Source organism: Danio rerio, chromosome 20 (assembly GCF_052040795.2).
Source record: "Danio rerio strain M-AB ecotype USA chromosome 20, GRCz13ab, whole genome shotgun sequence".
Classification (NCBI taxonomy): Eukaryota; Metazoa; Chordata; class Actinopteri; order Cypriniformes; family Danionidae; genus Danio; species Danio rerio.
In genome coordinates this window covers 1,402,507-1,474,595 of record NC_141040.1, presented here as the reverse complement: position 1 = coordinate 1,474,595, position 72,089 = coordinate 1,402,507, and the positions used below count along the sequence as shown (strand labels likewise).

At 40.5% G+C, this 72,089-nt stretch overlaps 5 protein-coding genes across 15 annotated transcripts in view; 1 reads left to right on the top strand and 4 right to left on the bottom strand.

Annotated features, from left to right (window-relative positions):
• Positions 1-7,034, bottom strand: part of leg1.1 (liver-enriched gene 1, tandem duplicate 1) — an 8,396-nt gene extending 1,362 nt beyond the window's left edge. The window contains 5 exon segments of the mRNA NM_001100056.2: positions 1,340-1,578; positions 1,937-2,058; positions 3,287-3,471; positions 5,110-5,202; positions 6,726-7,034. Of these exon segments, the coding sequence (NP_001093526.1) occupies positions 1,340-1,578; positions 1,937-2,058; positions 3,287-3,471; positions 5,110-5,202; positions 6,726-7,029 (943 nt within the window). The 5' untranslated portion in view covers positions 7,030-7,034.
• A 6,014-nt stretch (positions 7,035-13,048) lies between these two features.
• On the bottom strand, positions 13,049-20,590 carry leg1.2 (liver-enriched gene 1, tandem duplicate 2). Of its 2 annotated transcripts, none has more exons than XR_015517542.1 (6): positions 20,264-20,590; positions 18,321-18,413; positions 16,156-17,407; positions 15,164-15,812; positions 14,558-14,796; positions 13,049-13,318 (listed from the first exon to the last, which is right to left on the bottom strand). XR_015517542.1 is itself a non-coding variant. In NM_213203.1 (6 exon segments), coding segments are annotated over 6 exon segments (1,086 nt in total). In that variant the 5' UTR covers positions 20,559-20,571; the 3' UTR covers positions 13,049-13,166.
• Positions 20,591-26,369: 5,779 nt separating this feature from the next.
• On the bottom strand, positions 26,370-33,919 carry mmachc (metabolism of cobalamin associated C). Of its 4 annotated transcripts, none has more exon segments than NM_001114889.3 (4): positions 26,370-27,188; positions 30,756-30,908; positions 32,071-32,268; positions 33,777-33,919. In NM_001114889.3, coding segments are annotated over 4 exon segments (753 nt in total). In that variant the 5' UTR covers positions 33,867-33,919; the 3' UTR covers positions 26,370-26,876.
• Positions 33,920-36,032: 2,113 nt separating this feature from the next.
• Positions 36,033-66,959, top strand: scara5 (scavenger receptor class A, member 5 (putative)). 7 transcript variants are annotated; one of them, XM_087297469.1, is made up of 12 exons: positions 36,033-36,217; positions 41,010-41,134; positions 44,186-44,317; positions 48,810-48,995; positions 50,335-50,823; positions 52,855-52,935; positions 55,405-55,512; positions 59,005-59,070; positions 63,195-63,383; positions 63,602-64,078; positions 64,474-64,941; positions 66,851-66,959. In XM_087297469.1, exons 2-10 carry the CDS (start codon positions 41,020-41,022, stop codon positions 63,733-63,735), a joined length of 1,500 nt encoding a protein of 499 aa, XP_087153595.1. In that variant the 5' UTR covers positions 36,033-36,217; positions 41,010-41,019; the 3' UTR covers positions 63,736-64,078; positions 64,474-64,941; positions 66,851-66,959.
• Positions 66,960-68,977: 2,018 nt separating this feature from the next.
• Positions 68,978-72,089, bottom strand: part of tab2 (TGF-beta activated kinase 1 (MAP3K7) binding protein 2) — a 21,945-nt gene continuing 18,833 nt past the window's right edge. Inside the window, 1 exon segment of the mRNA NM_001316693.3 lies at positions 68,978-70,725. Within this exon segment, the coding sequence (NP_001303622.2) occupies positions 70,580-70,725 (146 nt within the window). The 3' untranslated portion in view covers positions 68,978-70,579.

The following is a 72,089-nucleotide window of genomic DNA, read 5'->3' as shown; positions in this document are numbered from 1 at the left end:
AGGGTGCAGTGCAGTGTATAGAGTGTATTTGAGGGTGCAGTGCGGTGTATTTGAGATTGCAGTGCGGTTTATTTAAGGGTGCAGTGCAGTGGATAGAGTGTATTTGAGGGTGCAGTGCGGTGTATTTGAGATTGCAGTGCGGTGTATTTAAGGGTGCAGTGCAGTGTATAGAGTGTATTTGAAAGTGCAGCGTGGTGTATTTAAGGCTGCAGTGCAGTGGATAGAGTGTATTTGAGGGTGCAGTGCGGTGTATTTGAGATTGCAGTGTGGTGTATTTAAGGGTACAGTGCAGTGTATAGAGTGTATTTAAGGGTGCAGTGCAGTGTATGTGAGATTGCAGTGCGGTGTATAGAGTGTATTTGAGAGTGCAGTGTGGTGTATTTAAGGGTGCAGTGCAGTGTATAGAGTGTATTTAAGGGTGCAGTGCAGTGGATAGAGTGTATTTGAGATTGCAGTGAGGTGTATTTGAGATTGCAGTGTGGTGTATTTAAGGGTACAGTGCAGTGTATAGAGTGTATTTAAGGGTGCAGTGCAGTGTATGTGAGATTGCAGTGCAGTGTATAGAGTGTATTTGAGAGTGCAGTGTGGTGTATTTAAGGGTGCAGTGCAGTGTATAGAGTGTATTTAAGGGTGCAGTGCAGTGGATAGAGTGTATTTGAGATTGCAGTGAGGTGTATTTAAGGGTGCAGTGCAGTGTATAGAGTGTATTTAAGGGTGCAGTGCAGTGGATAGAGTGTATTTGAGATTGCAGTGAGGTGTATTTAAGGGTGCAGTGCAATGTATAGAGTGTATTTAAGGGTGCAGTGCGGTGTATTTAACGGTGGAGTGCAGTAAATAGAGTGCATTTCAGAGTGCAGTGCGGTGTATTTGAGATTGCAGTGCGGTGTATTTAAGGGTGCAGTGCAGTGTATAGAGTGTATTTAAGGGTAAGGTGCAGTGTATTTGAGATTGCAGTGCGGTGTATAGAGTGTATTTGAGAGTGCAGTGTGGTGTATTTAAGGGTGCAGTGTAGTGTATAGAGTGTATTTGAGAGTGCAGTGCGATGTATTTAAGGGTGCAGTGCAGTGTATAGAGTGTATTTAAGGGTGCAGTGCGGTGTATTTAAGGGTGCAGTGCGGTGTATAGAGTGTATTTTAGATTCCGTTGCGTTGTATTTAAGGGTGCAGTGCAGTGTATAGAGTGTATTTGAGGGTGCAGTGCAGTGTGAAGATTGTAGTGCAGTTTAAAAAGTGCATTTGAGAGTGCAGTATAAAGAGTGTGTTTGAGAGTGTAGAACACTGTAAAGGGTGTGTTTGAGAATGCAGTGCAGTGTAAAGAGTGTAAATCTTGTTTTACTGACCCAGCAGCTGGTTGACGCTGTTCATCCAGCCGAAGATGTAGAGTGTGTGGTTCTCTTCAGTGCTCAGATCTGCGATGTTGGGTGGACTGTCGGCCTCCTGCAGGACTCGGCTGGGCAGAGGAGCCATAAACTTCTCAGAGCGCTCAATGTTTGCATGGAAATGAGCCGCCGATACAAACGCTGCCGAGTTCAGCCAGCTCTGCTGAAAGCTCACCTCAGGAGAGGAGTACAGCTTTTGCCTAAAGAAGAAGATAAAAAATGAGCCTTTCTAAAACTATATCAGCACTGGTTTACTGTCGGAGAATGGAGGGAGAAGGGAGCTCTTTACAACAACAGTACACACACAAAAACATACTGGGTTCCACACATGAAGGAACTAAGTTAACTTTTTATTTTTTTACAAATTTAAGTGGATTTTGACATAAAAAAAGTTATCACCTTATCACTTATTAGTACATGCTTGTTAATTAACACATTAGCAACAAGCAACAAAAAAGGTTAAAGAAATAGAAAAACAAAGGCTGCACATTAGAGCTGTTGTGCCCCATGGCTGGGATGGCTGAGGCCCTCAAACCCCTGAATGTAATGTATGCTGACCTTTCAGTGCAAGCCCCAGAGGCGGTTTGTATAGACTCCTCCTCGGCAGCCCACATCAGGCCCAGAATGCTGTCCTTCTTGTTAAAATCGCTGTCCTCGGACTGGCTGACCTGCCGCAGAGACTGCACACACACCCAAGTGCTGACCGATTAAACATGCTTCATCTGGCACAACATCCAACAGGCTTATGTATCAGAAGTTGCCAGTTTATGATATGAACAAAGCAGATGTTGAGAGGGCACTGTTCGTCCAGTTTCCTCATTCAAGTGGTTCTACACTTTCATGAGTTCTTTCTTCTGTTGAACACTAAGTAAAGTTTATTTATAAACTAATTTAGAGAAGATCACGTGATTATGATTGACCACGGCTGGTCCTACATTAGTGATCACATGATATACTAATCAGATGAATCCAAACATAAACACCGAGATTTCCTTATCTTAGCCATCTTTATCTTGAAGAAGCAAATCACTGATCAAGCAAATACTCATCCAACGACTTCAAAAGAAATTGAACAAAAGCAGCAACAACACCAAGTCCGGCCATGACTTTCTAGAGAGCCCTGTTTTCCCCAAGACGCCAGTCACAGCTTAATGCAATGAGCCCCTCCAAGATTCCAAAACGTAGCCCAAAGCCCCTGCAAGACACACTCCCGCAAGACTCCACCTCCAGGTAACCCGAACCACTTACTCAACATCATCCAACAACAGGACGCAAGCTCAACTCCTTAACATTCTCACCCCTTCCCCACCAGCTTCTCTCTTTTCCTAGCTCATAAAAAAACTTTACTTGCCCATCTATGACTCCTGCAGGAGTGTTACCCCAAGCTTTGACTCCCACAGGAGTTATACCCTCGTCCCATCTCTTGCAGGTGTCTTCACTGCCTCCTCCCTTTCCCAGACTCCTGCAGGATACTTGCCCCTGCAGCTCTGACTCCCGCAGGAGTGTTACCCTGAGCTTTGACTCCCGCTTCTAAATCCGCTGTTGAGATGTAGCATTTGAGACTTTATTTTTCAGGTTTTTGTCAAACTCAAGCTGCTCCTGTGTGCAACACTAGTTTCTTCCACATCTCATCCAAATCTTTCTGTTGTGTTTTGATGTGATGGTTGACTGTTGTAGCTGTGCAATAACTCAAATCATTTAGCGTAGTTTTACGGAGCTGTAACGTGCTCAAAACCTGTCGGCACTACTTTAGCTGTGCATTTATCTGACAATAACCAAACACTTCAGAATGACCATCAGCCAATCAAAATCAAGCATGTGTGTGCATGAGCCACATTAATTTCAATAAGAGTCTTCCAAATGGATCAAATCTAAAGGTTAGTATGCACCCAGAGATAAAAACGGCACCTGGAAAAAGGTGTGCCATTTGGCCATGGCGTTGGGGTGTTTGGTGGAGCAGTCGCTGTAGCTGGAGCAGTAATCCTGAGCCACTTCTGCTGGGACCTGAATAAGCACCTGATGCCCTCCGCTGCTAACCACACCAGTCTCCACTGCCGCCAGGAATGGCAGCACAGACAGGTAGTAGTTTACACCTGCACACACCAACAAAATGATGATAATAGGATTCAGAAGATGTACAGAATCTTTAATTATATGACCCATTCCAGAGCAGCAGGTACATTTCAGGTGTTTTTCAATTATTTTCTTTAAACTGGAATGATATAAGGTACACCTAATGTGTAATTTACAGTAAACTGAGGTCATTATTATTGTAAATTAATGCAAAATCCTTAACTCTGATTGGGAACATTTGATTATTACTAGTGTGAGTCTTTACGGTAGTATTTTCAAGACTAAGACACAATCCCTATTCTACCTTTTTTTTAATTCATTTATTCATCTTCTGCTGCTTCTCCGGGGCCGGGTCGCGGGGCAGCAGTCTTAGGAGAGAACCCCAGACTTCCCTCTCCCCAGACACTTCCTCCAGCTCCCCCGAGGGATCCCGAGGCGTTCCCAGGCCAGCCGAGAGACATAGTCCTTCCAGCGTGTCCTGGGTCTTCCCCGAGGCCACCTCCTGGTGGGACATGCCTGGAACACCTCCCTAGGTAGGCCTCCAGGAGGCATCTGAAACGGATGCCCGAGCCACCTCAGCTGACTTCTCTCGATATGGAGGAGCAGCGACTCTACTCCGAGCTCCTCCCAGGTGTCAGAGCTCCTCACCCTATCCATAAGAGTGCGCCCTGCCACCCTTCGAAGGAAACTCATTTCGGCCGCTTGTATCCGAGATCTTGTTCTTTCGGTCATGATCCAAAGCTCATGACCATAGGTGAGAGTAGGAACGTAGATTGACCATTGAATCGAGAGCTTTGCCTTTCGGCTCAGCTCCTTCTTCACCACAACGGACCAGTACATCGACCACATTACTGCTGCCGCTGCACCAATCCGCCTGTCAATCTCACGTTCCATCCTTCCCTCACTCGTGAATAAAAACCTGAGATACTTAAACTCCTCCACCTGGGGTAAGGACTTTCCTCTACCTGGAGATGGCAAACCACCTTTTTCCGGTGGAGCACCATGGCCTCGGACTTGGAGGTGCTGATTCCTTTTTATTAATTCTACTTTTTTTCTCAGGCGGTGCCACATGCTGTTGGGTTGGGTGAAGTGGCAGGGCCGGAGACGCAACTGCAGAGATAGACCCCACAGCTTGATGACGTACTGAACCAGGTCCACTATGTAATGGACAATCGCCTACACCTTGCCCTACCCTAAAGTTTCACAGTAGTATGGGCATTACTTTAGTGTGCGGTACAATGCCCACAACGTAGTAGACCTCGTCAAGTAGCAAGACTGGACAGGTGACCCTAGCCCCGACGCTAACTCTAACGATAAGTCTGGAAGTGCTGGTCTGAGCATGTAGTTAGGTCTGCAGGCCTGCAGCTTTATAATGTTAAATTCAAGGGCTATCTAGCCCTCTCCCTTAGCTCTATGCCTTCAAGTTAAAGAGAATCAGGACACCCCTACTCCTTCAAATTAACATCAAAACCAAGGGTCCCTAAATACACATACAAACATTAGATTTCAGAGATAACTTGATATAATTCAAAATTGTTCAATAACATTTAAACTTTCAAAAAATAATAGGTGTATCTAGAAGGTCCAAAATGAACCCAATTTTACATACATATACTGTACACATCTAGCAGTGCAAGTAAAGACTACAGTATACTTACATGCAAACCAGCTCAGAGGAGAGATGCAGACCGGATCTGAAGCTTCAGATCCACATGTGCTGCTGCTGTCCAGGGTCGGGTCCGCCAGCCGGCCTGCAGGATTGACACGCACGCACTCAGACAACAAGCACAGCAGCCACTTACACTTTTATTGAGCTAACATTATCAACTTGACTCAATTTTCTTCACAATTCTGCACTGTATATGTCTATGCTAATTGTGTGTACAGTGTTTAAGTTCATTTATTTGCACCTGCACACGTCATCATATGTCATTGTGATCTCTTGTTTCATATGAGATCAGTCGATGGCGACTGCTGTAGTTATTTCAGTTGTGTTATTTTTTGGTGTTTATCTTCAGCAAATCACTGAAGGCAACAATATCATGTTATTATGATGATCTAATGTGGCAATAAGCTCATAACTGTACTGTGTATTTACACAGTGGCCATATTCATCTATGTAAACACGCAAAAACAACATTAACATTATAGCAGACACTGTAAAAAGCTTATTCCAGGAGCCCAGCCAAAACCAGCTATGTCCAGCTTAAACCAGGCGGGTCAAGCTGGCTTTAGCTGGATTTAGCTGGTCATTTTCCAGCCTGACCAGCTAAGACAAGACTGGAAATGGCTGAAAACCCCTCTAAAACCAGCCTGGTCGACCAGCTAAAACCAGTTAACTAGCCTAGGCTGGTTTAAGCTGTTTTTTCAGTAGGGGTTTCTAACATGAATTGGCATGTTGTTAGCATGATTCCAACATGGATGAGCATGTTATTAGCATGATTCTAGCATGAATCAGCTTGTTGTTAGCATGAATTAGCATGTGCAAGCATGACTAGCATGTCAATAGCATGTTGCTAGTAAGTTTTTAGCATTAGATTAGCATGTCAGTGGGATTTTAAAACTATTAGCATAGAACAGCTAGTCACAGTCTATGTTACTAGAGTGCTGAAACTGGTTGCTAGGGACTGGCTAGTAAGTTTAAAGGTCATCAATGATTGGCTGCTGGCTAGACTGAGTTGAATGAGGCCAGACTCTAGTCTGTAGGACAGTGTGATGCAGAGTTATGAGCTCACAAAGTTTGACCCAATGTTAACTCAATGGGACTTTTGGGAATTTTCTGGGTCGTTTTTCTGAAAACTGAAAGTCAGATCAGTTAGAAAAGACATAGCAACCCGAGTCAGACCAGTTTGAAGGTTGGACAAAAGTTTGAAGTATGTAGTTTGAAAGGCTTAGGAGGAGATACACTTTAAAATTAGTCTCAGAAGACGGAAGAATAATTATAAGGTTATGTAGAATATCAAAATGATGGCTTTCTCAAGCCACCATAATAATAATGACCACAACAAGAATCCAAAACATCTTTAAAAATATCTAGTTAAATATTATTTACTGTCATCATGGCAAAGACTAAATAAATCAGTTATTAGAGATGAGTTATTAAAACTATTATGTTTAGAAATGTGCCGTTAAACAGGAATTGGAGAAAAAAATAAAGGGGGGCCCAATAATTCAGACTTTAGCTGTATCTTAAAGAAACTTCCTGTTAACCAGGCATTGAAATCACAGCCAATTAGCTAGGGTGTTGTTTCCTACAGTGCAAAATAAAGGGCACCTGATTTGAGTTTCCAGCCGAGCTGCAGAGGAAGACTCCAGAGCGGATTCTCCTGCTCCCCGGGGCCCATGGAGCTCATGTAGGCATTAGTAGCGTTGATCAGCATTTTGTACATGGTCATCCTCTGGGAGTAGTCCCACGGGTTTACCTGGACCCCAGTGTCCGATATGGGCAGATGGGAGAGATCGCTGGGAGCTTTTCCCCATTGAATCGGCAGTCCATTCTCAGTCACTACTGCTGCGTGGCTAAACACAGCCAACAAGAGCATAGCGGCCACTGATCGCAGGAAACCCATCTCAGACATCTAGCAGGACTGCTGAAACACTGAGTCCAGCAGAGAGGAGCTTTAATCAACGGTCAGCACATGGACTTTGATCCCACATGGAGACAAAACCAAACCAGTGTGGGTGGAGAAAAACACACCCACTGCACAAAAACATGCTTTAGTCTCGTTTCCACGTCAAATATCTACAAATGGCAAATACTAAAGAAGGTCATACTCAATAACTCATTAAACGAATCACGGGAGAAAAGAAAAACCAATCGATTCAGTTATGAGCCTTCATCAATCCCAGCTAGCAAAGTTCATGTGCCTCACATCCGGCCCACATACCGCATGGAATGATGGCACTTGGCACTTCCGCTCCTGTTTGCCAGATCTGAGCCACAATTAAACCACAGCAACATCACATATCAGCCAGAATTCAACCAAATGAACCAGAACTGACCCTATTCTGGGCCACAGTTTGCTTTTATTCTGTACCAGATCTGGACCACATACTGAATGGAATGATGGCTCGAGGGCGGTCTGCTACTGTTTGTCAGATCTGGGCCTCAAGTATGTAAAACCAGTACCACATATCAGCCAGAATTCAACCAAATGAACCAGAACTGACCCTATTCTTGGCCACAGTTGGCTTTTATTCTGGCCCAGATCCGGACCACATACTGAATGGAATGATGGCTCGAGGGCGGTCCGCTACGGTCTGTTCGGTGCCAAAAAGCTAGCCGGACTATACCAAAAAGTCGAGGAGCTGCTGTAACTTGTAAGAACTTTGCTTGAAAAGTTTGTTCATTACAGCAAACAAAATAAAGTGAGGCACAAACTGAAACAATATAATTCACTGATGTTTACCGATGTCTACAGCGGACCGCCCTAGAGCCATCACTCCATGAGGTATGTGGGCCGGATGCAAATGTCTAGTGTGGGCCGGATTTGACCCACATGAATTTTGGTAGCCGGGCAATGTTCTGCAGAGCAGGGGGTGCAGTGTTTACCAGTGCAATGTTTAAATCAATAAGGGGTCGTCCAGTTGTTTCCAGACTAGAGTGTATTTGTGCAGTCAGAACTGCAGCCAGTCAGAGTGCAAGTGTGATATAACAAGAGTCACTGAGGACAACTGGGCATTAACACAGGCCTGACGGTGAAGAATTAAACACTTAATTTCCTGTAATTGAGTAGTCTTTCTCACGAGTTGTACTTTACTGGTTAGATTAAGGGTTAAATGTAATTATTGCGTGATGGTCAAACCTGTAGAATAATAATAATTTTTTTTTTTTTAAAAAGAGTATAAAAGCATGCCCAATTACACAAGACAGTCTTTCTGTAAGTTTCACAGTCAAATTTAAGAATTTTAAAGACCATTATGAATGACATTTCAGACATGTACAGAGCTAAACACGAATGCCCCATTCACACGGGGCTTCAGCGTCAACGCTTGACAGAGGGCGTGTCTGAAGTTGGAGCTGACGCGATCGTCAAAGCAGCGTCAGCCAATGAAATTAGTCAGCAATAGACCACTGTCTGAGCTGGTGTATTTAGCTAATCCCAACACAAAAACTGTGAGACCGCGCTATTTAGAAATGCTTTTTGAGGCCAAGCTTCAAGTAAACAGGGTAAAGTACATTGGTTTGTTTGGTCAGCTGATGCTTTGACTCTGCATTTACTACATGCTGTATATGAGTTCAAAAACCTGTTCTGAGACCTGTGCATAGAGTTAATTAAACCTTAAGGTGTTTCTATAAAGAATGTGTCAGGAATTTATTTATTTTGTGAATCTTAAAGGGTAGAAGTAGCTTTAACTTAAACTCTTCAAAATAATGGGGTGTCAGTCCTAACTTTTTTTTTCTTTTTTCTTTTTTTTTTGCTCTAAGAATATTACAAAAGGTGTTTTGGAGGCAAAATCTGTTCTCAGAGATGTCTATCTGTCATCTTTACAAAAGCAATAACGTTTTTTTCCATGCATCCTTTTTGTATTTGGAGGTTTTCTTGACTGCAGATATTATATCCTCTATCTTTAATTAGAAATATATATAAATATTAAATCAATTAAGCAAGAATTGTCTGCTATATAAAAGACTTTATTATTTTTTAAAAATATATTTTACAATATGAATAACCGGATGCTGCGGTTTCCCCCACAGTCCAAAGACATGCGGTACAGGTGAATTTGGTAGGCTAAATTGTCTGTATTTTATGACTTTGAATAAGTGTGTATGGATGTTTCCCAGAGATGGGTTGCAGCTGGAAGGACATTAGCTGCGTAAAACAAATGCTGGATGAGTTGGCGGTTCATTCCGCTGTGGCGACCCTAGACTAATAAAGGGACTAAGCTGAAAAGAAAATAAATGAATGCACAAAAAAAATGTCCAAAAAATAAATTAAAATACATTTGCTACAAGTGTTTTTGTGAATATTTTAGAAAATATATTTGAAATAACCAATAGACCAACTACCATGTTTGTAAACATTCAGGATGCGCGCGCAGGGAGGTGGCAGAAAGCAACCGGGAGCCCCAGCATTTACAGCGAGGGAATGACATCAGATGCGGTGCAGAGTTTAGAAACAAGATATATTACTTACATATTATATATATTATTTACATAATGCTTACAGCATATTATAACAGCTCGTCGCCCAGTGACAAGAACAGTGATTCAGCAAAATTAACGTTAAAGTGAGCGGCGTTCGTCTGACTGGTCCATTTGCGATAGCACCCTTCCAATGAATATTGGATAAGACGAAGTGACCGAGCATCCAGCCCCAAATATACAATCTCAATGAAGCTCTGAGTGATTTTACAAGAGAGAAGTTAAAGGTCTACAAGTCTTTGGATGCCAACAATGTTGTTCTTTGAGGTCATGTGCAATAAATATTGCTCCATGATGACCAGATTCAAGAGCTAAACACCGAGATTACGCCTAGCCAAAGACAAGGAAACAAGACGGAGCTAACGTTATACAAGGCCTGGGTAATTAATCACCAACATGCAAAACGACTGCATTCTGACAGCGAACTACACCTGTACGGCAGGGTATGTGAACCTACACATAGAGGTAAAGTTGGCTTTATATTTGCACATTCAGACTTTCTCCTTAATAATATAATTTCATGAAAATATTATTTGCAAACTCTAAATAGCGAAATCACATTAGCAGCAGCCAATGACTATCAAAGTACAATATTGTTCACAGTCAAAACAGTGTTAATGTTGTTTTCAAGTCACACTGGCAGCTTATTTCAGACCGAATATTCAAAGTGCCGTGGTAAACAATATAGGGAGTGTCACAAGTTGTCACTGAATGAATGTGTGAATATAAAACTAAGTTTACCTTAATAAACGTAACTTTCACGTTTCATTCTTAGCATTCAGCGTCAGCAGTTTAATTAACCATATGTAACTGTTTTTGCTGAAATCATTTCTGCAATCAAAAACGAGTGATGTGTCTGATTCAGCATAGCGTGAACTGACCTGATATAACATGAGAACTGCAGAGTCCAGCATTTTAGCTCCTCACTTCATTCAGCTCACATTTAGCCAAAGACGTCTGCAGTCGGTATTAAAGCAGTGTGTGGTGGATGGTAAAAGTTAAGTTTTCCATTTTTGGACTCGAATTCGGCATCCTACCGCACAACACGATGTCTTTCCCATTGCAGCCTGTCTGTTTTTTGCAACTGGGGACCCGTGTGACGTCATGTGTGACGTAGGTTGGTAATTGGTCTATTGAAAAGTGTTTCAAAGTAGCAGTATTTGCCTAATTATTTTGTAAGAAATAGTTCATTGTGCAACCTTGGAGGAAAATCTTTATTTGATGGCTAAAATTTTTAAAGAAAGCAGCATATAATAAATCTCATCTGGACAATTCATTTTCTTTTCGGCTTAGTCCCTTTATTAATCCAGGGTCGCCAGAGCAGAATGAACCGCCAACTTAACTTACTCTGCGTACTGACGGCAAATGATTTAGCACCGGCAGTGTGAGGTATTTCCCTTGTACAGTCAAACCGATCAGCTTCTCCTTAATTTTAACAATTTAATTTGACCGTTTACTCTTTTCTTGTTCACAATAACAAGATATTTTAAGTGAGAGTTTCGGAACTTGTCTGAGTTTATTTGAGAGATTACTGCAAATTCACTACACATCTGTACTGACATACTGGTGTTGTGGAAAGTTGCGCTGGATCTCGACAAACATCTTCTAAGTTTCAAAAAAGAGGCTGAGGTCTTCGAAGTTGTCAAGTTGAAGCAGTTTATTGTTACAGCAGAGTTGGTCGATCGATCTCTCTCCTACAAATGTTCAAAAACCCACAGTTTATATACAGGTTTTCCCATAGTCATCATGAAACAGTGGTGTAGCATGAGCATCACGTTATTTCCAGGCTCCAACAGGATTCTAGCCTTTATATTGATGGCTGTATGTTTTTCAGTTTTTGCATATCTTAAAGGTCATAATTCAACACGTTTTAAATGATTCTCCCTGTGCATGCTATTGCATTGCAGGTTGAGCAAAGTTGTTTTTAAGTTGTTTTTGTCATGGTCAATACATCAATACGTGTTACATATGCTGTCTGAATGGTCTTACTTCACCGCTGTTTACTTCTGTGTGTTTTGCTCTGCATCACTTGACTGTATTTCTATATGTTTTAACAGTGTATTTTAATAGTGGCAGATTATACAGTGATTATATAGTGATTACATAATAAAAGTTCCTCTGTAATTCTCCTATACTGGATTCAAACAGCAATCAATTTTGTTAAATTGACATGCAAATGTACAGCATAGTGCAAATTTAACTACCCCTTTATTGACCATAGGCTGTTGAACAAACAGAAACGGTAGAACACGATGACGTCAGTAATATGCAAATTGACATATGACGTAATTTAGCGACTTTTCAGGCAGAGCTTAGCGCCTTTTCGTTGAAAATAGTTGGCAACAGTGACGCTTACACTTACACTTATTTTATGTACTGTGTTTGTCATGAAGTTATCTGTAGCTCAAATGACGGCATTCTGTATTTAGCTTTTCGCTTGTACGGTGGCTCTGAACTGTCAAAACACCTCTCAAAGCAATTTTTTGGATACGAGAAGCGGAAAAAACGAACCCGGTTTGAATTTTTTAGTGACGGATGAAAGTTTTGGAGGCAGTGTGTCAATACAATTTACACAACGTCAGGTCAAATTTATTTTTTAACGTGCAAAATTTAATAATAAAATTTTCCAATTCAGTGTGCATTAACCTTTAGTGTCAAAGCCTTAAAGGGTCAGTTTCAGAGAGTCATAAAACATTATTGGTGTTTTTTGAGCTGAAACTTCACACAAACACTCTGGGGACACTTAGGCCCCGTTTACACCAGTGTGTTTTAGTTTTAAAATGACGTTTTTGAACATATCGTTTACGCCACCAAAATGTATATCACGTGACCATTCGCGGACTCTGGGCATGCGCGTTCTAGTATAAACAGGAAGCATGTGTCTCGCTCGGCATTTGATTATTGTTAGTCAACAAACGCCGGTCGAACATTAAACGCGATGGCAAAGAAAGCAAGAGAGGTGTTTTTGTGGACAGACGACGAGGTCGAGACGTTACTAAACGTAACAAATGAATAACTGCACAATGGCGCCTAAAACAGACAATAGTGCAAACAACGCTCCCATTTCTGTGCCCATGTTGTTGTTTACAGTGAAGGCTGGTCCACTGTCTTCCGGTAGCGTTAAGACATGTCTTATAGTCATGTGATAGGGGCTTGACCAATAAGGGAAGGATACGCAATGACACAAAAGCTCCAATCAGGTAGTGAATCTCAGCAGCCCCGCCTCCATTTTCAGATGTCTCCGTTTTCCCTCATCCACACTGAGACGGAGCAGCAGCGTTGCAGAATGAAAACGGCCTCTCCAGCGTTACCAAAACCCTCAGTTTTTGGCACTTGAAAACTCTGGTGTAGTGTGGACGGATGGCGTAACCGTTGCAAAACTTATGCGTTTTTAAACTAAAATGCACTAGTGTAATATATCCCCTTTATATAAATGAGACAGAAAGGAGGCGTGTTTGCATGTTGTTTTATTTTGTCCTGCATGTTGACAGCAGTGGTGATGGTCAGATATCAGCGAGCATGATGATCGGTGTGTGTTTTGCACTTTACCACGGTGAGAGTGTCAGCAGGTCAGCAGCTGGTGGACATCACACATATGATGGACCAAAGGCTGGACCCGGGGAACTTTGGGTCCAGAATGAGGTCGTCAAGAAAAGCCTGACCTTTTTCTCGAGCCTGAGCCGAACACATGGCCTTACGCCACAAATCCACCAGAGAGCCGCCTGGAGACACACCAGCAGACCAACAGATCAAATCACAAACAGACACATGCACTACTGACAGATACTACTCCCTGTGTGTGTGAGAAAGAGAGAGTCAGTGTGTGTGTGTGTGTGTGAGGTTTGTGTGCATGTGCATGTTTTTGTGACATCAGGACACAAGTATATATAATGTGCTGAGAGTTTATTTCATAAACATCTGGCAAACAACCTTCTCCAGCGAGAAACACCATTGTGGCTCACCACATTGTTGTATATTTGCTGCAGACAAACACTGAATGAACAATGTTCAGACCTTTATCAGATGTGGCACCAAACAGTTGTGCTTATCATGCTTGTAGTCTTAAAAATCTCTCGGAGAGTGATAGTACAGGTGCGGATATATCTGTGCCAGCTCTGCTACTCAACCATCCAGTTTATTCATAATGCAAACTTAATGTTGTTGTGTTGATTTGTTCTCTGGTCTGACTCTGAACTGTATGGATGCAAAGCACCTCAAAGAAGGCGGAGCTCCAAGACATGCTCACTGATTGTGTAACTTTCACAGACCAATGGCAGCTCAAAGGTGTTCAGGAGCCCCAACTAGTTTACAAAAAGTTCACTTAGAGTGTTTTTTGAGGGTGTAGTGCAGTGTAAAGGGTGTGTTTGAGAGTGCAGTGCAGTGTAGGAAGTTTGTTTGAGAATGTAGTGAAGTTGAAAGAGTGTATTTGAGAATGCAGTGTAGTGTAAATAGTGTGTTTGGAGGTGTAGTGCATTGCAAAGTAAGTTTGAGGGTGCAGTGCAGTACAAAGAGTGTATTAGAGTGTAGTGCAGTGTAAAGAGTGTATGTGACAGCTAAGTGCAGTGTAAAGAGTGTATTTAGAGTGTAGTGCAGTGCAATTTAAAGAGTGTATTTGAGGGTGCAGTGCAGTATATTTGAGATTGCAGTGTGGTGTATTTAAGGTTGCAGTGCAGTGTAACGAGTGTAGTGCTGTGTAAAAAGAGTGTATTTGAGAGTAGTGCAGTGTATAGAGTGTTTTTTAGAGTGTAGTGTAGTGCAGTGCAGTTTAAAGAGTGTATTTGAGGGTGCAGTATATTTGAGATTGCAGTCCAGTGTATTTAAGGGTGCAGTGCAGTGTATAGAGTGTATTTGAGGGTGCAGTGCAGTGTGAAGATTGTAGTGCAGTGTAAAAAGTGCATTTGAGAGTGCAGTGTAAAGAGTGTGTTTGAGAGTGTAAAGAGTGTAAATCTTGTTTTACTGACCCAGCAGCTGGTTGATGCTGTTCATCCAGCTGAGCATGTAGAGTGCGTGGTTCTCTTCAATGCTCAGATCTGCGATGTTGGGTGGACTGTCGGCCTCCTGCAGGACTCGGCTGGGCAGATGAGACATGAACTTCCCAGAGCGCTCAATGCTTGCGTGGTAATGAGCCGCCGATATAAACGCTCCCAAGTTCACGCTGCTCTGCTGAAAGCTCACCTCAGGAGATGAGTACAGCTTTTGCCTGAAGAAGAAGATGAAAAATGAGCCTTTCTAAAACTATATCAGCACTGGTTTACTGTCGGGGAATGGAGGGAGAAGGGAGCTCTTTACAACAACAGTACACACACAAAAACATACTGGGTTCCACACATGAAGGAACTTAGTTAACTTTTTATTTTTTACAAATTTAAGTGGATTTTGACATAAAAAGTTATCACCTTATCACTTATTAGTACATGCTTGTTAATTAACACATTAGCAACAAGCAACAAAAAAGGTTAAAGAAATAGAAAAACAAAGGCTGCACATTAGAGCTGTTGTGCACCATGGCTGGGATGACTGAGGCCCTCAAACCCCTGAATGGGGTCCTGCGTGTGATGTATTCTGACCTTTCAGTGCAAGCCCCAGAGGCGGTTTGTATAGACTCCTCCTCGGCAGCCCACATCAGGCCCAGAATGCTGTCCTTCTTGTTAAAATCACTTTCCTTGGACTGGCTGACCTGCCGCAGAGACTGCACACACACCCAAGTGCTGACCGATTAAACGTGCTTCATCTGGCACAACATCCAACAGGCTTATGTATCAGAAGTTGCCAGTTTATGATATGAACAAAGCAGATGTTGAGAGGGCACTGTTCGTCCAATTTCCTCATTCAATTGGTTCTACACTTTCATGAGTTCTTTCTTCTGTTGAACACTAAGTTTATTTATAAACTAATTTAGAGAAGATCACATGATTATGATTGACCACTGCTGGTCCTACATTAGTGATCACATGATATACTAATCAGATAAATCCAAACATAAACACCCAGATTTCCTTATCTTAGCCATCTTTATCTTGAAGAAGCAAATCACTGATCAAGCAAATACTCATCCAACGACTTCAAAAGAAATTGAACAAAAGCAGCAACAACACCAAGTCCGGCCATGACTTTCTAGAGAGCCCTGTTTTCCCCAAGACACCAGCCACAGCTTAATGCAATGAGCCCCTCCAAGATTCCAAAACGAAGCCCAACGCCCCTGCAAGAGGCCACCGACTCATCCACTCATCCTCTTCCAGATCAATATTGATATCATTCACCCTCCACCTTAAGACCCCAAAACAAATCTCCTGCTTCATCCTAAACTTCAGCTGAACTATGCAGGCAAATCTCAGACCTTGGAATTAACGCCCCACACACCCTTAACAAACTGGAATTTCTAAAATAGTACTCTAAGATCACCATGGGCTTTTAACACTTTTCACCCACGTCACCATTAAAAAGAATTCCACAGAAAACCAGCTCTCGACACGATCCATACCTCCCTGCCTATTCTCACCCAGCCAGCATTTGGATAAAACAAAAACAAAGAGCTAAAAGGAGCCGAGGCCCCAGACACACTCCCGCAAGACTCCACCTCCAGGAAACCCGAACCACCTACTCAACATCACCCAACAACAGGACGTTCACCTGGACAATCCCAGGTCTCACCACTTCCCCACCCAGCCTTATTCCACCTCCTTTCCCTGGCCACCAGCCCCCCTTTCAAGCTCTTCCATCAGTCCCCCTGTCCATACCTGCCAACACTTTTTTTCCCAGGAGTCTCCCATATTTCAGACCCATCTCCTGTTTTGTTCTGTCTCCTGGAAAACTCCCGGAATTTCAACCCGCTTGCGATTCCAGCATGAGCTTGACTCCGCCACTCTCTTCTCCCTTTTCTTTCCAGCATGAGCATGACTACGCCTCTTCCTCTTCCCTCCAGCATTGAGTCTGACTCCTCTACTCCTGCCTCAGCTAATGCACAACTCTGCATTTCCTCTTCTTCTCCAGCGCAAGCTCAACTCCTTAACATTCTCACCCCTTCCCCACCAGCTTCTCTCTTTTCCTAGCTCCTAAAAAAACTTAACTTGCCCATCTATGACTCCTGCAGGAGTGTTACCCCAAGCTTTGACTCCCACAGGAGTTATACCCTCGTCCCATCTCTTGCAGGTGTCTTCACTGCCTCCTCCCTTTCCCAGACTCCTGCAGGATACTTGCCCCTGCAGCTCTGACTCCCGCAGGAGTGTTACCCTGAGCTTTGACTCCCGCTTTTAAATCCGCTGTTGAGATGTAGCATTTGAGACTTTATTTGTCAGGTTTTTGTCAAACTCAAGCTGCTCCTGTGTGCAACACTAGTTTCTTCCACATCTCATCCAAATCTTTCTGTTGTGTTTTGATGTGATGGTTGACTTGTAGTTGTGCAATAACTCAAATCATTTAGCGTAGTTTTACGGAGCTGTAACGTGCTCAAAACCTGTCGGCACTACTTTAGCTGTGCATTTATCTGACAATAACCAAACACTTCAGAATGACCATCAGCCAATCAAAATCAAGCATGTGTGTGCATGAGCCACATTAATTTCAATAAGAGTCTTCCAAACGGATCAAATCTAAAGGTTAGTGTGCATTCAGAGATAAAAACGGCACCTGAAAAAAGAGGTGCCATTTGGCAATGGTGTCGGGGTGTTTGGTGTAGCAGTCTCTGAAGCTGGAGCAGTAATCCTGAGCCACTTCTGCTGGGACCTGAATAAGCACCTGATGCCCTCCGCTGCTAACCACACCAGTCTCCACTGCCGCCAGGAATGGCAGCACAGACAGGTAGTAGTTTACACCTGCACACACCAACAAAATGATGATAATAGGATTCAGAAGATGTACAGAATCTTTAATTATATGACCCATTCCAGAACAGCAAGAATATTTCAGGTGTTCCATTCATTTTCTTTAAACTGGAATGATATAAGGTACACATAAAGTATAATTTACAGGAAACTGAGGTCATTATTATTGTAAATTAATGCAAAATCCATAAATGTGATTGGGAACATTTGATTATTACTAGTGTGAGTCTTTACGGTAATGTTTTCAAGACTAAGACCCAATCCCTATTCTACCTGTTTTTTATTCTACTTTTTTTCTCAGGCGGTGCCACATGCTGTTGGATTGGGTGAAGTGGCAGGGCCGGAGACGCAACTGCAGAGATAGACCCCACAGCTTGATGACGCACTGAACCAGGTCAACTATGTAAAGGACAATCGCCTACACCTTGCCCTACCCTAAAGTTTCACAGTAGTATGGGCATTACTTTAGTGTGCGGTACAATGCCCACAACATAGTGGACCTGGTCAAGTAGCAACACTGGACACGTGACCCTAACCCCGATGCTAACTCTAGCGATAGGTCTGGAAGTGCTGGTCTGAGCATGTAGTTAGGTCTGCGGGCCTGCAGCTTCATAATGTTGAATTCAAGGGCTATCTCGCCCTTCCCTTTAGCTCTATGCCTTCAAGTTAAAGAGAATCAGGACACCCCTACTCCTTCAAATCAACATCAAAACAAGGGGTCCCTAAATACACATACAAACATTAGATTTCAGAGATAACTTGATATAATTCAAAATTGTTCAATAACATTTAAACTTTCGAAAAATAATAGGTGTATCTAGAAGATGCAAATTGAAACCAATTTTAGAATCATACATATACTGTACACATCTAGCAGTGCAAGTAAAGACTACAGCATACTTACATCCAAAAAAGCTTAGAGGAGAGATGCAGACCGGATCTGAAGCTTCAGATCCACATGTGCTGCTGCTGTCCGGGGTCGGGTCCGCCAGCCGGCCTGCGGGATCAACACGCACGCACTCAGACAACAAGCACAGCAGCCACTTACACTTTTATTGAGCTAACATTATCAACTTGACTCAATTTTCTTCACAATTCGCTTCATTGTTAAATTCTTGCACTGTATATGTCTATGCTCATTGTGTGTACAGTGTTTAAGTTCATTTATTTGCACCTGCACTAATCATCACGTCATCGCAATCTCTTGCTTCATATGAGATCAAATGATAGCGACTGCTGTAGTTATTCCAGTTGTGTTATTTTTGTTGGTGTTTATCTTCAGAAAATCAATGAAGGCAACAATATCATGTTATCGTGATGATCTAATGTGGCAATAAGATCGTAACTGTACTGTACATTTACACTGTGGCAATATTCATCTATGTAAACACCAAAAAACAACATTAACATTAAAGCAGACACTGTAGAATCTCATTCCTAGCCACTAGATTTTCTGACAGGGTATTCCAGTGTGATTGAGTGACAGAATATTGTGGGACTGCTGTACAGGATATTTTTTATTTTAGCGTTTTTTCTTTTAAAGGGTGACACTAAAACACAAGCTTGGTTATAAATATATTAAAACATGCTTGTTTGATGTAAAAATTCACAATAATGACAAAAAAACTAATTTGTGCATCTCCTGACATGCTATGCACCCGCTGTAGATGGTGAGCATGATTTTAGCATTAATTAGCATGTTGTTAGCATGTTTCTAGCATGAATTATCGTGTTATTAGCATGTCCCTGCTGAAAAATCCAGCTTAAACCAGCCTAGGCTGGTTGGCTGGTTTTAGCTTGTCGGCCAGCCTGGTTTTAGAGAGGTTATGGCCATTTCAAGGCTGGTTTCCAGCCATTTCCAACCTGGTCTTAGCTGGTCAGGCTGGAAATGGCTGGAAATGAGCCTGGAAATGGCCAAAACCCCTCTAAAACCAGCCTGGTCGACCAGCTAAAACCAGCCTAGGCTGGTTTAAGCTGTTTTTTCAGTAGGGGTTTCTAACATAAATTAGCATCATGTTAGCATGATTTCAACATGAATGAGCATGTTATTAGCATGATTCTAGCATGAATCAGCTTGTTTCATGTGCTAGCATGAGTAGCATGTCAATAGCATGTTGCTAGTATGTTTCTAGCAAAATTAGCATGTCAGTAGGATGTTAAAACTATTGGTATGTGTTAGAACAGCTAGTCACAGTCTCAGTTACTAGGGTGCTGAAATTGGTTGCTAGGGACTGGCTAGTAAGTTTAAAGGTCATCAATGATTGGCTGCTGGCTAGACTGAGTTGAATGAGGCAAGACTCTAGACTGTATGACAGTCTGATCCACAAAGATTCACCCAATGTTAAGTCAATGGGACTTTTGGGAACTGTCTGCATCATTTTTCTGCAAACAGAAAGTCAGATCAGTTAGAAAAGACATAGCAACCTGAGTCAGACCAGTTTGAAGGTTGGACAAAAGTTTGAAGTATGTAGCTAGAAAGGCTTAGGAGGAGATACACTTTAAAATTAGTCTCAGAAGACGGAAGAATAATTATAAGGTTATGTAGAATATCAAAATGGTGGCTTGATAATAATGACCACAACAAGAATCCAAAACATCTTTAAAAAATATCTAGTTATTTATTATTTACTGTCATCATGTCAAAGACTAAATAAATCAGTTATTAGAGATGAGTTATTAAAAGTATGTTTAGATATGTGCTGGTAAACAGAAATTGGGGGGAAAATAAATGGGGGCAGAATAATTCAGAATTTAACTATATATTAATGAAACTTCCTGTTAACCAGGCATTGAAATCACAGCCAATTAGCTAGGGTGTTGTTTCCTACAGTGCAAAATAAAGGGCACCTGATTTGAGTTTCCAGCCGAGCTGCAGAGGAAGACTCCAGAGTGGATTCTCCTGCTCCCCGGGGCCCATGGAGCTCATGTAGGCATTAGTAGCGTTGATCACCATTTTCAACATGGTCATCCTCTGGGAGTAGACCCACGGGTTTACCTGGACCCCCGTGTTCGATATGGGCAGGTGGGAGAGATCACTGGGAGCTTTTCTCCATTGAATCGGCAGTCCATTCTCAGTCACTACTGCTGCGTGGCTAAACACAGCCAACAAGAGCACAGCGGCCACTGATCGCAGGAAACCCATCTCAGACATCTAGCAGGACTGCTGAAACACTGAGTCCAGCAGAGAGGAGCTTTAATAAACGGGCAGCACATGGACTTTGATCCCACATGGAGACAAAACCAAACCAGTGTGGGTGGAGAAAAACACACCCACTGCACAAAAACATGCTTTAGTCTCGTTTCCACGCCAAATATCGACAAATGGCAAATACCAAAGAAGGTCACACTCAATAACTCATTAAACGAATCACGGGAGAAAAGAAAAAACAACCGATTTGGTTATGAGTCTTCATCAATCCCAGCTAGCAAAGTTCATGTGCCTCACATCCGGCTCACATACCGCATGGAATGATGGCACTTGGCACTTCCGCTCCTGTTTGCCAGATCTGAGCCATAATTAAACCACAGCAACATCACATATCAGCCAGAATTCAACCAAATGAACCAGAACTGACCCTATTCTGGGCCACAGTTTGCTTTTATTCTGGCCCCGATCCGGCCCACCCCAGCCACTTACATCTGGACCACATACTGAATGGAATGGTGGCTCTAAGGCGGTCTACTTCTGTTTGCCAGATCTGGGCCACAATTAATCCAAAGCAATATCACATATCAGCCAGAATTCAACCAAATGAACCAGAACTGACCCTATTCTGGGCCACAGTTGGCTTTTATTCTGACCCAGATCCGGCCCACAAACTGAATGGAATGATGGCTCGAGGGCGGTCCGCTTGTGTTTGCCAGATCTGGGCCACAAATAAGCCAAAGCAATATCACATATCAGCCAGAATTCAACCAAATGAACCAGAACTGACCCTATTCTGGCCCAGATCTGGCCTATACTTACATCCGGGCCACATACTGAATGGAATGATGGCTCTAGGGTGGTCCACTCCAGTTCATGTTCCAGTTAAGAGAATGAATTGAAAAAAAGAAAAGACTGTTCAGTTATGGTAAAGACACATTCAGACCTCAACAATCAGACCTTGCACCTCAACAATGGTAACACTTAAAATATTCATGCTGCAATGCATGCTGGGTGTGGCAGAGTACAAAAATCCCAGCATGCATTGCAGTATGACTACATTCTATAGCTTACTGATGCACCAGTTTTGATTATCCGCTGTTGATTCTGCTGTTTATGTTGACGCTGTTGATTTTGACACTTTTAGTCTCCTGTTTGTGATGTCAGTGAGTTTTGTTCATGTTGTTAATTGTCACCGTTGTTGAGGTTCATACGCTGATTATTGATGTCTCTGTGAGCAGACGTTGAATTATAGAGTTTTTAGCTCATAAACCTTCATAATTCTGTGGCATGCGCAAGTATGATATTACGGTACTTTTAGTAATGGATTAAACACTGTTTTACAATCATGAATTATATCATCACACTACAGGTTGTGCCTCACTTAAAACAACATTAGCATCCCCTGACATTTTATTGTTTTGGGTTGTTTTGGCTGGTTTGCTGTAACGAATTCACTTTTCAAACAAAGTTCTTACAAGTTACAGCGGCCCAAATAAATGTATATTAAAGGTTTAAGCTGTAAAAACACATTGTAAAATGTTAAAATACATTTTACACTGTGTATGTAAACTACATGAGTGGACTGTAAAAACACAGTATGCGGCTGACAACCCAGCTGCCGGTTTTATTCTGTAAATGTACAACAAATTGTTTTGCAGTGTTTATTACTACCCATCAGGGCCGGAGTGGGACTCCTTTTCAGCCCTGAAGTTTCAAGCCTTAGACCGGCCCCCCTCAGTTCACGACTGACTATATTAAAATAAGGTCATTTCCAATTCAGTTTCTTATGACACGATCACGTCTTTTTCAAGAAAACAGCTGCTTTAGAACTTCAAATGTTCCACAACCCTAACTGTATTATATGTCTTTACAATAAAAATTACAAAAAAAATAATAATTACTCAGGTGAGGTTTGAACACAGGTCGGCAGCGTCATATCGCACAGTGCTGACCACTGGACCACAATGGCACTATTATGTTTGGAGGAAAAAATAAATATTGCAGTGTTATCCGCAAGGCTGCATTTTGCTCACAGGGCTGCGAGACAATAAATAAAAAGAGCAGAGCTGCAGCTAAGAACACCCGCCCTCACGGCCAAAAAATGGACCGGCCCACCAGGAATTCTCCCAGTCCTCCTGATTAGCCAATCCTGGCCTGCTACCCATATCTGCCATGTCAAAGAGCTATGATTTGACCCCTATAGTTATCACCCCTTTTATGACCCCTTACTTTTCCGGATATTCGCCAAAAGTGGCCCACATATGTCTTCAGATAACTGGGCCACATTTGCACTTACACATGTGAGCCACTTTTTTTCCAATTGTGGCCCACATTTGTCCATCATTTGGGCCAAATTGATCGTTTTCCACATTAGGCTGACATTAGGGAGCGCGTATGAAGATAGTGTGGGGTTCGGTGCCAAAAAGCTAGCCGGACTATACCAAAAAGTCGAGGAGCTGCTGTAACTTGTAAGAACTTTGCTTGAAAAGTTTGTTCATTACAGCAAACAAAATCAAGTGAGGCACAAACTGAAACAATATAATTCACTGATGTTTACCGATGTCTACAGCGGACCGCCCTAGAGCCATCACTCCATGAGGTATGTGGGCCGGATGCAAATGTCTAGTGTGGGCCGGATTTGACCCACATGAATTTTGGTAGCCGGGCAATGTTCTGCAGAGCAGGGGGTGCAGTGTTTACCAGTGCAATGTTTAAATCAATAAGGGTTTTTTTTCCAGACTAGAGTGTATTTGTGCAGTCAGATCTGCAGCCAGTCAGAGTGCAAGTGTGATATAACAAGAGTAACTGAGGACAACTGGGCATTCACACAGGCCTGACGGTGAAGAATTAGACACTTAATTTCCTGTAATTGAGTAGTCTTTCTCACGAGTTGTGCTTTACTGATTAGATTAAGGGTTCTTTCACACCATTCATATGCATTTTTCATGTAGTTGCTTTGGGCAGGTGTGAAATGTAATTATTGCATGATTGTCAAACCTGTAGAATAATAATAATTTTTAAAAAAAGAGTATAAAAGCATGCCCAATTACACAAGACAGGCTTTCTGCAGGTTTCACAAAGTCAAATTTAAGAATTTTAAAGACCATTATGAATGACATTTCAGACATGTACAGAGCTAAACACGAATGCCCCATTCACACGGGGCTTCAGCGTCAACGCTTGACAGAGGGCGTGTCTGAAGTTGGAGCTGATGCGATCGTCAAAGCAGCGTCAGCCAATGAAATTAGTCAGCAATAGACCACTGTCTGAGCTGGTGTATTTGCATACAGTGATCTGATTGGCTGATGCTTCCATCGGTGCTTGAAAAGTTGAGCTAGTCCCAACTTCTGCAGCAAGCAACGCCTCTGAAGCGGCGCCGACTGATCCACAATGCAGTTCGGCAACGCCTGACATCACCCATTCAAAGTGAATGGAAAGCGTTGACGCTGACGCCCCGTGTGAATGGCGCATAAGGCTTTATTCTAAAGGCCCGGTTGGTCCATGCAACTTTATTTCTCAGCCAAATATTTGAAGTAATATCAAAACAAGCAAGCTCTAGTTTTTTTACATTTTCAACATAACTTTTCTAAAAAATAAATATAAAAAAAATTATTTAAAATTACAAAAAATTAAATGTATGCACAACAATTATCAGTATTTTTATAAGCAGGTTCTTTTATACTGGAAATTAATTTAGAAACATAATTTTCCCCCACATAATTCAACAATTTGGAACACTAGGCACATTTTACATAGAAACTATTTTTTTTCTACAAAGATTGGTGGGAGGGAGCGAGGGTGAGATTTTAAATCAGATTTTTTTTAGACTAATATAACTTTGAATGTGATCATAAGCAATACAACTGGGTATTGAAATCTATTCCGAAGGCATTTGTGGCGTTGACATGATGCTCAATTGGTACTAATGGCCAAGAAAATCTCCCCCACACCCAGGGGCGGACTGGGACAAAAATTCCGCCCTGGCACTGTAGCCACACCAGCCCACATCACCACACCAACACAGCCCCACCCACGGACACGCACATTCACTATTTATTTTGGTTTAAAGATGGTGAAATAATATGACATTCTTGTCAGATTTTGATTATGTTGCCGATTGGGCAAATGCTTAACATTTATTATTATTATTATTTTTATTATCATCATCATAATATCACATCTAGCAAGTGATAAAAGTTGTCTGCACTTAAGTACAATACATGTTAAAAAAAAAAAAAACTGACCGGCCCACATTTAAAAATTGGTCCGGCCCATCTGGCATTTGCCAGAATTGCCAGATGGCCAGTCCGCCCATGCCCACACCATTACACCACCACCACCAGCCTGAACCAGGATAGCAGGATGGATCCATGCTTTCATGATGTTTACGCCAAATTCTGACCCGACCATCCGAATGTGGCAGCAGAAATGGAGACTCATCAGAGAAGGCAACATTTCTCCAATCTTCTGTTGTCCAGTTTTGGTAAATTGTAGCCTCAGTTTCCTGTTCTTAGGTATTTTCTATTAAGTGCATCTCACTTATTATAGGAATGTCCTTTTGTTCAATCCGTTTTAGATAAAAGTGCTTTTTTGAAAATGCTGTCATTATCCAAAATAATCTTCATCGTTGTGTAAGAATCAAAACACCTTGTTTTGGGTTTTACATTAAGATATATTGGAGAGTTTTATATCTATAAATGTAAACCTCTTTATAGCATATTCAAAGAAGTATCAGCCTAGAGCAGTGGTTCTCAAACTGTGGGTTTCCTTCTAGTGGTACGCGGAGTAATGAAATATGTCATGTACATGCTACATATAATTCAAAATTGATCAAAAATGATGTATATAATGTCATATGACATATAGCCTATATTTCTGATGTAATCTGCCACGGTTTTTTTTAACTGTGCAGAGTTGTAGCTGCTTTACTGGGCCTACTACGCTTTTGTATCTCAATACCGCTCATTTTGGTGGTACTTGGAGAGACTATTTTTTTCTGAGGTGGTACTTGATGAAAAACGTTTGAGAACCACTGGCCTAGAGTGATGATTAAACTCCTAAAATGTGTGCTTATTGCTTTGTATTTTTTTAGGCCTATTAGTTTTTGTTATCATTTCTGTCATGTGTTTGTTATATTTTTAATTCATAATTCACTGATTGTTTAAAAATGAACTAGTTTGTTGAGACTGTTTTCTGTTTTATTTGTACGGTAAATCTTTTGTTGTTATAAATTTAAAAATGAGGATGACGCAGTGTGATCAGTGGGGCCAGACGGAATCTCCGGACATTTTTTGCTATTTCTGCAGAGAATTTTGGTAAAAATCTGCGGAATTATTTTGGGAGTATCATAACTAACAATCATATTTGAAAAAAAACTTTTATTTAATGTTTAAAATGCCAATCCAATTAGATTATTTTTATTTGGTAAACAAAGCAAGTATCTCATATCTCTACTAAAAGACAGAAAATATTACTGTACAAACTGCGTTGTACATAAATCAGATGAACATTTTCATATTAGTCAATAATAATACTGTACTTAATTTTAAAAAACTGAATAAACTTATATTTACTCAAGTAAATAAACAGAATTAATGATGGGCTAAAAATCTGCGCGCACAGATTCCGTGTGGGCCTCGTGATCGGTCATCATCTGAGTGATCTACCACAACTGAGGCCCGAAGTGTCCGGCTAGACGGCTCCGTTTTTAAATCCGTCCCCGCCTTTACTCTTTTAATCTCCTTGATCACTGGCTGCAGCCGTGCTTCCTGTCGAACGCACCTAATATTTCCGTCAACTTAAAACTTATTTTACTAAAATTTTATTTTTGAAAATGAAGGCTGGCGTCACGGTGGCGCAGTGGGTAGTGCTGTTGCCTCACAGCAAGGTCGCGGGTGCACCTCAGTCCAAACACATGCACTACAGTGGAATTGGGTAAGCTAAATTGTCTGTAGGGTATTAGTGTGATGAGTATGTTTGGATGTTTCCCAGTGATGGGGTGCAGCTGGAAGGGCATCCGCTGAGTAAAACATGTGCTGGATAAGTTGGCGGTTCATTTCGCTGTGGTGATCCCTGATTAATAATAGGGACTAAGCTGATAAGAAAAATGAATGAATGAAAATTAAGACTCCAGACATCCTGCAGGAAAACTCTGGACTTGGCAACCCACTATGTTAAAACACTTTCCCGCAATTTTATTAAATTAAATAATAAAATATATATAAATTTGTTTTCTATTGTGCAATTAATTACATTGTTCCCAGAGTCAACATACAAGTCGTTCAGCAGAGACCACAATAATAGTTAGTTTGATCAGCTCTGCGTGTCGGTCAGGTATCCCCACTGTCTGAGCAGCGCCCTCCGCTGTCCTGGTGGAGTGATGAAATACTGCTTCTGCTGGTCCGAGTAGCGCTCCTCTGCGGGCACGATGTCCCTGTAGCTCCAGTCCCGCCAGCGGAGGTTAAAGCTCTCCAGCAGCCGTATGCGCTCCTCCTGCGTGCACACACAGTCTGCGGGATCCCTCTGCTGAAAACCTGCTCCCGCCTGCACATCTCTGAACACCAGCAGCGCTCGGATCGCAAACCAGCCGCCCAGCTGAGGGTGGACACAAACTCCAAACATCTTCTGTGTTGAAGAAAGAGGAAGACTTCAGATCAGAAGACATCCAACACGCTGACAATAGATAATATATTCAAAAAGAGGAGACGCCGTAAGCCTGCTTTAAATATCAGTGTGATCACCTGTTAGCATAATACTTCTGCGCGCTGTTTGTATTTGCAGAGGAATAACACTTCCGAAATGCTAGCTGGTATGTTCGTTTAGTTTTTTCTGAAAGCTTCCTTAATGTACAAGTAGGGCTGGGCAATATCTCAAAAAAAAATCTAGGTTTTTTATAAAGTTTGACCGATTCACGATTTCGATTGTTTTTTTTATCGTGCAACTCAGTGGTTCTCAAAGTGGGGGTCGGGACCCCCCGAGGGGTCGTGGGACAATCAAGGGGGGGTCGCCTGGTGATTTCAAAAAATCTATTTTTTTAAAAACCATAAGATTATCCATAACCTACTGAAAAGAAAAAAAATTGTTGTCTATAGTTACTATATGCTTTATAGTTACTATATAGTTACTATAGTAGCTTATAGTTACTAGATCTATTGGAAAGTGACCCCTGGGGTAATTACATTATATTAAAGACACAGCAATAGCGTCAGAAGCAGCAGATTTATTTTATAACACCAGGTTAAACTTTCTGGCCCATTTACAGCACTGATATACATTGAAAAAATTAAAACAAGAATAGACTTGTGTCTATTAGTGTGTGTGTGTGCCATTGCATTTATAACCACTGTATATATAACAACCTGAGGGGAAATTGGGGGTCGCGAGTCACTGGCATTGTCATTTTGGGGGTCGCTGGCTGAAAAGTTTGGGAACCCCTGGTGTAACTAGTCAACTTAAAACATTACAACAACATGACTGAAGTAACATTCTCTTTATAAGTAACTTAAAAATCCATCTGGTTAAGGAACGTTGTGTTTTTAATGGCCATGCCGAACATAAAATGGTCAACAAGATGTAAATAAATGTAAAACAAATTCCCGAGTTAAATATGGTTGCAGAAGATTTGAATAAGAAATATTTGTGTAGATATTGCACTTGCAGGAATACAAAGGGGTTTTTTGCAAGTTGAGTCTAGGAAAGATTGGCTGTCAGCTCGGCTTTGTCTTCTGATTGAATGTCAGGTTGTAAAGCTGCTGCCTTTTCCTTAAAAAGATACAGTGGAAGAAAAGGACTGAACACGGAAACTGAAGCCTAATTTAACCCAATGTGTGAAGTTGTGCACGTATAGCAGGAGCAAATACAAGCACCAGATGAGTGTCTAATATAAAATAATATATTTAATCTATTTTTCTTTTTTCCCCCTTTTAAATATCGATCATTTGATGCGCTTTGCTCCACTCTCTGTATTATGCTGGCTGATCTGTCTGGTTTTCAACTAGGTCCGCTAAATGACGTCATGGTGGCAGCTACTTTCACTTTCACTGCTACAGGCCCTCACCTCTACTCATGTTTAAACCAAAAGATCGGCGCGGTTCGAACTAAGACCAGTGCGGTTTTTCACATGGCAGGTTTTTACGCCCTTCATACATGTTGAGATCGAGTTTATCGACTTGATGAGGGAATATGTCTTGACAATCCAGATGTGACTCAGACTAAAGCCTGGTTTATACTTCTGCGTCAAGTGACCGGCGCAACTCACGGCGCAGGCAACGCGCGCAGCTGTGCATTTATACTTCTGTGCGCTGTCTCCGTTGGTCTGCATTAACACTTCCGAAACGCTAGTGGGCAGTGAGGTGTAAATGTTCCTCTGTGTCGAGTTTCTTCGCTTCTGTTTTGCTATTCTGAACACTTCCTGGATGTACAAGTGACTCAAACGCGCTCATTTTGAGGCAGGAACCGGCGGACGTGCAACAACTTTAACCATGAGGTAAACACAGAACAAAACTTTCCATCCGGAGCTTCTTCACGGGACTCCACACTTGTAAACAATCGCTCGCGTCATTCGCGCGGCTCTCGGTCCCGCCCAGACTCGTCGGCGCTAGCAAGCCGACCAATCACAGAGCTTGCGCTACGTGTTGTTGCGACGTGTAGTTACAATTTTTGAGAGGTGCACGTCAGTGACAGCGACGGCCACGGCGAAGGGCTATGCGTCATCGCCGTAGCCTACGCCGGTGTTTGACGCAGAAGTTTAAATCAGCCTTAATGCAACAAGTAAAATCCTACATGACTTCACGCTTTAACAGGCAGTCAAGCAGGTCGCACACCAGAAGTGCCACAACACGGCGCGCACATGACAGTTTAAACTATCACACACCAGATGCGCACATTCGCATGATATTTAACATGAAACTAATCAAATGGCGCTCTGTGGCGCGGCTGAAGTATGAACTGCATCCTCAATTGTGGCTGGGCGGCGCCGGTGTGTGTATAGAAACCTGTTTAGAATTCTAATATCCAAGGCGCTGCGTGGTGCTGCGCGGCACGTCTCCAAGCAGCACTTCTGGTGTGCGACCTGCTTCATAGTTCCAAAGCGCATTGGTGCCATTATAATGTATCAATTTATTATTTTTTTTTTTTAAATCGCGATTTCTCGATTTAATATAAAATTTAATTGTTGTCAAAACGTTAATTCCAATTAATCAAAAAAATCGGCCAACCCTATGTACAAGTAGCTCAAACTCGCACATTTTGAGACGGGAACCGGCGGACATGCAACAACTTTAATCATAAGGTAAACACAAAACATCAGTCTCCATCTGGAGCTCCTTCACGAGACTCCAAACAATCACTCCATCGGACTCGCAGTCCCGAGTCCCGCCCACACTGGTCAGCACTACCAAGCCGACCAATCACAGAGCTTGCGCTACGCGTTGTTGTGGCATGTAGTCACATTTTTTTGAGAGCTGCACGTCAACATCCCCGACGGCCCCGGCAAGGGCTATGCGTCCACGAATAGGCTGCGCCAGCACTCCACTGCAAATCAAGTAAGCCTCCAACTACATCCCAATGGCTTGTGGATACGATGTATTTTGTAAAGTAGGTTCAATGCTCTGGGAAAACTCATTTCTCTAAAAAGTGCCAATGTTCAATCATTTTTTAGATGTTTTAAGTCTCTTTAAAGGTTCACGAAACCCTCCAGTACTTTTTTTTTCAGATGTTAACAGATTTGTGTGTGTTGAGCATCAGCTAAGACAATGTTAGCACCTGTCAGCTTTAATTGTGGAGAAAACTGGATAATTTGGAGCTTTTGTCAGCTGATTTCAGCTCCGGGTTTAAAATAATTTTTGGGGCGGATCAAAATCGGTGAAGTAGTGCAAAACTGCAAGTGCAGTGACGACACGTCGGTTTCTCATTATTATTCATATCGGAGTTTTCTTATCCTATGAGAAGAGCCGGCTGCTTAATTATTCATGACTGCGCATGCTTTCCGAAGGCAAGACAGACCTGCCAGTGCCAAGCTGTGAGACACGTTGACGACTGGGTGAGACTGAAGATTGAAAGACAGCACATTATATTTGGTAGAGAAGCTCACAACCGTAATATTTTCAGATTAATCACTATTTCTGATGTAATAAAGATGATTTAAAATGTCTATAGAGCTTTCAAACAGTGTATTGGCTTATAAAGACTGACCTTCTCTCCCCATGGCGGATTGTGGATGTCTGATGTCTGATAGTAATACGCTGCTCCTGACACATGGGCTGCAGTCTGGGCAAGAAACTTGGGCTTTCGGCTGGGCAGCATCTCATAATCGTAGCTGACATCCACAGACTGATTAGCGAAACACTGAATAAACAGAGAAAGAGAAATTAAAGAATCCAGATAGAACGATTATAAGGGTTTATGTAGGTTTAAATGTGCTGTATGTCAGTTTTTGACTCTCCTAAAGCAAAGAAATTGCGTAATATGTTTGTAGATGTTTCCGAACATGCATGTTTATCTGAAAAACAATGCTGAAGTCAGATAATCTGCTTTGAGAATGTGCGTAACGTCTGTCTTTGTTTTGGTCAGTACACAGAACAGTGCACTCACTGCACTCCGGCGATATAATAAGGTTTATAATCTAATGAATCCATATTAAACCTCTTTAACATGATTAAATGCAGATGCTGAATCACTGATATTTGCACTGAGTCACAGTTCTGAAGTGAATTAATTTTGTTTTCCAGATCTGAGGTGAACCATCTGCTGCTGCTTTCAGTAGTATGGCAATAAATGTCTAGTAAAATGACATTCAAACTCACATTATTAGTATTAAGCACTGAATAAAGCACATGAGGTGTACCTGAGGTGATCAGTAAGTTTTAAAATATAAATTTCACAACTTAAATCAGCCCCAAATTAGCCTTCAGGCTCGATTGTCAGGCTTGGTGTTATCAATCTGGCATCCTGCGCTTGCATGTGTATGCAACCATGAGTGCAATACCTAGTTCAACCACTGGGTGTCAAACTTACTGCACCTTTAATAAAGCTGTGCTTAGCTAAAACTAGAGAGTAAGCAAATAATCTAAAGGAAACAGAATGTAGCAAAATGTTTGCTAAATGTACATTTATAAGAAGCACAACATGAATTAAATCAGCAAATATTCAAATACAAAATAAAATGCACAACTTATTTAACTTGGCACTGGGGAATGACTGTGCAAAACAAATATGGTTCAGTGTGTTTTAGGTATGTTCATTGTTTTATATTAAACAACGGATTTACTGAACAAAGTGTGTTTTTTAACTAATATAATAAGAATCACGACAGAGTAATGTTGTTTGACAGTATTATATGACCGGTGGTATTGCTTTATGAAAGGTTTTATTGCTGTATGACAGGCAGTATTGGTATGACAAGAGGTATTGCTGTGTGAAAGGTTGTATTTATTGTTGTATGGCAAGTTGTGCAATGTGTTGCTATATAACAGGCGGCATTTATGCAGATTGTGTTGCTGTGCTGTACCAGAGAGATGCAGGCAGACAGTGTGTGTGCCGTGCACTGGTCTATGGGGTCTCTGAGGCTCTCGCAGCTCTGGCTCTGTAAGAAGGGCAGGAATGCACACTCAAACATGGCAGGAGTGCTGATGACCAGCACAGCCAGAGTGTCTGCTGGATACTGCAGATGATGAGCAGCGGTGAGCACTGCATTATACCAGCCCACCTGCACAACAAACACACACACACTTATCAGTCCCTCGGTGACCAGTATTTAATGCTAATTTTATTCTAATGTGATGCAAATTATATGTTGCAGGATGCACTATATATTACATTATCTCTGCATGCATTGAGCCACTTGACTAAGTGTATTTTAATCTGAGTTAAACATGCCATATATGAGTGCTCTTGTTTGTTATTATTATTATTATATTATATTATATATATATATATATATATATATATATATATATATATATATATATATATGTATATATATATATATATATATATATATATATATATATATATATATATATATAGATATATATATCTATATATATATATATATAGATATATATATATACTTAATTCAACTGGTTTTAAATGACCCATATGCTACATTTGCAAAGCAGTTTTACTTTTAGTGACTCAAGCAGAGCTAGCAATGTGGTGCACTTGATATTTATATGGCTACACATGTAAATCAATTATATTTCTACAGTGGTATAATACACTACCAAAGAATAAAATGCATGTAAATAATCATTTGTTGCTCTAAATCTCCCAATTATCTTGTCTTTAGTCATTTGACAATCAAATGCTTAATTTTAATAAAATATCTATCATTTTAATTGTGCTAGACAACACAAAAAGTACATCATATCTGATAAACACATATTTTTGCATGACTTTCCTAATGATGATGATTTAGCGGACGTGAAAGTGAAACTTGAACTAAGTCCTTAATACATTTAATATTTATTTTATTATTAATAATGATATTTATATGACACGGTAGGCTTTATAGACTTGGACGCTTTAGTTAATCTATTTGTTGCTCTGTTTTACAGAGCTTGGTGTCTCCTCCCTACTGAAACAAACTGCTAAAACCAGCCTAGACTGGTTGGCTGGTTTTAGCTGGTTGACCAGCCTGGTTTTAGAGAGGTTTTGGCCATTTCTAAGCTGGTCAGGCTGGAAAATGACTAGCCTGGTTTAAGCTGGACATGGCTGGGCTCCCAGCCTGCCTAGGCTGGTCAAGCTGGTTTGCCTGAGAGATGGACAGCTGGAAGACCAGGCTGGAAATGGCTGGAAACCAGCTTGGATGTGTCCAAAACCCCTCTAAAACCAGTCTGGTTGTCCAACTAAAACGAACCAACCAGCCTAGGCTGTTTTAATCTGTTTTTTTTTTAATATTTTCAGTAGGGCTGAGATCAAATATAGTAATGCACATTTACAATATTGTCAATATTCTCTCTGCAAATAAACCTGCAATTACTGAAAAAACCCCAACACAGAATAAGGCTTTTTTTGTCAAATATAATGTCCTGTGATGACCTGGACACGGAGGGCTTAACAGATCAGCAAATTCCCTTCTGTTGTCTTCAGTCTCAGTAATGAACTCTCTCGGAAAGTTGAACAGAACTGCAGATTCACATTGATTCAACATGCAGTACATGCGACACACACCAAAGCTGTTAGCTGGATTATTGGTGGATCTGTCTGGGATACCTTAAAGGGGTAGATTTCAAAACCTTTCGCTTTTAAAGACTCGCGGAAAGTCCTGAGAAGCTCCTCCACGCGTTCACTGGAGATCGCCATTTTTCTTCTTCTTAAGGGTGTTGATGAGGTGCATTTCCGCCCCCTAGTGGAGCGGAGCGGAAGTGGAGCATCTGCAGAAAGAAAGCGTTGAATTAATTCACAAAAAAAACGAATAATTGTGTTTTTGCGAATAAGAGATGGAGAGTTTGGAACATGTTATTTCATTGTGACATGGTGCTTTCCTTTTGGTCAGCGATTCAGATGTGGTTATGGTCCAGGAATGTACATTTCCCTCCCCTCACTGTGAGGACTGTTAAGTTTGGTATCTTCCATGAAAACAAAGAGCTTCATTTTGCTGTCAATGTTCTATTATGTCTTGGAATAATCTTTATTCACAAATGCAGATGATTCAAATCTACTCCCATCTTTAATCAGTGGTTGAATGAGGTAAAACTTCTTTGCAAATATATAAAATTGGTAACTGTTAAATGATAAAATAAAAGCCCTTACGGTTATGTCTTTTCTGCACATTTATAAGCAAATGTAATTTTTAAGGCCCCTTTATTATTTTTATTATTTATTATTGCAGTTTATTTAAAACCCTTTTTTATTTTTGAGATGCATATTATGATTACCTATTTTATTACTCAACCTTGTGATGACAGTACATACAGATTGAGTTATTTATTTAAACCAGTGGTTGAGTTAAACATATTTGGTGCTTTGTTGGGTTATTTTTTAACCTTTATTGGGTTATTTAGTAGTAACTCAAACATGCTTTTATCTATGTGAACTTTTAACAGACTTTAAAATAATTGTAATTTAGTTTATTTCAGAAAAATAAGCTTCTACTGATTTATTTGTTTATTTTTTTTAGAAGTGTATTCACTTGCTGTTGATGTAAATGCATTTTAGTATTACTTTAACTGTGTGTTGAAAATGAACTTTGCAACAAAGCATTTACAGCACACTTAAAAGCATTGTTAAATAAACAGAAGTATACTTTTGTTCAATTTTAGAGTAAGTTTTATTGTAGCTACTTATTCTACATTGCATTCAGTGTCAGTCAGTACTAAATAAAGTATACACTGCACAAAAAGCTACTCTTATCATTTTTCAAGTTATTTTAAAGCTATGAATTTTAATTCTTTCATTATTTACTCATCGTTTACACTGAAAAAAAGTGTTGCATGCAGAACTGTTGCAAACAATTTATTTGTGTTGAATTTAAACAAACAAATTAAGTTTATTAATGTTTAACTTAATTTGTTTGTTTAACTTCAACACAGATAAATTGTTTACAACCACCTTACGTAAAAAAAATTGAGTAAATCCAACGAGTCATCTCTGAATAATTTTTTTCAGTGTACTTGTTGCTTTCTTCTGTTGTCCACAAAAGAAGATATTTTGAAGCATGTTGTATACCTGTAAGCGTTGGTGTTTGTTTTTCTTACTATGGAAGTCAATGGTAACAGATTTTCAGCATTTTTAAAAAATATATCTTCTTTCGTGGTCAACAAAAATTAGAAACTCATAGGAAGATGAGTAAATAGTAAGAAGCTCATAACCCCAAGTGTAAAAGCCTAAACTCACCTTAAATTGTAAACATTTCTTAAATCTGATTGGCTGATTGTAATGTTAATCCTGGAACATGTCCTGTTTGGTGAAGTCACACTAACCATCTGTGTGTTTGACTTCAACATATCACTTTTTGGCAATTCATTAATTTTTTTTCATGAGTGAGAATATGTTTAGAGTTTTGCAAAAAAAAAAAAAGCACTACTATTACTAGTATTCAGTTTATAGTGCAATGCAGTAGTTTAAAGACGTAACTATGTTAATTTAAGTTATTTGGCAAGTCATTGGACAACATTGCTTTCTTAGGGGGCAATTAGGCTAATATTGAGCAGTTTTGCATTATATTTTTTTATTCCTCCAAACAAAACAAAGCAATAAATTAATAAATAAATAAATAAACAAACAAACAAAATAAATAAATAGTTACACCCAACCTGGCAACCCGGCAAAACTTTTTTCGTGTGGCAGTCGCGTAAAACCGTAAAATCATTGATTTTGAGTGTAATAGTCGCCCAATCTGGCAACCCTGTGAAAACTTTGTGTGTGGTGGTCGCGTGAACCCGTAAAATCATCGATTGTGCGTGTAATAGTCGCCAAATCTGGCAACCCAGGGAAGCACTTTTGTGTGGGAGTTGCGTGAAACCGGACACTTTCTGCAGCGCGAAGGACGCTTGACGGTGGATATGTTTGCTCTGTTGACTGACCGCAGAGACAAGTGTCGGTGGTTTTAAAGCAGACTTTCTCTGGCTGAAAGCCCGCTCTTCATCATCATCATCATCATCCTCATCATCATCAGCTGATCCAGGACCTGCGCTTCAGCACCACTGACTGCGGTAATGACACAAACTGACCTTCACCGCTGACAGCATCTGCAGCTTTAGTTCATTGTCTACTCATCATTACTCTGAGGAACAGTTTTTTCTCTTAACCTAAAAGTTGATTCTTGTGTTTTACTGATATACAGTGTGAATCTCGGGTCTGTTTCATCTGCTGCAGATATAGAAATAGTGTTTTCTGCTGGGATGTCAACACTTGTTTGTGTGATTTACTAGAGATATTCGTGAAGAATAACGTTAAGTGTGTTCCCACGTGAAAAATCCTGTTGTCATTCATAGTAAACATTAGTGATTCTGATGTATTATACTATTACACTTTGTTAATGATTGCTTACTGTTACTAACGTTATAGTGAACTGACAAATTGTAATGTAGTGTAATTTAGTTTGTATTAGTAAACTTTAACCCAATGGTTAAGTTAAACATATTTGGTGCTTTGTTGGGTAATTTTTAACCTTTATTAAGTTATTTATTAATATCTCAACTAGTTGACTTCAATATTTGGTGATGTGTTGGGTAATTTTTAACCTTTATTAAGTTATTTATTAATAACTGAACTATAGTTGGTTTAAAAATTTGAATGTCAACAGATAACTGATTTAACTGACACAGAACAGCTGTATTAATCACTCTAAAAACAAGTTATTTCTTTAACCCAATAGTTGAGGTAAACATTTTTGGTGCTTTGTTGGGTTATTTTAAACCTTTATTAGGTTATTTAATAATAACTCAATTAGTTGGGTTACATATTTGATGCTTTGCTGGGTTATTTTTAACATTTATTTGGTTATTTATTTAATAACTCAACCAGTTGGGTTAAAATTTTGAATTTCAACAGTCATTTAACTGACATAGAACAGCTGTATTAATATGCATATGTAATGTTGTTTTTGCGTTGTAAAGTTTATTTAAGCTCTATCGTAATAATAGTTTTTTTTTTCAAATTACCTCTCGTGTCGTGTTTTTTTTTTTGTTAGTTTCACCAGCACTTTCAAACACGCACTTTATAGCCGATAAAACGCTTTCTCTACCTCCTGTGTTCATCTCTACAGTTTTTTTTTGGGGGGAGAAAATGATGCACATGTTTGGGATATTCGGCTGTCATTCTCGACTTTAGGACGCAGCGGAGACATTCATTAATGTACACAGCCATAATTCGAACAAAATAGTAGTACTTTAATAGTAATACCCAACAAAATCTCACCGCAATTCGTAACTTTTTGCTTTAGTGGCTAATTCATATGAATTTGTACGATCTAATTCATACAATTTAGTACGATTTGCTCATCACCCAATGACGGTTGGGGTTAGGGGTGGGGTTGGGTGCCACGCCTCCTTTTTAAAATTGTACAATTTCATATGATTGAACTTGTATGAATTCATACGAATTAGCCACTAAACTGACAAAACGTAAAATACTTACGTTTTCTCATGAGATCAGGCTGGATATTTGGCTGTCATTCTCGCCTTTAGTACCCAGTGGAGACATTCATTAATGCACCATAATTTGAACATAATAGTAGTACTTTAATAGTAATACCCAACAAAATGTCACTGCATTTCATAACTTTTTGCTTTAGTGGCTAATTCGTATGAATTCGTACAATCTAATTCATACAATTTAGTACGATTTTCTCATCACCCCATGACGGTTGGAGTTAGGGGTGGGGTTGGGTGCCACGCCTCCTTTTTAAAATCGTACAATTTCATATGATTGAACTTGCATGAATTCATACGAATTAGCCACTAAACTGACAAAACGTAAAATACTTACGTTTTCTCATGAGATCAGGCTGGATATTCGGCTGTCATTCTCGCCTTTAGTACCCAGTAGAGACATTCATTAATGTACTCAGCCATAATTCGAACATAATAGTGGTACTTTAATAGTAATACCCAACAAAATCTCACGGCAATTCGTAACTTTTTGCTTTGGTGGCTAATTCGTATGAATTCGTACAATCTAATTCATAGAATTTAGTACGATTTGCTCATCACCCAATGACGGTTGGGGTTAGGGGTGGGGTTGGGTGCCACGCCTCCTTTTTAAAATCGTACAATTTCGTATGATTGAACTTGCATGAATTCATACAAATTAGCCACTAAACTGACAAAACGTAAAATACTTACGTTTTCTCATGAGATCAGGCTGGATATTCGGCTGTCATTCTCGCCTTTAGGATGCAGCGGAGACATTCATTAATGTACTCAGCCATAATTCGAACATAATAGTAGTACTTCAATAGTAATACCCAACACAATCTCGCGGCAATTCGTAACTTTTTGCTTTAGTGGCTTATTCGTATGAATTCGTACGATCTAATTCATACAATTTAGTACCATAAGCTCATCACCCAATGACGGTTGGGGTTAGGGGTGGGGTTGGGTGACACGCCTCCTTTTTAAAATCGTACAATTTCGTATGATTGAACTTAAATGAATTCATACGAATTACCCACTAAACTGACAAAATGTAGAATACTTACGTTTTCATGAGATCAGGCTGTATATTCGGCTGTCATTCTCGCCTTTAGGACCCAGTGGAGACATTCATTAATGTACTCAGCCATAATTCGAACATAATAGTAGTACTTTAATAGTAATACCATAATTAAAAAAAATAACATTCAATTAAAAATAACCCAGCGCATTGGGTTAAAATATAACCTATAGTTGGGTTATATGTTGGGGTATTTCTAACCCAACTATTTTAATGGAGTACTCCAGTTGTTGCTGCTGTACTAACTGTAGAATCACCACAGCAGATAAAAGCTTTATCTGGAAGATGCTAAATGTTCCTGCAATTCTAGAGTCTGGCAATCTAGAATGATGCAGGCGTACTTTTTATTATTATTGTTTTTTACAATTGCTCATTACACATTGTTTTTTTATGATCCTCTGCAAGAGCAAACCCTGTCTCTATTCAAACCAGTGAAGTCCTCTTTATTATTGGTGAACCTGCCGTCTCCATCAGGTCTGTATGATGATGCCGTCTGTTGTGTTTTTAGCTTTGGGTGAAACCAGAAGACTCAGATGAGTGGAAAGAGACAAGTATTAGAGGCAGATGTGGGAACGCGCGGTTTGCTCTTTATCCAGCAGATTTACAGTAATCTGAGTTGCATAGCAGCCTCATGAGCTCACAGTGCTGTCCACGCTTTGTGCCAGACTGTCAGTGCGCACTTGTGTAATCAGAGCCGGCAGATCGAGCGCTTTTTAATGACACTTTTAAACTCTGCTCTGTTTGTTTTGTAAGAAGTGGACAGTGGTTGCGGAGACCCTTCCAGCTGCAGCAGGTCTCTTTTAGGGCTGCGCGATACTGGGAACACATGCAATATTGTTGCAGAGTGATAACATTTATAACATTTTCCTAGAAAACGGCTATTTTAATTAGCTCTGTTTTTAAATCATTTATTGATATTAACAGGTAAAAATATTTTTTAAGATCGAATTAATTAAAATTCAGACTAAAAACTGTGTCGAGGTGCAAACAAGTATTCTTTTATTTGCAATATAGTATGTATTGTATTTACAATTTATTAATTTATTAAGTATATATTTATTTGCAATACACTGAAAAAGTATTATTTAAAGATGATTTACTCAATTTTTTTACGTTAAGTGGCTGTAAACAATTTATTTGGGCTGAATTTAAACGCACAAATTACGTAGAATTTTATTAAATTTAATTTGTTTGTTTAAATTCAACACAAATAAATAGTTTGCAACAGTTTTGCAGACATCATTTTTTTCAGTGTACATTACTATAGTATTTATTATGTGTGTAAAAGCTGTGCCAAACAACATTTTTCATGCAAAACCATTGTTTGCTATTTTATTATCTCATATATAATCTTATATTACCATTAAAAACTTTCCTAATTAACTAGTGATCTTACAGCTACCAATACATCTTATTAAATGTGCTAATAAAGAATAAATACATTTAACATAACAAAATTTAACGGTGCTCTTAGTAGTTTAAAGGATAGCTGTGTGTTTGTAAATATTTAAATATCAAGTAATGTATAAATCTATACTAAAGTATATAGAATTTAAGCATGAGATATGGATGTGATGTGAAGCGAAAGGTGCTTTCTTTTAGAGCTGCACAATATATAGCAAAATTAAAGTTATTGCGATGACAGTATATGCAATATAAAGTCAGAATTATTAGCCCCCCTGAATTATTTGCCCCCCTGTTTTTTTTTTTCCTGCTCTCTGGGTAACGGAGAGCAGATTTCTTCAACACATTTCTAATCATAATAGTTTTAATAACTAATTTCTAATAACTGATTTATTTTCTCTTTGTCATGATGACAGTAAATAATATTAGACTAGATATTCCTGAAGACACTTCTATACAGCTTAAAATGACATTTAAAGGCTTAACTAGGTTAATTAGGGTAACTAGGCAGGTTAGGGTAATTAGGCAAGTTATTCTATAATGATGGTTTGTTCTGTAGATTATCGAAAAAAAGTTAGCCTAAAGGGGCTAATAATATTGTCTTTAAAATATTGTTTAAAAAATTAAAAACTGCTTTTATTCTAGCCGAAATAAAACAAATAAGACTTTCTCCAGAAGAAAAAATATTATCAGACATAATGTGAACATTTCCTGGCTCTGTTCAACATCATTTGGGAAATATTTAAAAAAGAGAAAAACATTCAAAGGGGGCGAATAATTCTGACTTCAGCTGTATTTATCACAGATAAATGAGAGTGGTTTAAATTAATCTGAATCCTCGATGATGCAGTTATTAAATGAATCTGCTTCTCTGCTGTGTTTCAGTGGGCTGTGAATGGAGAATAGGGCGATGTACCTAACCACCACCCATGAGGACCGGGAGAACAGCTCTTTCTATGAGGAAAGCTATGATGGCATGAATCTGTCCAAACTCAACCTGTGTGAAGAAGGTACAGAAATCTACACCATTTCTTCTTTTACCTGTGCCGCTATATATTTTCTGATACGGTTTCAATGAAGTGTTTACATTCAGTTGAAGTCAGAATCATTCGCCCTACTTTGATTTATTTATTTTTGCTTTTTCAAATATCGCAGAGCAATCTTCTGAAGAAAGAAAAAATACTTCTTTAACGTTTTATTTCAGCTAGAATAAAAGCAGTTTTTTTTTAATAAAACATTTTAAGGACAAATTATCAGCCCTCTTTAGCAATATTTTTATTCGATTGTCTACAAAACAAACCACTGTTATACAATGAATTGCCTTATTATTCTAACTTGCCTAACTAACCTAGTGAAGCCTTTAAATGTCACTTTAAGCTGAAAAATAGTGTCTTGAAAAATATCTAGTCAAATATTACTTACTGTCATCAAGGCGGAGAAAAAAAAATCAGTTATTAGAGATGAGTTATTAAAACTAATAATTCAGGAGGGCTAATAATTCTGACTTTAGCTTTATACACATTTATTTGAGCAATAATACATGAGTAGCCATGCAATATGTCTGTATATCGGCACTGCTGGTAAAAAACATGCAATCAAACATGGAGAGTCTCAAAAATCCTTTTGTATGAGGAACTACTTTCTTCCGCCATTCATTCACATCTGCAGCTGACGACAGAACAGCAGAAACTGTTGCTACTTCACTGTCACTTGTTACAAAACCCAGTTTTTTTTAAAGGCTTGTCTAGGGAAGGGGTTAGCAACATAAAAGGACACAGAACTCAGAAGTGCAATTGTCTATTTATTTAGAGCCCAGAAAATACGTGTCCTGGCGACGCAGTGGCGCAGTAGGTAGTGCTGTTGCTTCACAGCAAGAAGGTCGCTGGTTCGAGCCTCGGCTGAGTCAGTTGGCATTTCTGTGTGGAGTTTGCATGTTCTCCCTGCGTTTGCGTGGGTTTCCTCCAGGTGCTCTAATTTCCCTCACAGTCCAAACACATGCGGTACAGGTGAATTGGGTAGGCTAAATAGTCCGTAGTGTATAAATTTGAATGAGTGTGTGTGGAGGTTTCCCAGAGATGGGTTGCGGCTGAAAGGGCATCCACTGCGTAAAAACGTGCTGGATGAGTTGGCGGTTCATTCTGCTGTGGCGACCCCGGATTAATAAAGGTACTAAGCCGAAAAAAAATGAATGAATGAAAGTAAGTGTCCTGTCAAAATAAGGTGGCAAAAAATATATAGATAATTAATTAAACAATATTTCTCAATCAAAACAATTACTTAAACAAGCACACACAAAACATAAATAAACCATAGAGAAAGCATAGATCAACAAAGAATTAAAAAAACAGCAACAACACCAGCATGGCCCCTCAGCAGCGGATGCACAAGATGCGCACAAAAATCTCAGACCTTCATCAGGACAAGATACGTAGAGATTCTCAACAAGTACGAGTCATACTCTCAAGAGAGCAAAGATCAGGAGGATCAGACACGCACTGGAAAACAAAGAGCCACCCCGACACACACTCATATTCGCTTATAAAGCCGCCAGTGGAAATGAGCCGCAGGTGCGAGGCGGGGTTAACCTCAAAGAAAAGAAACATCAATTAATAAAACAAACTCCAACACGACACAACAACCAAGATATTAATAATAATAATAATAATAATAATAATTATTATTATTATTATTATTATTATTATAAGTAGAAGAAGAATGAATAAACCATGACATACTGTAGAGCTATTGTTCGAATGATTCTCTAGCATAATATTTAAAGTGATGACAAAGCAGCTGATTTTGCTCACATTTTAAGATTATAAGGCTGAACATCATGAAAAGCCATCAGTTTAGAGATTTACCAGTATTTCTCTGTTGCAATCGAGATATCACAATAATTAATCCAAACAACAACAAAAAAAGCCAAAGCAAAGAAAGCACTAGCAGATTACTATGGTATAAGTACAGCACTACAACATACACAATAGAGAGAGATCGACTTAGAATGTAACTTACCTGTTATGTAATGATTTGATCAGCTGTAGTCAGGGCCGGAGCAAGCTAAACTGCTGCTCCAGGCAGAGAACGATCACGCCGCCCTCAATCCCAATGTGAAAACGAAAGTGACCGGTTATGAAAATAAAGTGAGGTGTGGCGGACCTCTGTTCAGCCGCCCTATGCGGATATAACTAAGGATGCGTGGGTGCTGAGGGAAGGAGGGAGATGTCGCCGACGCTGCCCTCTCTATACTGCCGCCCTATGGGCGGAAATAACTGAGGGCGCGCGGGTGTCACAGACCTCTAATCTGCCACCCTACGCACGGATTTAACTGAGGACACGCGGGTGCTGATGGAGCAGTCACTGATGCTGCCCTGCCCTCTCTATTCTGAGGATGCGGGTGGTGAGGGAGGTGTCGCGGACATAACTGAGGGCGCGGGTCTTAAGAGGGGGGGGGGCGGATGCCACCCTCTCTATACTGCCGCCCTAGGCGGCTGCCTAGGTCGCCTCTATGGACGCGCCGGCCCTGGCTGTAGTTTGAAATTACGCTGAGTTTTTCTCCCCCTAAGGACTTATTTTGCTTATTTTACTAGATTATTATATCTTGTGGTGAAATGTCAACTGTCTTTGCTCAGCTCACTATGACAGGCTGATGGCCGCTGACGCTGTCTCTCAGAAATTATAAATATTTAAAATAGGCACTTACCTTATAAATAAACTGCATAGTTGCAATCTAAACAACTACATTCTCGCCTTAAAAAGCCTCAAAAGTACATGATGCTGTCTAACAGCTGCAATATTTGTCAAACAGTAGTGAGTTTATTGATCTGCTGTCACTCTGTGGGCGGAGTAATACACAAGGGTGAAGAGGCTGCATGTATAAGTGCTATTATTGCAGAATACCCCTGATTGGCTATTAGACAATCATATTTGACAACCAGACAGAACTTATTAATTATTATTTAATAATTTTTAATATTATTATATTATGATATTGTGCAAATGTCTTTCAGTGGATGTATATATAATATGAGGGATTATTGTTCCGTGCTTGTGTTTTACAGTAAATTCTACAAAGTACAGGAGAAAGACTGATAATCGCTGTGGACAGTTGGATTCTCTCACTTCAATCAAATATGCCATCGTGTCGCTTTATATTCTGGTGCTGCTCACCATATTCGGCCTCTGCATAGCAGGTAAGCATGTTTGCTTTCTGTTTGCATTATCTGCTTTTATAGTTATTTGACTAGTTTACATAGTTAGATATCTGAGTTATTTCAGCGATTCCCAACTGGAGTCGGGTCCCGACCAACAAGGGGTTCTCAGTAAGCTCTGTTGGTGGTCATGTCATTTAGCAGTTGACAATTAAGAGAATGATCATGTTGCCTTAGTTCATTTTATCCCCTGACTGACCAAAAAATGTACAAATTCGTAATTCGTTCACCACAAAAAAAAGACTCACTGATTCACCTTCATCAGCTAATAGTAATGTCCCAAGCATACTTGACCCAAATGAGGAAGCTCCAAACATTTCAAATTCAAAAATGGGCCATTTAAGGCAAAGATTTGGCACTTAAGGCAAAATGTGATCTGTATGTGAGCCTAATGTGGCCCATGTGGAAAATGATCAATTCGGCCCAAATGATGGAGGACAAATGTGGGCCACAGTTGGCAAGATAGTGGCCTAGTCATTTAAGGGTAATCTGGGTCTAAACCTAAAGTGGCTCACATGTGTAAGTGCAAATGTGGCCCAGTTAAGACATATGTGGGCCACTTTTGGCAAATATTTGGCACAGTAATCTCTGGCTTTTGCGGCTGTGAGCCTAATGTGGCCCAGAGAAGATATGGCAAAGTTGGCCCAGTTATTTTAGAACATATGTGGGCCCCTTTTGGCTAATATTCCTCACAGTTAGCTCTGGCTAATGTGGATTTGAGCCTATTGTGGCCCAGAGAAGATATGGCATATGTGGCCCAGTTATCCTAAAACAAATGTGGACCACATAGACTAAAGTGTTTGCTTTAGGTGGGCTCTTAGCCCTGAACCTCTTAATAGAATGTAGTCATACTGCAATGCATGCTGGGATTTTTGTACTTTGCCACACCCAGTAAGTGTAAGGTGTGGGCCAGATCTGGGCTGGAATAAAAGCCAACTGTGGCCCAGAATAGGGTCAGTTCTGGATCATCCTGTTGAATTCTGGCTGATATGTGATATTGCTTTGGCTTATTTGTGGTCCAGATCTGGCAAAGAAGGGAGCAGACTGCCCAAGTGCCCTCATTCCATGCGGTATGTGGACCGGATTTGAGCCACATGAGTTTTGCCAGCTGGGTTGCCACCAAACATTCAGAATTACACATAAAGCACCCATGCAGTGGACGAACAGGTCACAGATTGCTTCAATGTTAAGCTTGATTCCCCTTTTCCATTGTCCTGAGGTTGAAATGCAATCTAGCTCACAGCAGGACAGCTTTCAGAGCCCCCAGTGAACCTTCAGTGATTTATATACTGTATGCAAGTGCTGATTGCTGTTTTGTCACTATGGTTTTGCAGCAGTAAAGTATGGATGGCGTCCATGGTGACTCCAGCACTCAGAGCTCTGTGGGGAAGAATGGCAAATAAGCAATAACATCAGCTCATTAATCAATGCAGAGATATTAATATTGTTAATGCTGTTATCGTTGTATGTCTACACTGCATTTTATTTACCTTCACTCAATTTGAGTAAAGGTAAATTGCATAAACTTTATATTGAAGTGATAGTTCACCCCAAATTTGAATGTCCTCTCTACATGCCTCTCTAAATATCCGTGTTATTCAGTGCAGGAAAGCACACTCAAGTTTTAGCAATGGACAAAAAAATGGAAACATGTGTGAAGTTTTGTGAAAGTGCTGTATTTTGGGTTTCACCAAGAACTGCTCAATGTTTTTGGTTTGTCGTGCAGGGCAGACACACATGTGCACACACACACACACACACACACACACACATCAGCTGAATGAGTCATTCACAGCACAGGCCATTACATCATTCATCTGTTTGCCTGAAATTTAATATGAGCAGAACGGGAGGGAGGAAGATCTGCACGAGAAGAAAGAGGAGGTCGAGAAAAACAGAGAAAATGCAGCGCTCTTTGTGTTGCATGGTTTTAGAACAAATGACTCACGCTCGGTTCAGATTTCCCCAAAACACCGAACAAGCTGCAGTTCAGGCATCTCGTGTAGTTGATGCATTCGGCTGATATTGTCGACATATGACAGGAGGACACTGCGTGGGGCACTTTAATGAAACATGCACTTATTCCACACAGCAGGATTACTAACTCTAAAGGGTTAGTTCACCCAAAAATAAAAAAAACATCCCGTCATTTACTCACCCTCGAGGTCTCCTAAGTGTATGTGCCTTTTTTTCAGTCAAATATAATCAGAGTTTAAAAAGAAAATGATCTTGGGCTTTTGCAGCTCTACGATGAATTTTTGTCATCAGTTGAAAAGAAGTTTATTAAGGACATCCCTTCATAAAAAAATGCCTCACATGGCTCTGGGGCAAGATTATAATAGTTTTGGATCTATCAGTAGTTTTAGTGTCAATAATTCAGTTTCAATAATTTCGCTTTGACTTTTTGTGGCGACGCCAGTTGTAGTGCTGTCGCCTCACAGCAAGAAGGTCGCTGGTTCGAGCCTCTTCTCAGTTGGCGTTTCTGTGTGGAGTTTGCATGTTCTCCCTGTGTTCGCGTGGGTTTCCTCCGGGTGCTCCGGTTTCCCCCACAGTCCAGAGACTTGCGGTGCAGGTAAATTGGGTAGGCTAAATTGTCTGTAGTGTGTGAATGTGCGTGTGGATGTTTCCCAGAGATGGGTTGCAGCTGGAAGGACATCCGCTGTGTAAAAAATTGCTGTATAAGTTGGCAGTTCATTCCGACCTCGGATTAATAAAAAGACTTACTGTGGATGAGTGCTTACTGGAGACGCGAATCATTTCAAATGATTCTGTTCGTTTTGGCGAACTAGTTTAACCGGTTCACTTAGAAGATCCGGTTAAAAAGATTCGATCGCGATACATTAATAAAACCTATTATTGGGCACAAATGTGTTAAAGCAAAAGTTTAAAGGGTCTGTATTTAATGCTGTCACTGTGCTGCTGTCATGTCCACTCGTTGTTTTTGTCGCGGGAGCAACATTGAGGATGACTGGAGGACATACCTGTCAACATTGGGATGTGAAAATAAGGGATATGCCCACCATAAAAAGGGATTTAAGGCCAGTGGCAGCAGGACTACAGACTCTGAGGTGCCGTACGGGTCAAACACCTGCAGCACGGATTATTTTTACCTCTAAAAATGCTTAAAGTAAGATTATCTATTAAATACATTTACAAGGATGAAAACGAAGGAGGTTTCTGCTATAGTTGTAGTTAGTTTCAGTTAGTTCAGCTTTTTTTAAACTCTCATTTTTATTTCAGTTTACGACAATTATTTACATTATAGTTTTTGTTTTTTCGTTAGTTTTCGTTAACTATAAAACCCTTGCTCTGGGGGATGAATAAATGTCTTCTGTAGTAAATTTGTGCAGTTTTTTTAAGAAAGACATCTTTATAAACTTTATAAACTGTTTTGTGTAACTTCTGGCAAGATCTGCCTGTAATCTTCTTTGCCTTCTTTTTAGGTGCATTTTTTTGGAGAATACAATTTTTTGTTTTTTTATTTGCAATATTTTGACTCAGAAATGCTTTTACTTTAGAAGTCTTTAATTTGGATAACGCAGACACGCAGGTACTGGAAGTGACTTTATAGCATCAGATATAAATGCCTTTACTCACAGCTGATTGGTCCAGTTGGGTTTGTCTTGTCTAACCAAGAATAAATCCTGCTCTAGAGCAGGTTAGCTGTAAATTACTGTGGTGATGAAACCTTCTGGACTAAAACCTTCTTGAGCCTGAAAACGTTCTGAAAGTTTCTCAAAATAACCACAATTTTACCAGGGTTAAATCCCAAACTGACTTTGGGATTTTGATTGACATTTTCCCTTTGTACATGTCTTCAGCGAGGGGAAAGCCCCACCCAAGAATCTTGGCCAAGAATCTTGAAGATTTTATAGCTATTTTCCAAAGGGCGACACGTTGACTCAGCAGCTGGGTCAGTTGGAGTTTCTGTGTGGAGTTTGAATGTTCTCCGCCGTGTTGGCATGGGTTACCTCCGGGTGCTCCGGTTTCCCCCACAGTCTAAACCATTGGTCACCAAACTTGTTCCTGGAGGGCCGGTGTCCTGCAGATTTTAGTTCCAACCATAATCAAACACACCTGAACAAGCTAATCAAGGTCTTCCTAGGTATACTAGAAACATCCAGCCAGGTGTGTTGAGGCAAGTTGGAGCTAAACCCTGCAGGGACACCGGCTCTCCAGGACCGAAATTGGTGACCCCTGGTCTAAACACATGTGCATAGACAAAATTGAGCATTATGTATGAATGTGAGAGTGTATGGATGTCTCCCAGTGATGGGTTGCAGCTGGAAGGGTATCCACTGTGTTAGGAAAAGTTGGCGGTTCATTCTGCTGTGGCGAATAAAGGGACTAAGAATGCATGAAAATATTTTTGAGTCTATGCAGTGTGGACTTTGTTACCGTTTCCTTTTTGATCAAGCTTGTAGAACTTAATGGCTCAATATGAAATACTACATCTGCACTCTTCCTGTTTCAGTATCAAAAAGCCATGCGTCCTGGAGACGTGAGGAAGCACTTCTGGAGAATGTGACGCGGCTAGGGGAGCAGTCGGAGACCCTGCAGATGTCTCTCAGCCAGATCCCGTCCCAGAGCGACCTTCTGGAGAACATCTGGAAGCTGGAGAGCCTCTTTCACAACCACACTGAACAGCTGAGGCTGCTGGGTAATGCATCACAGAAGAGTCTAGAAACTTATCTATACTCACACACTTTTAAAGACTACTTTAACAGCTTTTCGGTTGTTATTTATTCATTTTTTATTAATGGACTCTTCACACTTCGAGGGCAGTGAATGGGAGAGTACAAACAAATCATTTATTTACAATCATATATGCTGAAATACTGAAAGAAAAGCACGATGGTGTTACTAAGACTTCCAAAAAAAATAAAAAAATAGTGTGAGACTGACAGCAAGATGAGAAAACGATGTCCAATTTACTTTTCTGTTTATTTATTTTACATTTTTGCATTAATAAGGGGAAAAGCTCGGTTATGGATGTGACTAGGGATGTGGAGTCGACTCCGAAAGAGTCAATTCCTCAACTCTCAATGGACCAAGTACCGGAGTCGACTCCAGGCTAGGAATCGACTCCATGAGTCGAGTCTGTTTTTTCAAATACTTCTTGATTATTGGTCATTCTTGAGTTTGATGAACATCGAAGGCGCCCGCTTTGAATGCATGATCACACTATTTACGCTTTTGCTTTTGAGTTTCGCGACCACGAGCAGTCTAGGCTATTAAATAGTGCTGTGGTATTTCATTTTCAAATTCCTATAAAGCACGTACAACTTTTGCATTTTGGTTGGATTTGCCGGCGATGTCAAGCTTGCTGTGTTATAAGTGAAATATAGTTGTATATATGTGTGAATTTGGTGGATCGACGTTTTAAGTACTCCAGGTAAAACTATGAAGTTATGTTAGGCATTGGGTGCTGCTATATGCTCAATTAAAATATGTATTTAACCTATGCATATTTCAGGAATAAATAAATAAATAAAACACTAATCATAATGACAAAAGTAGCCAAGATCAATTTATTGACACAAAATCTGACAATATATGTGGTCGTGGTTTTGTTTTGGCCCTGAACACTGTTAATTTCACCTCTAATTCTTTCTTGTGTGTTTTTTAATAACCACAAAAATACATCAGAACTATTCCAAACGTAATTCGTTTCCAATAAAAGAGAATTTTAAATAAAAATATAGCCGAGGTTAAATGTTCAAAAACTAGGTCTGACTCGCTCCTTTTCTTCCGACATAGACTATGCTGTCCCATTAACACACCGTTAATGAATTACAATAATTAACATATTGCACAAAACAAACTGGGATATTTAAAAGTAAAGTAATTAAAAGTTAAATAAAGAAATCTGCTCTCCGTTAAAGAGAAACTGGGGAAAAATAAACAGGGGGGGGCTAATAATTCTGACTTCAACTGTATGTTTTCTGAGAAAAATAGTGACGTGTTCAATATTTATTTCCCTCACTGTATATGACCAGGGTTACTGACACAGGGTCTGGAGCGGGACATTAAAGACCTGCAGGCCTTCGCAGAGCACACCACTGACTCTGTGGCTCAGCTGTGGGATCATCTGTCCATGATCAGCCACTCCAGCCAGAGAAATAGCACCCACCTCGGGGACGAGCTGGCCTCCACTGCCGGCTCCATCCGAGAGCAGGACGCACTCCTAAAGACAATGGTGGGGAACGTGGAGACTTTGCAGGAGCGTCTGGAGGAGATGGGCTGGACGCTGCAGACGCTGAACCATTCGCTCGGGGGGGACATGAGTCTGCACCAGATCAAAATCTATGAGCTGCAGGAGAAAATTGTAAATGTGACGCACGACACCTTAGGCATGAGGATCACACAAACACACCTGGAGGATCAGCTCCGGAACGAGATTCAGGTCCTGAACGTGGTCACGGCAGATCTGAGGCTGAAGGAGTGGGAGCACTCCATGGCTCTCAAAAATCTGACCATATTTCAAGGTAGGAGCGGGGTTTTTCCATGTTCTCAATACATATAGTTTTATTAAAAATGCAAAAATGGAGCTCTAGGCTAGTTTTTAACATAAGACGGCGCTCTAGACTAGTTTTTAACATAAGACGGCGCTCTAGACTAGTTTTTAACAGCAGATGGAGCTCTAGGCTAGTTTTTAACATCAGATGGCACTCTAGGCTAGTTTTTAACATTAGATGGCGCTCTAGGCTAGTTTTTAACTGCAGATGGTGCTCTAGACTAGTTTTTAACAGCAGATGGTGCTCTAGGCTAGTTTTTAACAGCAGATGGAGCTCTAGACTAGTTTTTATCAGCAGACGGCGCTCTAGACTAGCGTTTAACATTAGTCGGTGCTCGAGACTAGCATTTAACATTAGACGGCGCTCTAGGCTAGTTTTTAACAGCAGATGGAGCTCTAGGCTAGTTTTTATCAGCAGACGGCGCTCTAGACTAGCGTTTAACATTAGTCGGTGCTCGAGACTAGCATTAAACATTAGACAGCGCTCTAGGCTAGTTTTTAACAGCAGATGGAGCTCTAGGCTAGTTTTTATCAGCAGACGGCGCTCTAGACTAGCGTTTAACATTAGTCGGTGCTCGAGACTAGCATTTAACATTAGACAGCGCTCTAGGCTAGTTTTTAATATTAGACAGCGCCCTAGACTAGTTTTTAACATCAGACGGCGCTCTAGACTAGCGTTTAACATCAGACGGCGCTCTAGACTAGTTTTTAACAGCAGATGGCGCTCTAGGCTAGTTTTTAACATCAGACGGCGCTCTAGACTAGCGTTTAACATCAGACGGCGCTCTAGACTAGTTTTTAACAGCAGATGGCGCTCTAGGCTAGTTTATAACATCAGACAGCGCTCTAGACTAGCGTTTAACATCAGATGGTGCTCTAGACTAGTTTTTAACATCAGACCGCGCTCTAGACTAGCGTTTAACATCAGACGGTGCTCTAGACTCGTTTTTAACAGCAGATGGCGCTCTAGACTAGTTTATAACATCAGACTGCGCTCTAGACTAGCGTTTAACATCAGATGGTGCTCTAGACTAGTTTTTAACATCAGACCGCGCTCTAGACTAGCGTTTAACATCAGATGGTGCTCTAGACTAGTTTTTAACAGCAGATGGCGCTCTAGACTAGTTTATAACATCAGACTGCGCTCTAGACTAGCATTTAACATCAGATGGCGCTCTAGACTAGTTTTTTAACAGCAGATGGCGCTCTAGACTGGCTTTTAACATCAGACGGCGCTCTAGACTAGTTTTTAACAGCAGATGTTGCTCCAGTTTAGTTTTTAACAGCATGTGGTGCTCTAGACTAGTTTTTAACATCAGACGGCACTGTAGACTAGTAACATCAGACGGCGCTCTAGACTAGTTTGTAACATCAGACAGCACTCTGGAATAGTTTTTAACTGCAGATGGCGCTCTAGACTAGTTTTTAACAGTAGACAGTGCTCTAGACTAGACAGCAAATGGCGCTCTAGACTAGGAAATGTTGCTCTAGGCTAGTTTTTAATAGCAGATTGGGGTTTGGGGTTCAGTTGAGTCATTTAGGTTGACTTTTCTGTCACAAGATTAATGTAAATACAGCCCAGTATGTACACTCTTGTAAATCACCCAAATCGTTTCTAACTTTATAAAGTATTTGAGGTTCAAGTCATATTTGTTAGTGAACAGGATGCAAGTACAGTACAGTGGTTTATAAAGCACATATTATCATCAAACTTAAAACCCAATGGATCAACCTATGAAAGGAATAATTACTTATCAGTCATAGGAAATCATGTGATTTAACATCAAATATCTCGTTGTTGAAGTAGTTGCTTTAGTTAAAGTTCCACTTCTCTTGATACGCTACACACTCACTGGGTAAACATGTGTCCTCTATTGTACAAACAAAACTGCACAGCAACAGAGCCTGGTTGTCTAGGCCAGAAGCGAGAAATGTGTCATTGGATGACTCTGGAGCCACTAATTAAACTTTTCTACTGATTTTTGTTTTACTCTGTTTTCAGGACCACCAGGGCCGAAGGGTGAGAAGGGTGATGTTGGACCCCTGGGACCAGACGGTATTCCGGGTTGGATTGGACCAAGAGGTGCAGCAACACACTCGTACCACACACAGTCAATACACACTTCACAGAGTTCCCATGGTTCACAGGATATCTGGAATATAATGGAATAATAGAAGGTCTGCTCCAGATATTGGAATACACAGACAATTTAATATAGTTTTTGGCCCCAATTGTGGAAAATCAGGGACTTTTCCTGCTTTCACAAGCTCCAGCGTGCTTTCAGTGCAAAAAAACTACTGCTGAGTGCTGAGCATCTCTGATGTGCATCACTGTGTCATGAACAGCATTAATATGATTCAATTATTCACTTTCTTTTCGGATAAATCCCTTTATTAATCCGGGGTCGCCGCAGTGGAATGAACCACCAACTTATCCAGCATATGTTTTACGCAGCGCATGCCCTTCCAGCTGCAACCCATCTCTGGGAAACATCCACACACACTCATTCACAATTATACATTACGTGAAGTTTATGTATAAACAAATTTCGAGAGGATCACGTGCTAATGATTGCTAGCAGCTGACCCGCATTATCTAATTCACTACGATCCAATCAGATGACTCCTAAACTACTATAAATACCCTGGGGTTTATTCCATTGCTATCTTCATTTTGAAGAGTCCCCCCTTCCTCCCCTACTCCTCCTTCTTAGACGGGTGACACGGTGGCCCAGTGCCTAGCACTGTGGCCTCACAGCAAGAATGTCTCTGGTTCCTGGCTTTACCAAAACTAGCAGACATTTCTGTGTGGAGTTTGCACTTCTCCCCGTGCTCACGTGGGTTTCCCCCGGGTTCCCCGGTTTCCTCCCATCGCCTAAAAACATGCAATTAAGTCAATTGAACCATCCAAATTGTCAACATAGACACGCTTCTAGTTAGTAATTAAGTTCAAGAGCATTCACTTGCTAAAGCAGGGGAGTTCTCGAGATCTACCTGAGCTCAAACTCCCCTCCCGCCTTGCAACGGGAGGGAGCCCTGGGCTCGAGGATCTCATGAGCTCAGGGCTCTCTCACGGGACAGCATGCCAAACAAGCTTTATAATTAATCATCAGCTAAGTGTGAACTCTTGAAGGACAATTTACCCTACCCAATTCACCTGTACCGCATGTCTCTGGACTGTTGGGGAAACTTGTAAAACAAAATGGTTACATTTAAATCAGATGGCAATATTAACGACAGACAGCACTGTAGCTTATCTCTGTGAAAAGAGAGGAATAGAAATAATAGACAATAGCCCCTTTCACACAGTGATACCGGTAAATATCCGGAAAATTTCCTGAAAGACTTTGCCGGTATATTTAAAAAAGTGCTGTTCACGCAGGCGAGGACGTTACGGAAATTTTCCGGAAAAGAGCATTCACACATCCATTCCAAAATACCGGTAAATTCTGACATCATTCACCACAAATGAGCTTTAAACGGCTGCGCTTGTGTTTGTAAACATTTGACTAAATTACAAACTCTGTGGATGATCAATATTGTGAACAACTTTCGCAGGATCACTTTCGCATGTCGAGATGTTCATAATATGTGCGTGTGCAGGCGCTCACAGGCTGTTTCACAGGCACATGCAAAGCTTGAAGGTAAAAAACAACGGCTTATCATAAGCATCTCATCGATGATTATTTAAACAGTTGGCATTAAGAAGAACATATAAACGTGATCTGACTAACTTCAAGCAGCTAAATGTGTCTGGAAAAATATTCAAAGGCTTTTATCCTCACAAACTGCGCAGACGTGAATGCGTCTGACTGTTGTGATTGGCTAAAGCAGACGTCTCACGTCAGCACGTTCTAGACGTGCACGCGCTTATTACGGCAATCTTCCTTCTGCGTTCACACAGCGCAGCATTCCGGCAAATTACCGGTAATGTTACAACTTCTCTTTCCGGAAAAAAGCCAGAACGAATTTACCGGTATTTTCAAAAAGGACCTGTTCACACATACAACCTTTCCGAAAAATTGCCGGCAATTTTCCGGAAAGGTCTGTATGTGTGAAAGGGGCTAATAATAGCCAAAAAAAAGGCCTTTGGGAGAGAATGCTCTACACAAATTAAACCTTTTACAGTTTTGAACGATGTCTTACACTAATCTGTACGACGAAAATAGATGTTTCATTTAGCTTGTAATGAACATGATCATGAAGTCTGCCTTGTGCACTTATAACAATGTTTTACAGCCTGCGTATCAGATTATTTAAATGCCAAATAAGATATTTAACTTGTGTTATTGTAAAAAGTAATACCAATTAAATAAAATGCGGTGTATCTGATGGTTTAGTTGACATAACCTAGTTAAATGTGCATATAGCGCAGGATTTGAATATTCATTTAGCAGAGATGCATTCATGGGGTCAAATTTAAATGGAAATGTTTTTGCAAATCTGAAAGCTATCCGATCTGAGAAAACACTCTGTAAACAGAGCCCTAATGGTATCTGTTCACACTAAATGCTCACCTTTTTTTTCTTTTTCTTTTTTTTGTTTGGGTAAGGCTTGACTGGAGAAAAGGGCGTTCAGGGTCCTCGTGGACTGGCAGGACGAAACGGGCAGGATGGACACAATGGAGATAAAGGAGAGGTCGGCCCTGAAGGTCCTAAAGGTTAGACATTTACTGTGTTTGTGTTTCGGAGCAAGTCGATGACTCTTGATTTGATGAGATTTGTCCTTGTTATTGACACTCACTGGCCACTTTATTAGGTACACCTGTCCAACTGCTTGTTCAAGCAAATTTCCAATCAGCCAATCACATGGCAGCATTTCAATGCATTTAGGCATGTAGGAATAGTCAAGGCAGCCACCTCACACCTGGCCTAAGGCGCAAATCATCTCAGACTGCTTTCTTGAACATGACGATGAGTTCACTGTACTCAAAAGGCCTCCACAGTCACCAGAGCTCAATCCAATAGAGCAGCTTTAGGATGTGGTGGAACAGGAGATTGGCATCATGGATGTGCAGCCGACAAATCTGCAGCAACTGTGTGATGCTATCATGACAATATGGAGCAAAATCTCTGAGGAATATTTCCAGCAGCTTGCTGAATCTCTGCCACCAAGGATTAAAGCAGATCTGAAGGCAAAAGGAGGTGTAAGGTGTACCTAATAAAGTGTTAGTCTTTTGGCCTTTTAAGGCACATGGGTTTTCACCCATTCACTTTTCTATCAACAGTTTCCTATTTTTGCATTAGACACAATAACCGAATGTGTTTATGTAAATATCATGTGGTTTTGATGTGATCAGATCAGACATGAAAGATAACCCAGTCCTGTTATTATGCACTGTTCGAGACTCTGTTATAGATGTATATCGCTGTCCTCAGGTGTGTGTGCTGTGTCTTCTTCGTATAATCAGATTAAAAATATATAATATATAAATATAAGAAATATAAGAATATATAAATAAGAAGATTTTAAAACAAATAAATAAATAAAAATATCTTAGATGTGTCATAATATTTTTACACTCTAACTCTGATGATTTGAAGTGCTTCTTTCATCCTCAGCGTCTGCTAAATGAATAAATGTAAATGCCTCAGTCCTGGTGTTTTTGAAGTGTGTTGTAGCCATCAAAATCAAAACGTCTTTACATTTTCACAATATAATTTATTAGCTCGCTGAAAACATTGGAAGTCTTTTCTTTGTACTTTAGTTAAATAAATATTGTTAAACTCTTTAAAGAGAATCTGCAAGCGCCAACTTTTTCTTCCGGTTTTAAACATATATTGCTCGTAACAACTATTGTGCAAAAATAAATTGTATAAGAGATTTAAACACAGTTGTGTTAAACACAGTCCGGCCTCTTTTGAAAAGTCAACAAAACAACAGAGTTTGGCTCAAAGTCTAAAAGGGTCAGTTATAAAACATTATTTGTAAGATATTTTGAGCTGAATCTTCATTTACACACTCCAGGGACATCTTGTGAAAATTTAGCTAAGGTTGTTTTATGTTAAACAAAAGTTTAGTGTTCACGAACAGACAGTCCATCTACTTTTGACTGGACCTTGGTTTGGACAGGGCATGTGGTTCTGGGCTTGTAACACAGCTTTGCTCAATTAGACTTCAGGCTTGTGTCTAATTTGACTTTTTTAGCTCAGATTAATTCTGAGCTCAAGCTCCAACCCACTGATCTCATTCTCTGAACATGCGCTGTTGCTTAAACACCTTCCAAAATATATAATGATTCCCCTAATGTTCTCCAGAGCAGCACACGTCCCCCTTCCTCTTTTCATCTCTCCTCAACCTCCACACAACCGTTCACCCTTTCATTGCCTCGTTCTGGCGTTCATCGGGCCTCAGAAACTTGTTTTTGTAACAGAATCATCCTCGTGCTGGTGTGTGACAGCGCTGACTGTGGTCCTGGGCGCTACACAGCTCATGTTTTCACATCGTGTGGCAAACAGCTGGGAAACATCAGTGGGGTTTGGCCAAGTTCTTGAGTACTGCTCAGAAGAGAAAAGTTATTGTGATGCCTTGTTAAAGCGCTCCTATCATGCAAAATCAACTTTTGGAAGCGGTATGAACAGAACTGTGTTTAGTGTAGTGTGTCCACAGTCATATTGGAGTGATAAACAACAAGTCTCTATTTAAATTTATTGACATTTAAATAGGGGGGCATCACAGTGGCTCAGTGGTTAGCACTGTCGCCTCACAGCAAGAAGGTTCAAGTCCCGGCTGTGCCAATTGCCGTTTCTTTGTAGAGTTTGCAAGTTCTCCCCATGTTGGATTGGGTTTCCTCTGGGTGCTGAAATAAATCACCTCCGGGGGGTTTCCCCTACAGTCCAAAGACATGCTCTATGAGTGAATTGAAAAACGTAAAATAACAGGCTTTAAATTACAGACATCTACCATAAAATAACGGCTGATAAATTACAGACATTTACTGTAAAATAGGAATCATTAAGTTACTGACATTTACTGTAAAACGACGGCTGTTAAATTACATTTACCGTAAAATAACAATCATTAAATTACAGACATTTACCGTAAATTGACGGCCATTAAATTACAGACATTTACCGTAAAATAACAACCATTAAATTACAGACATTTACCGTGAAATAACAACCATTAAATTACAGACATTTACCGTAAAATAACAACCATTAAATTACAGACATTTACCGTGAAATAACAACCATTAAATTACAGACATTTACCGTAAATTAACGGCTGTTAAAATACAGACATTTACCGTAAAATATCAATCATTAAGTTACAGACATTTACCATAAAATAACGGCTGATAAATTACAGACATTTACCGTAAAATAACAACCATTAAATTACAGACATTTACCGTAAAATAACAACCATTAAATTACAGACATTTACCGTAAAATAACAACCAATAAATTACAGACATTTACCGTAAAATAACGGCTGATAAATTACAGACATTTACCATAAAATAACGGCTGATAAATTACAGACATTTACCGTAAAATAACGGCTGTTAAATTACAAACGTTTACCGTAAAATAATGGCTGATAAATTACAGACATTTACCGTAAAATGATGGCTGATAAACTACAGACATTAACTGTAAAATAACGGCTGTTAAATTACAGACGTTTACTGTAAAATAATGGATGATAAATTACAGACATTTACCGTAAAATAACGGCTGATAAATTACAGACATTACCGTAAAATAACGGCTGATAAATTACAAACATTTACCGTAAAATAACGGCTGATAAATTACAGACATTTACCATAAAATAACGGCTGATAAATTACAGACATTTACTGTAAAATATTGGCTGTTAAATTACAGACATTTACTGTAAAATAACAGCTGTTAAATTACAGACGTTTACCGTAAAATAACGGCTGTTACATTACAGACATTACTGTAAAATAACGTAAAAACGTAAAATATCGGATTTTTTTACAGTGTGGAGTACGTTTCGTTCAAACTTTGGTACTACTTACTTCTGATATGAGTGCACTGTTCTCTCATTTTTAGTTATGCATTCAATCTTGTTTTTTTTTTTCAAACCCGTGTAACTTTAATTATTCCACTGATCAGAAGATAATAGTTGTCTGATAATTGTACTGTAGTAAACTTATAACTGTGTGCTTCACCTCCAGGCGTAAGAGGAGAACGAGGACCGAAAGGAGAGAAGGGAGAGCGGGGAGACAAACAAGGAGAAAAAGGTAAACACTTTAGTCAATTATCCTCCTATATTGTCACTGATCTTGAGTTTAGTCATATTTTGAAGGATTGAAATCGAATCAGTCATTCGCTCTGTTTCCATCGAATTAGATTTATGCGTGAAACTGTAATATTGCATAAAACTTTAGTGACTAAATCAGAATTTCCATCCAATGAGAAACAAAAAAAGAAAAAAGACAAGTACAATTCGCAATAATAAATAAATAAAACTTCAGTCGAGATTCTGAAGTGTGCTTCAAATGTATGCTACGCTATCCTATGATGCGATGTGAGAGAATTCATGAATGATAGTGAAGCAACGCAACTGATGCTGGTAGGTCATGTGATAATGATTAAGAGTGATTCTAATACATCCCAATTCCATTCATATCCACATTCATACTACATAGAACACACTTCCTAACGGTCATGTAGTACATTCAGATTCAAATGTAGAACCTTCTCGAATAGTAGGCGATTTTGGACACAGCCCATTTGTCCCTGGTGATCGGTCCTGCTTGTCTCCTGACAGACTCTGATGTCATTCCTCGTTTTAAAGCTGCATCAGGTGTGGACTCTGAGCGATCACTTGTTTAAGATTTTCCTTCTCTGCTCTTATTTTCTTAAACTGAACACACCCTTCCCATGGCCCATGCATGTGGCTTTAATCTGCCGAGTGTATGTGTGTGTGTGTGTGTGTGTGTGTTGACTGCCAGGAATCACACAGCTGTTACACATTTATAAGACATATTTTCTGACTGTAGTATCTCATTGATCTGCTGAGCTCAGCGTGTTCTGCAGTAAACATCAGGAAGGTTTAAATATTGACCCTTAAAATCAGTCTGGATGAGCGCGTTCTGATCATTTGACCCTGACATCTGTATCTGAAACCAGCGTGTGAAACCCACACCGGATTTCAAATCATCTTTTCTGATGGCTGTTGCAGGTTAAAGGGGAGATTCTCTAGTTACACTGTAAAAAGTGTCTGTCTATTTAGAGTTTTGGCTTGTTTCCAGTCTTGTTTTTTGTTTTCCCTGCTGAAAAATCCAGCTTAAACCAGCCTAGGCTGGTTGGCTGGTTTTAGCTGGTCAACCAGGCTGCTTTTAGACCAGCTAAAACCAGCTTGACCAGCCTAGCAGGCTGGGAGCCCAGCCAAAACCAGCTATGTCCAGCTTAAACCAGGCTGGTCAAGCTGGTTTTAGCTGGATTTAGCTGGTCATTTTCCAGCCTGACCAGCTAAGACCAGACTGGAAATGGCTGGAAACCAGCCTGGAAGTGGCCAAAACCCCTCTAAAACCAGCCTGGTCGACCAGCTAAAACCAGCCAACCAGCCTAGGCTGGCTTAAGCTGGATTTTTTAGCAGGGTTGTGATAAATTACACCACGCTGAACTGAATTAACTAAACTAACTCTGCAAACTACGGTGGCCGGGAGGTGCAAAACAACATTACAAAGTGTGAAACACTTTACGAAATGTACATTTTGGAAAACATTTTTACCTTTCATAAGACACAATTACAAAGGAAAAACCATTTTACAAGGACGAAACAAATTTATTTTGTGACGTTCGAGGCTTCGAAGCAGGCCCGGATTGGCTAATCGGGAAGACCGGGAAAATTCTTGTGATAAGTCGTTCATGAACGATTCGTTCATTTTGAACAAATCTTCAATATGATTCGGGAACTACGAGTCCTCTCAGGGAATGATTCGTTCATCCGCGCATGCGCACATTTGTGCAGGTGGTATCGTTCATTTCAAGTCTTTTGAGTAGTTCATCACAGAAGCCAATCATATACATTTAGAGCCGGAAAAAGAATTGATCCATTCATTGATCTCGAGTCCTCAGGTTTGAGTCATTTGTTCCTCCCAGGCCAATCATATGCGTTTAGAGCCGGAGAAAGAATTGAACCGTTCATCTCTCGAGTCCTCTATCGCACTGGTTCTCAAACTTCTTTTCATCAAGTACCACTTCAGAAAAAATTGTCTCTCCAAGTACCACCAAAATGAGCAGTATTGAACTACAGTAGCACAGTAGGCCCAGTAAAGCAGCTACAACTCTGCACAGTTAAAAAACATGGCAGATTACCTCAGAAATATAGGCTACATGTCATATATGGCATATTATATACATCATTTTTGATACATTTTTAAATGTGTGTAGCATGTACATGACATATTTCATTCCTCCGCGTACCACTAGAAGGAAGCCCGCGTACCACTAGTGGTACATGTATCACAGTTTGAGAACCACTGCGCTATCGGGTTTGAGTCATTCTGTCACTTGATGAACGAACGACTCAAGAATCAGAAGACTTGAAAGGTGAACTAATCATCATGGCTCCTATCGGCTCAGACTGTGTACATTGGTTAAGATTATATGTGACTGTCAGTGTAATGTGAACGAACCACTGACACTTGAAGACGTGAAGAGGTGAGCTGAGCAAAGAGACAACAATACCTTCATAGACAAAAGAGCAGGTCAACATCGAATTATTATTTTCTCCTTCTTATAGTATTCTAGTTATGACTTATCTGTCGTGTTGTCAACCTTTTGGGCTAGTTGTTGATGTGTTTGGAAGCAGCTGGTAACATTTTAATAATATTTTGGCAAATTGAACCAAATGACTCGAAAAAAGATTTGTTTATCTCGATGAACGAGACTCAAAGATCCGAGTCAATAAAATGATCCGAACTTCCCATCACTAGAGAATTACAGGTGGACGCAGTAGGTAGTGCTGTCGCCTCACAGCAAGAAGGTCGCTGGTTCGAACCAGCTCAGTTGGCGTTTCTGTGTGGAGTTTGCATTTTCTCTCTGCGTTTGCGTGGGTTTCCTCCGGGTGCTCCGGTTTCCCCCACAGTCCAAAGACATGCGGTACAGGTGAATTGGGTAGGCTAAATTGTCCGTAGTGTATGAGTGTGTGTGTGGATGTTTCCCAGTGATGGGTTGCGGCTGGAAGGGCATCCGCTGTGTAAAAACTTGCTGGATAAGTTGGTGGTTCATTCCACTGTGACGACCCCGGATTAATAAAGGGAATAAGCTGACAAGAAAATGAATGAATGAATGAATGCACTTTCTGGCCACCGTGGAAAACTGGACCGACAGTTTCAATTTACTAAAACAGGGGTGGCCAACCCTGTTCCTGGAGAGCCACCTTCCTGCAGATTTTAGTTGCTACCCATATCAAACACACCTAGACCAACTAATTAGGACCTGAACACCACGTGATCATTACAGGCAGGTGTGTTTGATACGGGTAGCAACTGAAATCTGCAGGAAGGTGGCTCTCCAGGAACAGGGTTGGCCACCCCTGTACTAGAACTTCTGTGTTAAGCTGCTTTAACACATTCAAACTTGTAAATCCGCTATAGAAATAAAAATGAATTGAATTAAACATATGTATTTTTTCTTAAAACAAGCAAAATAATCATGTTTTCGCTTTGAAATAACATTATTGTGCTTACTTTTTTACCTCAAAACTTCATTCTGACTTCATAATTATTTCTAAAAAACAACAATACAATATATTTGTGCATGTCTAGAAAATTATTCTCAGATTTTGTAGATTTTAGACTAGAAATAAGACCAAACCTCTGAGTAAGAAACCCATTTTGTGCAGTGTATTTGGGCGTAACCCCTGAGGATGGCTCAGTTGCTGTGTTTTCTTCAATATGAATCACATAATCGAGGACAGGAACATGATCAACAACTCATGAAGCCATGCACGCATGCCAAGAGTCTGATATTCAGTGTGCAAAATGACCCAACAGCGCCACCTATAGAGTTACAACTGGCGCAAACCTAAACTATGATTCTCAGTGCCAAAGGAAAAACCAAATGCAGCAGTTTTTGGAACATTCTCCTCATATTTAGTGTTCTGGAGACCATCAGATCCACACCAAATCTCACCTAAAGGCGTTTGCCATGTTAAATAATGAGGGTTTCATGTTTGAGTTTAAAACTGAATCTGCTTCTGGAAGCAATGTAAGTAATTCCTAGTACAAGATATTTGTAACTCATTACACCTTACACTAATATTCCCCTTATGGCAGTGTAAGTTTTTCATTGTCAGATGTGTGTTGCAATTGATTGACTGTAGAGTGTGTGTGTGTGTGTGTGTGTGATTCAGTTGAGGATGCTGTGGTCCGGCTGGTGAACGGCTCCGGGCCTCATGAGGGCCGGGTGGAGGTCCTGCATGACCTGCGATGGGGGACGGTGTGTGACGACGTCTGGGACATAAAGGATGGAGACGTTGTGTGCAGGATGCTGGGATTCCGCGGCGCCAAAGAAATACACAAGACGGGACGATTCGGACAAGGTCAGAGTCCAAACACGAGCGCTATGGGGGAACTGAATAAGCTACATCGGCCGTAGCGTATGTGTGTGAATGTGAGAGCGCCGCTGGAAGGGCATCCGCTGTGTAAAACATATGCTGGATAAATTGGCGGTTCATTCCGCTGTGGCGACCCTTGATTAATAAAGAGACTAAGCCGAAGGAAAATGAATGATCAGAGGTCTGCTTTCTCTGTCTTTCAGGCACCGGGCTAATCTGGATGGACGATGTTGCTTGTGTTGGTACTGAGGACTCCATTGACCTGTGTAAGTTCTCGGGATGGGGAAAAACCAACTGCGGTCATGTAGAGGACGCAGGGGTGACCTGTAACGTGTAACCCGTTCAAGTATTCAACATCCTGCAGAATGGACTGTCAACCAGTGAGTTTGGAGGACTTACGGAGAGCTGGAAGAAGCGTTGTGTTCGTCTACTCAGTAGAAGACTTGCATGTATGAACCTGACTGTGTGAAAGTCAGCATACCAGCAAACAGCCCATAGCCAAACACTCCAGCCATAGCCATCAAACAGAGGGACTCATATCTCTGTGTGTGTGTGTGTATGTGGTCCTGGTATTCCTACCGAATATCCTCACAAGTATAGCAATACCAGTACATTTTGACCTTGTGGGGACATTTTTTCAGCTCGTGAATCAGACAGAATGAATGTGTGTGTGTGTGTGTGTGGATGTGGTCCTGGTATTCCTACCGAATGTCCTCACAAGTATAGCAATACCAGTACATTTTGACCTTGTGGGGACATTTTTTCAGCTCGTGAATCAGACAGAATGAATGTGTGTGTGTGTGTGTGGATGTGGTCCTGGTATTCCTACCGAATGTCCTCACAAGTATAGCAATACCAGTGAATTTTGACATTGTGGGGACATTTTTTCAGCTTGTGAATCAGACAGAATGAATGTGTGTGTGTGTGTGTGTGTGTGTGTGTGTGTGTGTGTGTGTGTGTGTGTGTGTGTATATAGATGTGGTCCTGGTATTCCTACCGAATGTCCTCACAAGTATAGCAATACCAGTACATTTTGACCTTGTGGGGACATTTTTTCAGCTCGTTAATCAGACAGAATGAATGTGTGTGTGTGTGTATAGATGTGGTCCTGGTATTCCTACCGAATGTCCTCACAAGTATAGCAATACCAGTACATTTTGACCTTGTGGGGACATTTTTTCAGCTCGTGAATCAGACAGAATGAATGTGTGTGTGTGTGTGTGTGTGTGTCTTCTATGTTGCTGCTTGGACTGTTTGTGTGTGGTTTGTATAAGTTTCTTTTATTATGAAAGCCCAGATGCATTTAACTTTCCAAAGATTTCTACGAACATACTTTAAACTTTAGTATATTTGTCCCAACGTTTAGCTAATTAGGAATGTTAAAGACTTGTGTAGTTTAAAAAAATGTTGCTTTAAACTAAAAACATTGAGCGTGTGATGATCTGGTCAGTAAATGTTAATAGTGGAGGCTGATTACAGTCAGTATTCACTGCCCAGTAGCTGTTATCCCAGATAGTATACGAATGTGGGCCACTTTAGGCAGGTATGCGGCACTGGTGGTCTTCATTCGGCCCAGATTTGGCCCAAATGATGGAGGACGAAAGTTGGCAAAATAGTGGCCTAGTCATTTAGGGGTAATCTGGGTCTAAACCTAAAGTGGCTCACATGTGTAATTGCAAATGTGGCCCAGTTATCTTGAAGCATATGTGGGCCACTTTTGGCAAATATTCGGCACAGTAAACTCTGGCTAATGTGGATTTGAGCCTATATTGGCCCAGAGAAGATAAGGGAAATGTGGCCCAGTTATCCTAAAACAAATATGGACCACTTTTGGCAAATATTTGGCACAGGTAGCTCTGGCTAATGTGGCTGTGAGCCTGAAGTGGCCCAGCAAAAATATGGGCCAGTGTGGGCAAATGTGGGCCAGTTATCTTAAAGCATATGTGGGCCACTTAGACTGAAGTCACCATCATGGAGAAAAGTGTTTGCTTTAGTTGGGCTCTTAGCCCTGAACCTCTTAATAAAAATGTTCTTTTGGGCCGCTGTAACTTTTAAGAACTTTGCTTGAAAAGTGAGACACAACCTGTGATTAATATTATAATTCACTGATGTTTACCAATGTTTAATCCATTATCAGAAGTAATATACCAGATCTGGGCCAGAATAAAAGCAAACTGTGGCCCAGAATAGGGTCAGTTCTGGTTCATCTGGTTGACTTCTGGCTCATATGTGATATTGCTTTGGCTTAATTATGGCCCAGATCTGGCAAACAGGAGCGGACCGCCCAAATGTGGGCCGGATTTGAGCCGCATGAATTTTGCTAGCTGGGATAACACTGAATCAGTATTGATTAATCTTGACTGTACAACAGTAAATGAGAATGTCCTGTTTTATAAAAGAACAGCTATACAACAGAATAATTGTATAAAACACTATACTAAAGCATTATTAACTGAAACACAGACAAAAACAATCTTTTCTTTATCATTTTTAAATAACCACAGCCTTGATTTAGGATCAAATTAGTGAATTTACCACTGCCTGTGCAATGTCATCTTCATCATGTCCAATCCTCAACCAAACGTAGTTGTGTGACAGATCTACCGAGCACATGTGTCATTACGGCTCTGTGGAGGCTGTTACGATCAGTGACTGTTTAATTAGTGAGAATGTTTCAGCTGTATATACGGTTAAAGTCAGCAATTATTAGCGCCCCTGTTTATTTTTTTCCCCAATTTCTGTTTAATGGAGGGAATATTGTTTCAGCACATTTCTAATCATAATAGTTTTAATAACTCATCTCTAATAACCGATTTATTTTATCTGTCATGATGACAGTAAATAATATTAGACTAGATATTCTTCAAGACACTTCTATACAGCTTAAAGTGACATTTAAAGGCTTCACTAGGTTAATTAGGGTAACTAGGCAGGTTAGGGTAATTAGGCAAGGTATTGTATGATGGTTTGTTCTGTAGACAGTCAGAAAACAAATTAGCTTAAGAGGCTATTAATATTGTCCTTAAAATGGTGTTTAGAAATTAATAACTGCTTTTATTCTAGCCGAAATAAAACAAATAAGACTTCCTCCAGAAGGAAAAATATTATCAGACATACTGTGAAAATGTCATTGCTCTGCTAAACATCATTTGGGAAATATTTAAAAAAGAAGAAAAAAAAAATCGAAGGCTAATAATTCTGACTTCAACTGTATATATATATGAGTGTTTTTTATTTTCTGTGCCATGTGTCTTTTACAGATTTAAATATTAAAAGAGTAAATATTTCACGCATAAAGTATATCTGCTGTTTATTTTTTAATGACTGAATGTCCCTCTGTGGTAATTTGCTTATGTGTGTAAGGAGAATTGGGGCTCTAACGATCTATATAAACACTTTTGAAGTTAAGAACCAATGCCTGATAGCATACGAATGTGGGCCACTTTAGGCAGGTATGCGGCACTGGTGGTCTTCCTTCGGCCCATACAAAATGAATGTGAGCCTGAAGTGGTCCACCTGTACAATGGCAAAAGGATGCCAAAGATTCCAATTCACATATGGCACTTATGGCAAAATGTAATCTGAAAGTGAGCCTAATGTGGCCCATGTGGAAAATGATCACTTTGGCCCAAATGATGGAGGACAAATGTGGGCCACAGTTGGCAAAATAGTGGCCTAGTCATTTAAGAGTAATCTGGGTCTAAACCTAAAGTGGCTCACATGTGTATGTGCAAATGTGGCCCAGTTAAGACATATGTGGGCCACTTTTGGCAAATATTCGGCACAGTAAGCACTGGCTAATGCGGCTGTGAGCCTAATGTGGCCCAGAGAAGATATGGCAAATGTGACCCAGATATCTTAAAACTAATGTGGGCCACTTTTGGCAAATATCGGTCACAGTAAGCTCTGGCAAATGTGGCCCAGTTACCTTAAAACATATGTGGGCCAGTTTTGGCAAATAATCGGCACAGTAAGCTCTGGCTAATTCAGCTCTGTGTTATCCTAAAACATATGATAGGTCATTTCTGGTTAAGATAAAGTACAGTGATCATTTGGTAATTACAGGTGTCAAACCATAGCTCTTTGACAGGGCAGGTATGGCTAGTAGAGCTAATTTGTGGCCCAGATCTGGCAAACAGAAACGGACCACTCTAGAGCCATCACTCCATTCAGCATGTGGTCCAGGTGTAAGGGTTTGGTGTGGGCCAGAATAAAAGCAAACTGTGGCCCAGAATAGGGTGGGTTCTGGTTCATTTGGTTGAATTCTGGCTGATATGTGATGTTGCTGTTGTTAAGATACAAGATGTGCAGCACCTGAATCTATGGATACTGGAAGCCTGTGCTGGCATTTCCCCTGCGGTGTTGCTATCAGTGTGTGAAGAGGCTTGCATTGACAATCCAACACAATGGGCAGCACATTGAACACATTTTATAAGTGGTCAGAAACTTGGTCTGCGCCAATACCTAGTGGTTAAGTGCACCGAGATATAGCACCATGGTGCTTACGGCGATCCAAGTTCGATTCCCAGCTTGAGGTCCTTCCAAGAGTTCACACTTAGCTGATAATCAATAAAGCGTATTTGGCATGCTGTCCCGGGAGAGAGCCCTGAGCTCATAATATCCTCGAGCCCGGGGCTCCCTCCCGTAAGAAGGGCGAGAGGGGAGTTCGAGGTCAGGTAGGTCTCGAGAACTCCCCTGCTTATCACCGTGAGAAGTGTAAACTATGGTTGTATTGGGTGATAATTTGTTTTAGTCGATTGGCTATGGTGTATGTTTTTGGACGGTGGGAGGAACCCAGGGGGAAACACACGCAAACACGGGGAGAACATGTAAACTCCGCACAGAAACACCAGCCAGCCCTATATGTTGGACCAGCGGTGTTCTTGCTGTGAGGCAACAGTGCTAGCCACTGGGCCACCGTGTCACCCGATCAGAAAAAAGGGGGAGGATGTAGGGGTGGAAAGGGGGAAGCTTCAAGATGAAGATAACTGGAGTTAAAAACTCAGGTTATTTATAATGCTTCTGTAATCATCTAATGGGGCTGATTACGGAGCTAACAAGGAGCCAGCCGTGTTGATTATAAGCACGTGATCCTCTCGAAATTAGTTTATGAATAAACCGCACTTGCCGACCCTTCCCCTTTCTCTGCTCCCAATACTTTCCTGTCTGCAACCTCTACTGTCCGATCCAAATAAAGATAAAAAGTCAGAAACTTGTAAATAACGCATGAAAGAATAAAGTTATGTTAAAACCAAGCACACCATTGATTTTCTTGTGAAATTCCCAATAAGTTGACGTGTCACATGACCCTCTTCCTATCGACAAAACAAAAGTTGGATCCAAGATGGCCGACTTTAAAATGGCCACCACTCATTTACCCAGTTTGCACATATACTAATGTGCCACAAACAGGACGTTAATATCACCAACCATTCCCATTTTATTAAGGTGCATCCAAATAAATGGCCCACCCTGTAGAAACCTCCAGGCAGGTGTGTTGAAGTTGGAGCTAAGATCAGCAGGACACCCTTATCCTAATTGAATCTGAATATTTAAAAAAAAAATCCAGCAAAGGAAACATTCATGTTTTGTGTTTTAATTATTATTTATACTATAATCATCCTTAATTTTACAAATAACTTATGAGTTTTCCCAGCTAAGATTACCAAAACAAAAAGACCGAATCTCCAAAAGACGTCTCTCCTGGTTTTCTTTTAAAAACAGATTTAATGGTTTCTTTGGGTTGTTGCAGAGTTAGTGAAACCAGCACAGAAAGACGAAAACAGAAAAGCAGACCGAGTAAACCTCCAGCCTTCAGAAACCAGCATGTGGAGAAGGTGTATTTGTTTCTTTTATAAATAACAGCCTCATTCAACTGGTCAATGCACACGTTATGCATTCGCACTCCTGTGAGGATGAACGATGAGACATTGCTTTTCTGCAATAGAGCTTTCGCTCGATAAACTTTTAAACTTACAAAACACTTCCGAGGATCCGTTTCAATCCGTGCGCAAGCGAAGGCACTGTGCGTGTACCACATATAACCGTAACAAAGGCACATGGAGAAAGGTTTCGTCGGCTCTTCCTGTGTTTTGTGGCAATTTATAAAACCTGAGCCACAAAGGCTAGCGAGCACTGAGCGTGTTTTCATCCAAGTCTTTTCTCTTAAGCCCACATGACTGCAAATACTCTGAAGAAGCTTCATCAATGCATAGCAAGGAAAGATGTTTGGCACAAGGGTATAAACTCTCCTAATAGTAAACCTACATTCCAGTTGTCACAAAGGAAAGCATTTGATATCGAGGGCTTTGATGGGTTTCCTGCGAAGTCCTTTGACCGCTCTGAGGTCAAGTACCTTATTAATAAAATCTAGATCTGTTTTGCTGCATGTGCAGCTCGTACGCTGATACGGTGCAGAGCATTTCGCCGCTTGCACTTGCACATCCCTTTAAAGTTCTCAAGAAAGCTGACGATGGGAATCCATACTGACTTGACAGAAACGAAAAACAGAGAAATAAATGATGTCTATAACGCTATACTTACAGGACATACATGTGAAATCTCCAGAGATAAAATGGCCATGGAGGAGCTCACTCTAAAACTATGTACAGTAAATTCTGTGTTGCCTTTTGAAACTGTACATCTAACGCATGCACTTTTTTCTGTCCTTTTTTTTTTTTTTTAGCAAACAAAATAACTGAGTTTAGCAGATTCCGCCTATCATCCTTTGGGAACAAAGTCAGAAAAACAGTCACCGTCCGTTCCCATGAATAAGGCACACTGGCATCCGTACGCGCGCGCACACACATGTAAACCGTGTGTGTGTGTGTGTGGACGTAATAAACATGTTAATATCAGCCTCTTTACAGGTTAACTTTCCCTTGATCTTACACACACACACACACACACACACACACACACACACACACACAAACACACACACACACACACACATTCTATACAGAGACAAAAGAGCTGTAAACATCATCCAGTCTACACACACACACACACACACACACACACACACACACACACACACACACACACACACACACACAATGACACTGTGAGAAGGGAAAGACGAAGCTTTAGACAGAAAGCCTCCAGCAGATGAGTCCTGGCGGAGGCCAAACGGTGGCAGTCTCCACGTTTACACGTGCTGTGTGTCGTGTGTGTGTGGCTCAGAAATTGCGTGGGAATTCACACTCTTCACATCGGTTGAGGGCGGGGTGGTTGAGGAAGGTGCAGGCGGTGCAGCTCCACTGAACGCCATCGTCCTCCTCGGGCTCTGACAGCACACGCACACCCGCATCCGTCCGGCTCACCTCTGACAGAAAACACGGCACACATGATTCAGGATATGGTGAACAAACAACGTGCACTGACTCAACATTGGCTGATCTTCCTGTACAATTTACAAAACCTGAGCTAAAACGGCCACAAATTTCTGATGGTAAATGATACTAAGCGTTTACTATTTTAGGTCTGTTAGGATTACCTAAATGATTTACATTTTCTAAATGCCAAAATAATGAGAGAATTGTTTAATCATTTCTAGTCAGTCAAAAGTTTACACACATTTCCTTGGTATATTTTTAGCTTTGCTTTTAAACTTTGGTCAAGTGTTTTGGGTCTCCTTCCACAAGCTTCTCTCAATAGTTTGCAGGAATTTTGGCCCATTCCTCCTGACAGAATTGCTGTAACTGAGTCAGACTTGTAGGCTGTCTTGCTCGCACAAGATTTTTCAACTCTGCCCACACATTCTCTATAGGATTGAGATCAGGGCTTTGTGATGGCCACTCCAAAACATTCACTCTAATGTACTTAAAGCATATTTGAACTAGTTTGGCAGTATGCTGAGGGTCATGGTCTGTCTGGAAGATCCATTTGTGGCCAAGTTGTAATGTCCTGGCTGATGCATTGAGATGTTGCTTCAGTATTTCTCCATAATGTTCTGTCTTCATGATGCCATCTATGCTGTGAAGTGGACCAGTTCCTCCTGCAGCAAAACAGCCCCACAACATGATGCTGCCGCCCCCATACTGCACAGTTGGGATGGTGTTCTAGGCTTGTTGATTTCCCCTTTGTCCTCCACATGTAACACTGCTCATTATGGCCAAACAGTTCAATCTGAGTTCCATCAGAGCACAGGACATGTCTCCACACATCAGTCTATTCCCAGTGTCATTCAGCTAATGGTAAACTGGTTTTGTGTTGATTCTGGCTTGTTGATTTTCCCATGTTGTCACACAAGGAAGCAGTGTGTTTGAGCTTTTCCTTCAATACTATTCTACAGTTGTGCCTCACATTAACTCAAATGTTGTCAATTAGCCAATCAGAAACCTCCAAAACCTCGACATCATCATCTGAGCTTTTCCAGAGGCAGAATAATCTGATTGTGTGTAAACTTGACTTTCAACAAGAGTCATAACAACCTCAATGACAGTTACAATGACAGTCCATATGTCCATACTTATGCTGGGTTCACACCAAACAGGAAATTAAGGCCTAATTCCAATTCTATTTTTGTACCCCTTCCCCTTGGCCCTCACAACTTAGGGTTAGGGGGAAGGGCTTTAAAATGTACCCTTAAGAATTGGCGCTAACTGGGCAAAGGAGGCAGGTGTAGCAAAAGTATAGGTGTGAAAGCATCCTAAGACTTTTTCCAAAAGATTAAATATTAATGCAAAC

Excerpts from the sequence above, each read along its gene's own strand:
- scara5 (XM_087297469.1), top strand. The coding sequence starts at position 41,020 with ATGGAGAATAGGGCGATGTACCTAACCACCACCCATGAGGACCGGGAG. Across the intron at positions 50,824-52,854 it reads AAATCTGACCATATTTCAAG|GACCACCAGGGCCGAAGGGT; the intron begins GTAGGAGCGGGG and ends CTCTGTTTTCAG. Across the intron at positions 52,936-55,404 it reads GGGTTGGATTGGACCAAGAG|GCTTGACTGGAGAAAAGGGC; the intron begins GTGCAGCAACAC and ends TGTTTGGGTAAG.
- mmachc (XM_087296924.2), bottom strand. The coding sequence starts at position 33,866 with ATGGCGATCTCCAGTGAACGCGTGGAGGAGCTTCTCAGGACTTTCCGC. Across the intron at positions 32,269-33,776 it reads TTGAAATCTACCCCTTTAAG|GTGGGCTGGTATAATGCAGT; the intron begins GTATCCCAGACA and ends TTTGTTGTGCAG. Across the intron at positions 27,186-30,755 it reads ATCCGCCATGGGGAGAGAAG|ATGTTTGGAGTTTGTGTCCA; the intron begins GTCAGTCTTTAT and ends TCAACACAGAAG.